A 68,660-nucleotide genomic window follows, 5' to 3' on the forward strand; every position below is an offset into this window, starting at 1 on the left:
GGATAAGTCTACCCAAAGTCTCCTCCATGCCATCTAATGCCCCCTACTCACTCCCTATGTCCCTTTATAGATTCATGCCACCTCCATATCCACTCACCCAATATCCACTGTGGGCAGACCTCTGGGGCTATTTTGATATGAGGAAGGTAAACTTCCAACAATCTAATACATCTCTTGCTCATGCACACTTGAAACCCATTCAAAGCTTTTAAATCTCCCCAAGTAGTTCATGTCTAATAAAAACAATTTTTTATTCTGACCCTACATCTTGCACAGTAAGTCCTTTAATAGCTTTTGAAACCCAGCCAAGGGCTTATTGGCATAATAATAGTCCCTCTGAAAACAACAAAGAACTCTAATTAAAACTGCATTAATCGATGGTCTGTCAATCAAAATAGCCCAGAAAAAGGTTATTTTTAAACTCAGGCAGTTTAAGACTTTATGTTTAAAGAGCAGAGGTTTAAAAAACAAATCAGATCTGGACACTTAAATAGACTTTATCGGCCTTTCAAGAGCATTTACGCCTACTCCCTAAATTTCTGACTCCCACACAACTGGTTAAGGTGATTGCAGCAACCAAAATGGGGTCTGTTTGAACTCAGCACTAAGTTCAATTGGCCCTCCTGTGTGAATTGCAGCTTGCCCTGATGACAAAAATTGGACCTTTTGTAAAGGGGGGTGGGTGGGACCTTTACATCCGGGTCCATTTTAGAGGTCCAAAATCCGGCCCTTTGTATTCACAGTAATTTTTTTATGGTTCCATCTGTTGGAACAGAGCGAAGCAGTGGGATTAGTTTTGTATTGCTTGAGGAGAGAGCTGGCACTGAACATGAATAATCAGGATTGCAATCCAACGTCATCAGCTGGAGGCCCAAACCATTTTGATGGCTGGACTTCATTTATATTCTATGGGCGAGCTGCCCATGTATTTGCCGTGCTGATAAACTGCTTGTTCAGGTAGTAAATCTAATGGATACATTTAAAATAAGCTTGTACCTATTAAAGGGGAGGTGGTTTTTCAGTTGTGTATGGCAAGAACAATTTGTAAACTGCTGAGAAATCCAACTTGCAGGGCTCTCTCTCTTTTTGTTAGCAGTGTTGTGAATGCGTCAGGAAGGAAGTCCTCTTTCCTTCTGATTCTGGATGGGTGACTAAATAACCCAGTTAGTAGACATAGCGAGAGGTTTGCACAGCATATCAATGTATCTTTACACCAAGGGCCTGACTAGTACACAAAGAGCTCCTCAATTTGACTAAGTAGAGAAACCTTCCTGTTTGATTGAAGCTTTGCAACACAACACGTTTGTCCCAGGACTCTTAATCCTTCCTCCCCCACGGCACAGGCCTCTCCTCCAATAACAACATGACACATAGTACAGCTCCTGCTAATGGTTACAGATGCAACACCTGCTACTGCTGTCAGAACTGGCACAAACAACGTACAGCTACTAACCAGTTACAACTGGAATGGATTTCATTACTCAGTCAACTGCATTGGCACTGGAGGTATTTAATTCACACAGCCACTCCCTCTTGCTGCTTTGCTTTCTCAGTATGAAGTTATATCAGGAACCTAACAATCCTTTGGCACACACCAACTCACTCCCACGTTTACGTTGTGCTGTTGTGCAGTCTGGATCTATGAGCAACATGATGATGCCTTCAATCACCCTTGCTTGACCTGCCAGCAGTCTGTGGGAGGAAACCAGAGCACCTGGAGTTCCCATGTGTCTTCTGCCCTTGTCCTTCTAGATGGTAGCGGTCGTGGGTTTAGATGGTGCTGCCTAAGGAACCTTGATGAGTTCTTGCAGTGCGTCTTGTAGATGGTACACACAGCTGTTACGGTGCATTGATGGAGGAGGGAGTGAGAGGTTGTGGCTGAAAAACCCCTGCAGTGATGGCCTGGAGCTGAGATGATTGACTTACAACAAACACAACCATTTTCCTTTGTGCCAGGCATGACTCCAACCAGTGGAGAGTTTCCCCCTGATTCCGATTGACTCCAGTTTTGCTTGGACTCCTTGATACCATATTCGGTCACCTGCTGCCTTAATGTCAAGGGCAGTCACTCTCACCTCAACTGTAGAGTTCAGCTCTTTTGTCCATGTTGAGCCAATTAACTCATTCCATAATAATGCATGCTAAAAAAAGCAAACTATGAAATCTGGTGTCATAATTTGATCCTTTTAATGTCCGCTTAATTAATGCTCCTTGAGAGCCTTACCCTGCTGCTCAGTGCCTGATTGAGGGGGTCCACCGAGAGACACACCTTGCCCTTGTTGCTGAACACCCCTATCCCTCCCACACAGGGAAGCCCTGAACCGAAATCAATGGGAATCAGGGAGAAAACCTTCCACTAGCTGGAGTCAAGATATGGCACAAAGGAAGATGGAAGAAGGAAACTACTGTGAACAGAGCTGCCACAACCGAGATCATCAAGTATAGGTAGCCATTTTGTTAAGACGATAATGGCAGAATCCCATACTGAACACACGTGGATAATCAGTTTGATATCCAGTCAGTGATTTTGTTTATGTGGTGAACCATTGTTGGTTACCACTGTGGGGTTGTTATAATGTTGTTGTTGGGCTAGGGTGTTTACACTGTGGGATTAATACACCTGTGGTTATTGCTGTTGTGGCACATCCCAGTTGGGCCCCGCCTCCTGGGAGAGGTATAAGACCCTCTGCTCGGGCGGGACCCCTTCAGTCTGGAATGGTGTACTCGTGTTCAAATAGTTCCATTGTTAGACAATAAAAGCCTTCAGTTACCGAAGCCTTGTGTCTTGTGCTCGATTGACGTGCATCAATTTTATTGTCTAACACTAAACTCTCGACGGAAAGGAGAGTATGGAACAAATACTAAAGCCAGAGCGTCTGACGCTGGATCCACGTGCGGTCGGCGCCTCTAACACCTTCGACCCTGGCTGAAGTGTTTCGAGGACTACCTGGCAGCCTCTGCAGCGGTCACCACGGATGACGACAGACTCCAGGTCCTCCATGCGAGGGTAAGCGACACTGTCTACCTCGCGATCCGTGCGGCCACCACTTACCCGAGGGCCCTCGAGCTTTTGAAAAAGCGCTACACGAGACCTCCCAACGAGATCCACGCTCGTTACCTCCTCGCTACACGACGTCGGCAGTCGGGCGAAACCATGGAGGATTACGCCAATGAGCTCTTGCAGCTTGCCATGGGCTGTGACTGCAAAGCTGTGTCGGCTGAGCAGTACATGTACGACCTCGCCCGAGATGCGTTTGTGGCAGGGGTAGGGTCTTCGTACATCCGGCTCAAGCTGTTGGAGAAGGGGAATCTCAACCTGACCCAAGCTATGGAGATGGCTGAAATGCTTGAGACGGCGTCGAAGAGCTTGGCCCTGTATCCGGAGGACCACGTGGAGACAACGTGGCAGGAGCAGTCACAAATCCCTCCTCGCCCCACGGGCTCGTGCTCCCATATCGACCCGACGACGGCGGCAGCCCCAGGCGGCCCGCGGTGCTATTTCTGCGGAGGAGCCAAGCATCCACGGCAAAAGTGTCCCGCTAAAGCGGTGGTCTGTAATCAATGCGGTAAAAAGGGGCACTACGCGAAAGTCTGCAGATCGAAGCCCAAGAATGGCAGTGCAGCCTGTGACCCTCCATCGACGTCGAAGTACCCACGAGGTCCATCCACGTGCGAGCCCAGGACGACGCCATTGTGGTCGGCGGAGTCGGAGGAGGATGACCACCAGGAGTCGCTACGCTTGGCGCCCTCAACCATGTGCGATTCATGGGGGCGGCCATTTTGGTCGACGACGACCAGGAGCGACCAGCAGGGGTCCTCAGCATCGACCTCAGCTGCCTGCAGTGACGTCCAAGGGCCAACGGTGGTGTCGATCACCCTGGACCAGGCTAAGCACCACAGGCTTGACTGTTCAATTATGAACATTAAGGTAAATGGTCGTACTGTTTATTGTCTGTTTGACAGCGGGAGCACTGAGAGCTTTATTCACCCTGACACTGTAAAGAGGTGTGGACTCCGGGTTCTACCTGCCAAACAGACAATTTCTATGGCATCACGGTCCCGGTCTGTACCGATCCAAGGACGTTGTGTGGTAACTCTGAAAGTGCAGGGCACAATTTACGAGCGATACAGGCTCCTTGTGTTGCCGCATCTTTGCGCGCCAATTCTCCTCGGACTAAACTTTATGGTCCACATGAAGAGTGTGATCCTACAGTACGGTGGGCCACTCCCTTCGCTGACAGTAGGGGACCAGCCGCAGCCTCCAAATTGTCCAAAGCGCCCCGCATGCAATCTTTCCACACTAAAGATCACCACACCCTCTTTATTTAAGAATCTGGTACCAGGCTACAAGCCCATCGCTACTAAAAGTAGGCGTTACAGCACTGAAGATCGGATCTTCATCAGATCTGAGGTTCAGCGGCTCCTCAAAGAAGGGATCATACAGCCCAGTGTTAGTCCGTGGAGAGCACAGGTCGTGGTGGTTAAGAGCGGGAACAAACCCCGGATGGTCATTGATTACAGTCAGACCATTAATCGATATACGCAGCTGGATGCGTATCCTCTCCCGCGCATATCTGATATGGTCAATCAGATTGCGCAGTACCGGGTGTTCTCCACCATAGACCTTAAGTCCGCCTACCACCAACTCCCCATCCGCCCAGAGGACCAACATTACACGGCGTTTGAGGCGGATGGTCGTCTGTATCAGTTTCTTAGGGTTCCATTTGGTGTCACCAATGGGGTCTCGGTCTTCCAGCGTGCTATGGACCGAATGGTGGACCAGAACGGGCTGCGGGCTACCTTCCCGTACCTGGATAATGTCACCATCTGCGGCCATGATCAGCAGGACCATGACACAAATCTCCAGAACTTTTTGCGCACTGCATCTCGCCTGAATCTGACCTACAACAGGGAGAAGTGTGTATTCCGTACCCGCCGGTTAGCCATCCTGGGATACGTAGTGGAAAATGGGGTCATTGGCCCTGATCCCGACCGTATGCGCCCCCTTGCTGAACTTCCTTTGCCCGCTAGCGCAAAAGCACTGAGGAGATGCCTAGGCTTCTTCTCCTATTATGCGCAGTGGGTCCCCAACTACGCGGACAAAGCCCGTCCGCTTATTAAGTCCACGACTTTTCCACTCACGCCAGAGGCCCAATTGGCCTTCAAGGCATTGAAACGCGACATTGCGAAAGCCACGATGCACGCGGTGGACGAATCCATCCCTTTTCAGGTGGAAAGTGATGCATCTGATTTCGCCCTGGCCGCCACACTAAACCAGGCAGGCAGGCCCGTCGCATTTTTTTTCCGCACCCTTCAAGGTCCCGAAATTCGGCATTCAGCGGTGGAAAAGGAGGCCCAGGCCATTGTGGAGGCCGTCAGACACTGACGCCATTACCTGGCGGGGAAGCGGTTCACCCTGATCATGGACCAGCGGTCCGTGGCGTTTATGTTCAATAACACGCAGAGGGGCAAGATCAAGAATGACAAGATCTTGTGGTGGAGAATTGAGCTCTCCACCTATAATTACGATATTATGTATCGTCCAGGGAAACTCAATGAGCCCTCGGATGCCCTCTCGCGCGGAACATGCGCTACTATGCAGGAGGACCGCTTGAACGCCCTCCATAATGACCTGTGCCATCCTGGGGTCACTCGGCTCTACCACTTCATCAAAGCCCGCAATCTGCCTTACTCGGTGGAGGACGTCAGGTCAGTGACAAGGAGCTGTCGGATTTGCGCAGAATGCAAACCGCACTTTTACCGACCTGACCGGGCACATTTGGTCAAGGCCACTCGCCCCTTCGAGAGGCTGAGTGTGGATTTTAAGGGCCCCCTTCCCTCAACAGACCGGAACGTGTACTTTCTTAACATCATAGACGAGTACTCCCGGTTCCCGTTTGTTGTCCCCTGTGCGGACACGTCGACTGCCACGGTGATCAAGGCATTCCGTGATCTTTTTACCCTGTTCGGGTACCCCAGCTATATACATAGCGACAGGGGCTCGTCGTTCATGAGTAATGACTTGAGGCAATTCCTGCTCTCATACGGGATTGCCTCTAGTAGGACCACGAGTTACAACCCTAGGGGCAATGGACAGGTGGAGAGAGAGAATGCTACAGTCTGGAAGGCTGTCCTATTGGCGCTGAAGTCCAAAGGCCTTCCAGTCTCCCATTGGCAGGAGGTCCTCCCAAATGCGCTTCACTCCATTCGCTCCCTCCTGTGTACGGCAACCAATGCTACTCCCCACGAGAGGATGTTCTCATTCCCTCGGAAGTCGTCCTCGGGGATATCTTTACCAGCCTGGTTGACGTACCCAGGACCCGTCCTTCTGCGGCGACATGTAAGGGCCCGCAAGTCCGACCCCTTGGTCGAACCGGTCCACCTCCTCCATGCCAACCCTCAGTATGCCTATGTGGCATATCCTGACGGGCGAGAGGACACAGTCTCGATCCGAGACCTGGCGCCCGCAGGGGACGTAGCAACTCCTGTCGCTCCCATACCCCCAGTCACGAATCCCCTATCTCTTATTTCTCCCCCGGACGTGGCGCGGTCAGCACCGGGACCAGTGCATAACAGTTATACTCCACCGTACAGCTTGCCTGAGACTCGGAGATCGGCGCCATCGCAGAAGGTACCGGGATCCCCTGCATTACCGCTTCATCAGGGTCAACCGGCCCGTGAGTCCGCGAGAGGACAGCCGGACGCTGTTTTGGAGAGAACGCCACCGCAAGCACCTGCTCTGGTGTCACCGCCGGTATTGAGGAGGTCACAACGACGGTGCGGTCCTCCAGACCGTCTGGACTTGTAGATTGTTGACTTTTTTTATATAGTCTGTTTTCGCACCCCGCCGGCCTTTGTTCTCAAAGGAGGGGTGAATGTGGTGAACCATCGTTGGTTACCACTGTGGGGTTGTTCTAATGTTGTTGTTGGGCTAGGGTGTTCACACTGTGGGGTTGTTCTAATGTTGTTGTTGGGCTAGGGTGTTTACACTGTGGGATTAATATACCTGTGGTTGTTGCTGTTGTGGCACATCCCAGTCGGGCCCCGCCTCCTGGGAGAGGTATAAGACCCTCTGCTCGGGCGGGACCCCTTCAGTCTGGAATGGTGTACTCGTGTTTAAATAGTTCCATTGTTAGACAATAAAAGCCTTCAGTTACCGAAGCCTTGTGTCTTGTGCTCGATTGACGTGCATCAGTTTACTGGCCTCATCAAGACAGTGATGGAGAATCATAGGTGAGCAAAGGTACAAACTGCCCAAGTTGTAGAAACCCCTTTGCCGTCGTGATCATCCTGATCCGGATTTCCAAAGAGCTCATGCAGACTTCAGTGAAAGTTGGAAAATGACAATTTCTTGGAATCTGTAACCACTCTGAGTGGATCAAAAGGCAACACATGGTCAACGCACAATGCTGAATGAATAATAGACACGTTACAGTCCATTTCTGCACATCATAGTTTACCAAAAGAACATGGGGCCGATTTTACCAAATCGGGACTAAGTGCCGGGTGCGACCGTAAATCAGACCCGCGCCCGGCAGCCGCGCTCCAGCGCCCCTATACGCCTTTTTTCAGCGTGGGTCTAGTGGGCGGGGCCTAGCGTATTTGCATCTGTCGGAGCGCTGAACAAAAGAACCTGACAGAACGCGCCCGGGCGCAAAACAAAAAGCAGAGAGCGGAGAGAGCCTCTCTGCCGTTCATCCTCTGGTCGGGGGGGGTGGAGTGGGGGGGGGAGAGGGAGGGTGGGGTGGGAGGAGGGGAGGGGGTGTGACGTCTCATTCCTGGAGGGGGGAAGAGGGGGTGTGATTTATCATTCCTGGGGGGGGGGCGGGGGAGGAGAGGGGGTGTGACGTCTCATTCCCTGGGGGGGGGGGGGTGTGACATCTCATTCCCTGGGGGGGGGTGGCGGGGGGAGGAGGGGGGTGTGACGTCTCATCCTCTGGTCGGGGGTATACAAAATCATGAATTGTTTTGAACAGCAGAGGGATCAATAACCCTCAAAGGACACAGTGGCAAAATAATGAGAGGCAAGATGAGGAACATGTTTTAAAGCAGTGGGTTTGTTATGAGTGGAAATGCACTGCCTGAAAGGGCGTGGAAGCAGATTCAATAATAACTTTCAAAAGCAATGTGGATAAATATTGAAGAGAAAGAATTTACAGGACCACGGGGAAAGGGTGGATCTTTCAAAGAGCTGGCACAGACGTGACGTGCTGAATAGTGTCCTTTTCACGCTTCTAACAGGAAAATGTCCCTGTTAGAATCCCTACAGTGAAGGAGGAGGCCATTCAGCCCATCGAGCCTGCACCGAGAACAATCCCACCCAGGTCCTATCCCTGTAACCCCACACATTACCCTACTAATCTCCCTGACATCCCTAACACTAAGGAGCAATTTAACATGGTCAATCAACCTATCCCGCACATTTTTGGACGGTGGGAGGAAATCGGAGCACCAGGAGGAAACCCACGCAGACACGGGGAGAATGAGCAAACTCCACACAGTCACCCAAGCCGGGAATCGAACCCAGGTCCCTGGCACTGTGAGGCAGCAGTGTTAACCATTGTGCCACCGTGCCGTCCTAAAATGTTAATTCATGCCTGGACCTTTATGTTCTGGTTACTTTATATGCTGGATTAAGTTTTTATTCATAGAAAGTATATACTTGCTCATGGAGGCTAATTATACGTAAAAGGCTATGGAGAGTATCCCACTTGTAACAATTATTATACATATACTACTCCTTAAAATGCCTGTTGTAATTTCCTTGGGGACTGCTTGTAGGACCAATCCTCATATAAGTGAAAAAACTCTAGAGTGCACAGCTGAGTCAGAGGTGAAAAAGGGAGTGGTCGGGCTCTAACTATTTTCTTCTATGTTCATTTTAAGTGAGTCATATTTGGTTTCCTGATTTAAAAAAAAGGTTCCAGGTGCCACTTGTCACAGTTTCAACTAAACCTGGGGTAAGGCTTAGTTCGCTATGTAATCATCAAGATGTGAGTCATTCAGATACTGGTTGAGCGGAATCTATTGTTAAACCTCTACAAAGAACCAAGTCCCTCGGATTTTTAAAAATTCTTCTAACAGTTTTCTCTGGTTTTGAAGGGAGCAAGTTCCTTGCAATAGATTTGAAGTTGATATTTAATATCCATTTATCCCCATTATATTCTCCTACAGGTGTTAATTCCTCTCCCACTCCCATGCATACCAATTGCCTCCATTTCCCCACCAATTTGACCATTCTTCATTTTAAAGTGTGTCAGCAAATGTTGACTGTCTATTTAAGTGGCATTACAAGTTAGCCTGTTCTCAACTGACATCCACCTGTGTGGACTTTACTGCATTCACCTTTGTATTTGTAAGCGTCTATGTGTATTTAACAGCTTTTTTGAAATACTGTCTAAAATTACCACCAATTGTCAGTGGGCATCTTGTGAAATATGAATTATAGAATCATAGAATCTCTACAGTGCAGAAGGAGGCCATTCAGCCCATTGAATCTGCACTGACCACAATCCCATTCAGGCCCTATTCCTGTAACCCCACTTATTTACCCTGCTAATCACATTGACACTAGGGTCAATTTACCATGGCCAATCAACCTAACCCACACATCTTTGGACTGTGCGAGGAAACCGGAGCACCCGGAGGAAACCCACGCAGACACGGGGAGAATGTGCAAACTCCACACAGACAGTGGCTCGAGGCCAGAATTGAACCTGGGTCCTTGGCGCTGTGAGGCAGCAGTGCTAACCACTGTGCCACCATGCTGCCCAAAGACGATGGCACGTCATCCCTGGGTGGGATCGAAGCACCATCCGAACGCACTAGCCGATTGCGCCACAAAGATTACATGTGGCTCCATTTAATGTAGTTTTTATATTCTTTGGGAATAGCTGAATACAATCTACTAATTCTGACAGGACCCCAAAGATATCTGAAACTTTGGGATTGATTGATTGAAATGGGAATGGGAACCATGCTGTTTTCTATAAATGTGGCCTCTCCACAGCATCAGGTGTTTAACCTGCATGACAGTTTAATAAGCTAGCTCTTGTCTTGTGCCAACATCTTTTGGCAATTGTCATTTCCCCTTGCTGCAACAAGCAGATATACTGTATCTTATTGTATGTATGATGTGTTCTTCAGAAATAAAGAAAAAGAACTATGTTAAAAGCTTTTAATAATGTGGCGATTGTCCCTTTAAGGATCCATCTGCACAGTAAGGGTCACATGACCTGGGGAGCCAATTGGGGAGCAGGGTGGGGGATCATTTTGGTGAGCTCAGGTCTTTGTCCAGAACCTTCTCGGGAGCTGAGTGGCGGCTGTGAGGCTGCAAGCCTCTGCATTATGGTTATACATAAATAAACACTACAGTTGTTATTTAACTAACTGGTGAACTGAGATTATTACAAATAAAGATTGTGATATCTCCTTTATAAAATGTTATTTCTGACTGTTCTGTGATTTTCTGTACAATTCTTATACAACCCTTCAAACTAATACCTCCTGCTGTCTATGATTCTGAATCCTCCTGGGAACTCACCAGTGAACTTTCTTCATGAAAGAGCTCAAATCCTAAAGTGTTCACAAACTGTTCAACATGGAGCATAGCTACTTACTGTGCCTACTCCAGTCCAACGCCAGCAACTCCACATTATGTCAGCATAGTGGTTTTGTTACTGAACTAAAGATCTGGAGTTGAAATTCCACCATGCGAGTTGAGGACCTAAAATTCAAATAATTAAATTAGTTTAGAATAAAAGACTTGCATCAGTAATGGTGACTGCAAAGTTGCTGCTTTGTTGTGAAAAGCCATCAAATTCACCCAGGTCCTTTAGGGAAGGTAATCTTCTCACCTAAATGTGGCTTCAAACTGACAGGAATGTGGTTGACTCTTAACTGACTTTCAAATGTCCAAGCAAACCATTTAGTTGTATCTAACCATTATGAGAAAATCTAATAAGACAAAAACCAGATAGACTACATAACATTGACCTAAGCATTTGACATAACAAAGGCACAACGTCCCCCAGCCGTGTGGACCCTGCAGTGTCCTCTCCTTAATAATCGGCAGGGGTGAAACAATGATCAGGCAGGGGACGAGGCGAGCCCATTGCACTTGGGGAGTGCTGACGCCTGCGATAGTGGTTTGCCCACGCTTGGGTAGAATAAAGGATCAGGTTAGTCAATAAGGTTAAACCAAGGCTTTACCTGATACAATTTTTCAAAGCCATCTCGGCCTTTTGGCTAAGATGAAGCATTAGATCAAGCCTGGGAGGGGGTGCGATGCCTCATCCTGTCACCTTGGATCTTGATTGATCAAGCCCAAGATGGGATGCAATATCTTGTTTTGTCAGCTTAGATCTTGTTTGTCTCTCATGTGGGGACCATGGTTAGGCTTAATTTGAATTGGCTTTTTTGATTAGAATTAAAGTTTCCAAAGCTACCAATAAAAACTAAACTAAAAATGAACTGGGGACTTATGCCAAAATTCAGAGAGTTATTCCAAAGACTAGCCAAGCAACAAGATGTAGTCATCTTCACCAAAGCACTGGAGGAGGCTATATGTTTTCACTTTGAAGTCTATATGTAGTTAGCTTTATCCTCTTTGGTTAGGGTGAGTCAAAGGCTGGTAATGCCTCAGAACTATTCCTGCTCCACTGGCCTTACTTAGTCAGTGGAAATTCCATTTACACAAAATAAACAGGTATCCTGCAGCACTTGTGGTGAGGTAATGTTGTTTGAGTGGGAGCAACTCTAAGGAATGTCCATATCAATGACTCACAACCTTCCTCAATTGGCGAGTGGTCTTTGGAAGGAGTTGATGTAATGGGCTGAATGGTCTTTTCTTATTTCATGTTTTGAGTTCTTCGAGAGGTCTTGCACCACCCCTGATCTGCAGTAATTCTTCAGCCTAAAAAAAACTGCTAATCTGTTCCATAGTGACTAAATGTATCAAAATGTATGGTAATGAACCATTTGAATAGGAAGGTCCTAGTTTCGATTTCTAATCTATGCTGAGTTCATTAATTTTGGTTGGGGTAGGATTTGCAGTGTCACTGTTGGATTAAGCACCTCTAGGTCAGGGTTTCCAGTCCTGATTGTTATCTGGCTGTTGCTCCTAGAAAGAGTAGATTTTGAGTAAGAACAGGATTGGACATGACAGTAACACCTTTCTGGGTTAAGTGCTCTGCCAACTAAATATCTAAGCTCACACATGGCTGCATAGGTCAGAAAAAAAAGAGAACATATGGCCATTCCTTGCTGAAACATTGTGTTAGAAGATGACCGGTTCCCACAAAACTGTACCACAGATGTGAAGGAGAGGGAGGAAGAGTTTAAAAAAGGTTACCTTGTCCAGAGATTTTGTGGCGCAATGGATACTGACCCTGCCTCTGAGCCAGAAGCTCCGGGTTTGAGTCCCACCCCAGGACTTGATGGCCAAGGAAGGTGCATTCATAACATGGCCAAAAGGTTAAGTATCAACCTGCAAAATCCTTCCGACACTCACCAAAGGCAGGCGGTAAGCCTGGTCAGCCATTCTTAATTTGGAATGATGCCCCTCAAGCTATCAGTCCCTGGCTTCAGGCTTGTGACCTGTTCCATGAAAAACCTCGCTATGGGAACAGATGAAAACCTGCCTCGTGTACCACTTAGTGAGGGAAGAGAAACAACCCTCACCCAAAACCACACTATAGAAACATAGAAACTAGAATGAAGTAGGCCATTTGGCCCCTCGAGCCTGCTCCTCCATTCATTTTGATCACGACTGATCATCAAATTCAATACCCTGATCCTGCCTTTCCCCCATATCCCTTAATCCCTTTAGCCCCAAGAGCTATATCTAATTTCTTCTTGAAATCACACAACATTTTGGCTTCAACTACTTTCTGCGGTAGTGAATTCTACGGACTCACCACTCTCCGGGTGAAGAAATTTCTCCTCACCTCAGTCCTAAAGGATTTACCTCTTATGCTCAAACTATGACCGCTAGTTCTGGACTCACCCACTATCGAGAACATTCTTTCTGAATCTACCCTGTCTAATCCTGTTAGAATTGTATAAGTTTCTATGAGATCCCCTCTCACTCTTCTAAACTCCAATGAATACAATCCTAACCGACATAGTCTCTTCTCATATGACAGACCTGCCGTCCATTATTAATTGAGCTAATTATGATTAGCTCAGCGCTGTATAAATGAACTAGATTTCAGTCTATTGTTGGAGAGATGTATACAGATTTGTCAGACAACAGCCAGCCAATAATTTCAGTCAGTATAACTGTGAAGTTTAATACTAATGGAAATAAAATCTGGAAACACAGCAAGTGTTTGACTGCCACAAACATGACCGGATGTCTACAATTCGCAACTGGTAAAATAAAACACACCATACACACCCCGGAAAATGAAACGTATGTTTGTCATGCAGATCAAGAATGATAAATGACTGAAACCAACCTTCCCAGCGCAAACCGACTGCAGTGCTGGTCGAGAAGGACAAGCAACAAGATCATTCTGATCCCTGCTATTTTGTGGTTCCAATTAACACAAAAATGTTGAAAGTCAGCTTGCGATTGTTAATGACTTTAATTGGATTTACAGGTAAGTGGAGAAAATAGTTTTATTGTGTGTCTTGATTTGAATAATGGACAATATGAAATCTGCGCATTTGTGGGGTGTGTGTTTGGCTATTTTTCTCATAAGTTACAAAAGATACTGCTTTCTGCCAAGTAAGTCCCCCATCATGTAAAACATTTCAATGAGTTCAAAAGCATCACTCTTCTGAGTTATGCAATTTTCATGATTCCTGATCCTTCATGGTCGCTGATTCTGTACAATTACTCTGAGACCTCAATTTGATTAGTAAAAGTAAAAATTGAAGTAGCAACCTGTAATTAAAAATTATAGATAATAAATGTTTATTAATTGTTCTTTAAAATAGAAACGTGCTGTATCTAATTTTTCTTGTTAAATCTCAAGCTACATGAATATGATCTTAAGGGGACAAAGAGGTGACAATGGTGGCTCATTTTAACAAGAAAGTGCTCGCTCTGCTTTTTGTTAAGAGTTTTTTTTTGTTTTCCCCGTGTAATGGGCATGGTGCTCCCTCACTTTACCCAGGACACCTTGAAGACAATGTTTCTATTTTGATTGGAACTCTTTTTCAAGCCAAGCTATTTGAAGTTAGGCTGTGTTCTGAGTCAATGCTGGATGTTAAACAGAAATGATCGAGATGACCAACTAACACTGAGGCAAATATTACTGCCATTATTATCATTCAACATTGGTGTTTTCCTGTACCATAAGCCTTGACGTTAAGAGCCTTAATGAAAAGAACATAAAAGTAGGATTTATCAGGTAGGAAACTGATGCTAAAATAGCTCAGCAGCTGATCAGATTTAGAATTTTTTTTGAGGTGCGGATGTTAGGAGGCAAGGTTAAGGGTTCCCAATCATTTGTCCTATATGGGCTTTATAAGGAAGTATCCCTAATCTTTACAAATGATCCATTGTTTCAATTCTGTCGGTTCAAAAGACTTATATTTATAGGTTGCTGTTGTGATGATTAAACTTATGAGGAAAAAGAACTAAGACAAATCAGTGGCTACCATTGACTTGATTCATGTTGGAGAAGAAACATTCTCTTCTCCTGCATTTTAAATTTAGTTTCTTTTCTCTCTTTATTGTCTTCATGCCCTGGCTGGGAAGGTGTGAGGGAAGTCAATATATATGCACAACTACACTGATGCTGTTCTTAGCTGTTGCTGAGTCAGATCAAGAATGACAACTTACTGTTCCTGAACTTCTATCCTTTCATTTCTGGAATAGTCCACTTGCCCATCTTTTTCTCTCTATAGCATGGTCATACAGAACAATTTGTCATGTGGGAAAATTGCAAGAAACAATTTTTTATGCAAATGTGTATAAAAGTTTTCCAACCATCCAGAATGTTTCAGCAGCTGACACATAGATCAGTTGAATAATATGGAAATCCAATCAGTGAATTCTAAGAAATAACAAAACACATTTTTCTTTCATCAGCAAACTTGCTTCTATCTGATGTTTTAAGTCTTATCTTTTATTGAAAAACTGAAGTGAAAGACCATGGTCCATAAATTTATGATGTAGCTATGTTTGAAGATAACAAAGAAAATAAGGTACCTCAGCCTATATAAAGATTGTTTTAAACCATGAACATTATGGGAATGCCCAAAGAAGATAAGTGGCAGAACTTTCACCTTTGGCACGGTGTAAAATAGATTCTACAGAATGCAGTGAAATGGGCAGCCTATCTGACTCTCTGTGAAGTTGAAAGTTCTTCCTGTGGAGTGACACAATTTTGAGGTTCTGAGAAAAAAACGAGTAGGAGAAAGTAAGAGACTGTATTTTGTCTTGATTTCAAAGTAGGAAAGGGACAATATGTGGGATATACAGCATTAGAGAGGTTGGACTGTTTCTGTACCAGGGTAGGAATTGATCCATTTAGATTTTTGTCAATAAAAATTACAATATCCTGTATTCCTGCAATGCATCTTGTAGATGGTACACACTTTTTCTTCCTTTAGGATGCTCCTCAAAACCTACCACTTTGACAAAGTTTTGTGTCATTTCATACAGTGTCAAATTGTGTTTGGTAATGTACCTGTGAAACACTTGGGACATTTTATTATGCTAAAGGCACTGAATAAATGCAGGTTGTTGCTGAAGAAGGTTTTTTCTGGACACCCTAATTTGGAAGATTTAGAAGTTGCCATATATATAAATGCAAGATTCACTTTGCAGAATTAATGGTAACCATTGCCTAAATGTAGAAAATTGTTCATGTCACTATTCCTGCACTAAGAAAAACCAGACTGCAATATCTGGCGTGATCCGAGGACAGGATTTATATTTGTATTGCAAACATTGTCACTGTGCGTCAGAGGTTGGGAGAATGAATGTTTGTGGCCAGTCAAGCGGGCTGCTTGATTATATTATTGTCTTAGCAAGGCCACTGACCTATAGTGATTGAATATGCTAAATGAACTTTTCCTTAGTATTTTGCGAGTTTAAGAGGTACTTTGTATTTGTATTGTTTGATTATGTCCATATATCAGTTGCTTTGATTATTATATTTTGTTTTAATTTTATATATTGTTCTAAAGTTGAGGATACACAGGCAGATGATAAGGAAGATCAGTGCTATGTAATAATACAGAGGGAAATGTTGTATGGTTTGGTAATGTCAGGAGTTATATCTGGATTCTGCATGAAGTCTGAGAAGCAGAGAATTTTGGAATTAAGGAGGGGTAAGAGTGGTGCTTTGTGATTCTGAATGGAGTAGGAGTGGGATGCTAGGATGTGAATGGACAACCTTATGAGTCACACTGACCTCAGTCATAGTATTATTAACCTGTACCTAGTCCTGACCCCTTATCACCCTGTGTTCAGTGACCTACACTGGCTCTCTGTTAAGCAATTTTTAAATTCTCATCCTGGCTTTCAGCTCCTTCCATGGACTCATCCTCTCTCTATCTCTGTAATCTCCTCCAGACCTTCCATTCTGGCTTGTTGAGCACCCCCACTTTAATCACTTTATCAATGCTGTATCTTCAGCTGTCAAGACTCTAAACTCCAGAATACACACCTCAAACCTTTCTGCCTCTTGTCCTCTTTTTTTTCCTTTAGGATGTTTCTCAAAACCTACCACTTTGACGAAGTTTTGTGTCATTTCATACAGTGTCAAATTGTGTTTGGTAATGTACTTGTGAAACACTTGGGACATTTTATTATGCTAAAGGCACTGAATAAATGCAGGTTGTTGCTGAAGAAGGTTTTTTCTGGACACCCTAATTTGGGAGATTTGGATGTTGCCATATACTTAAATGCATGATTCACTTGGCACAATTAATGGCAATCATTGCCTAAATGTAGAAAATTGTTCATGTCACTATTCCTGCACTAAAAAAAAACAGACTGCAATATCTGGCGTGATCTGAGGACAGGATTTATATTTGTATTGCTAAACATTAGAAACATGGTATAGTTTTAAGTGGATTTAATTTAATGTTTCTGTGACTGTAGTTTTACATGCTGGACAAATATGTTTGTTTGTGTGGGGTTGGTTCAGTTCCATCTGTGTATCTATTGTGCTTAGAGAGGGTTATGGCATGAAGAGTAAATAGACTAGCAGAAGTAGCAGTGGTTGCTGTGCAACTGGGGGCCTTTTAAGGTAGAAAGATCTTTTGGATTTTTTGTAGCTGGATATAGAAGAAGGACACCAGAGAGTCAACATCTCTCAACTCTGCCAGGAGGAGCTGGACAGGACAAGGGAGCTGCAGAGAGACATTCTTCCGAAGTAACCAGATACAGTTCAGAAAACCAGGGAATTGGGACAGAAAGCATGTCTTAAGAAGACTGCAGTTAAGAGAACAGCGACCAAGGTATTGTTCAGAGGAGAATTCAAAGGGAGACAGCTACAGTCACCAGAGCTAAAGTGGAAAAGCAGACTTCAAAGGTGAATCAAAAAATTGATGCCATTTTAATAGAGTCTGTGAATCGAGAGTTGAAGCAATTATGAACAGTTTGTACAGCAGTTTGGACAAAGAAATCCTAAAGGGAGTTGAAAACCCTAGATACTGGATTCATTTTTGAAAGTGGAGCGAAAGCTTTGTTTGTATATAATCATTTGGAAAAGCTGGAATGGATTTCGGAATGCAAACTGCTGATGTGTTGTGAAAGATGATTTTAAAGTGTTTTTCTGGGAGTGGAGTTTGGAAACTTTCATGTGACAATTATCTGGGGCAATTCTGAAGAGAAATCCACAGACACTAATGGAGTATGCATTTTCACATAGACAGTCTGTGTGATTAAAGGGACTTTGTGCTACTGAGACCATTGTAGTTTAAGATTTGCTTTGCAATCCATATTAACCTTAAAATCTGTGTATATTTGTGAAGCCAAGGTGTGGGTGGGCGGGGGGGTAAAGGAGCATTGTATCATAATCCATTCTTTCATGTTTAATTTTTTTTCTCATTAAAACTAAGTAACGGTATTATGACTCTGTTCCTCCACATTTTAAAAAATAAATAAAAGTTACAATCTTTTGATCCAATTTGAAAAGCACCCATTAATTCCTATCCTTTGTTTCCTCTCTGCCAAACAGTTTTCTATCCATTTCAATACACTTCCCCCAATCCCATTTGCTTTAATCTTGCATGATAATCTCTTACGCAGGACTTTGTCAAACGTTTTCTGAAAGTCCAACTATACCAACATCGACTGGCTCCTCCTTGTCAACTCTACTAGTTACATCTTCAAAGAATTCCAACAGATTTATCAAATATGATTTCCCCTTCATAAATCCATGCTGACTCTGTCTGATCCTGCCACTGCTTTCTAAATGCTCTGCTATAAAATCCTTGATAATGGATTCTAGAATTTTCCCCATGACCGATGTTAAGCTTACTGGTTTTCCCTGTTTTCTCTCTACCTTCCTTTCTAATATTCTGAACATTAGCAAATGTGAGGTAATGCATTTTGGAAGGTCTAATACAGATAGGAAATATACAGTAAATGGCAGAACCCTTAAGAGTATGGATAGGCAAAGGGATCTGGGTGTACAGGTACACAGGTCACTAAAAGTGACAATGCAGGTGGAGAAGGTAGTCAAGAAGGCATACGGCATGCTTGCCTTCATTGGCTGAGGTATTGAGTTTAAAAATTGGCAAATCATGTTGCAGCTTTATAAAAACTTAGTTAGGCGGCACTTGGAATATAGTGTTCAATTCTGGTCGCCACACTACCAGAAGGATGTGGAGGCTTTAGAGAGGGTACAGAAAAGATTTACCAGGATGTTGCCTGTATTGGAAGGCATTAGCTATGAGGAGAGGTTGGAGAAACTTGGTTTGTTCTCACTGGAGCGACGGAGGTTGAGGGGAGACCTGATAGAAGTCTACAAGATTATGAGAAGCATGGACAGAGTGGATAGTCAGAAGCTTTTTCCCAGGGTGGAAGAATCAATTACTAGGGGGCATAGGTTTAAGGTGCGAGGAGCAAGGTTTAAAGGAGATGTACGAGGCAGATCTTTTACACAGAGAGTAGTGGGTGCCTGGAACTCATTGCCGGGGGAGGTAGTGGAAGCGGATAGTGACTTTTAAGGGACATCTTGACAAGTACATGAATAGGATGGGAATAGAGGGATATGGTCCCCGGAAGGGTAGGGGGTTTTAGTTAAGTCAGGCAGCATGGTCGGTGCAGGCAGGGAGGGCCGAAGGGCCTGTTCCTGTGCTGTAATTTTCTATGTTCTTTGTTCTTTGCCCCCCAATCTGTTGGGATTGTTCCCAAGTCTATAGAATCCTGTAAGGTGACCACTAATGCATCCACTATTTCCAAAGCCACTTCCTTAAGTACTCTGGGATGTAGGTTATCAGCCCTGGGGATTTATCCACCTTCAATCCCATCAATTTTCCCAGCACCATTCCTCTACTAATATTGATCTCCCTCAGTCCTTCCCTCTCACTAAATCTTGCATTCTCCAACATTTCTGGCATCTGATTGGTGTCCTCTTTTGTGAAGACAGAACCAAAGTATGTATTCAGTTGCTCAGTCATTTCTTTGTCCACCATTATACATTCCCCCGTTTCTGTCTGTAGGGGACCTACATTTGTCATCACCAACCTCTTTCTCTTTATGTATCGATATAAACTCTTAGTGGCACTCATTATGTTCCCTGCAAGCTTAGTTTCATACTGTATTTTCCCTTTCTTAATCAATCCCTTGGTCCTTCTTTGCTGAATTCTAAACTGCTCCCAATCTTCAGACCTATTATTTTTCTTGGCCAATCTATATGCTTCTTCCTTGGATCAGATACTCTCTCTAATTTCCTTTGTAAGCCATGGATTGGCCCTCTTATCCATTTTGCTTTTGTGCCAGACAGGAATTAACAGTTGCTGCAATTCCTCTATGTATTCCTTGAATGTTTGCCATTTCCTATCCACTGTCATCCCTTTAAGTAACTCTCCCCAATCAATCAGGGCCAACTCATAGTTTCCTTTATTAAGAATCAGCACCCTAGTCTATGAATCAACTACTTCACTCTTCATCTTGATAAAAAATTCTATCATGTTATGGTCACTCATCCCCAAGGGGTCTTGTACAGCTAGATTGGCAATGATTTCCTTCTCATTACACAGTGCCCAGTCTAAGATGGCCTGCTCTCTAGTTGGTTCCTCCACATATTGGTCAAGAAAACCATCCCGTATACACTCCAGAAATTCCTCCTCTACGGCATTGTGGCTAACTTGATTGGCCAATCCATGTGCAGATTAAAATCACCCATGATCATCGATATTCCCTCATCACATGCTTCTCTAATTTCGTGTTTAATGCCATTCCCAACATCAGCACTGCAGTTTGGGGGTCTATATATGATACCCACTAATGTTTTTTGCCCCTTGGTATTTCTCAACTCTACCCAAAAAGACTCCGCATTGTCGGAGCTAATATCCTTTCTCACTATTGTGTTATCTGGGATTGTAACAAAGTATTGACTCCTTGGGCATACAGGAGCAGGAAAAGGGAGCGTGGGAAGAAGTGGCAGCAACAGATCTGGAGTAGGGTGAAGACATCAGCTCGAGGGGAGGAGGCAGGTTGCAAACTGTCAGAGGGTTGAGAGTGGAGAGGATATCAGGTAGCAGCTGACACATGGCATGGAGAGAGACAGCAAAGTCTCTTTGGATAAGTTGGATAAGTAGCCTGGTCCTTACAGGAATCAGGTAGAGAACACAGTTTAAACCAGCAGACCAGGAACTGGTAGCAGAAAGTACTAATCCTGGAATGAGTCACGTGGAAAGAACAAGCCAAGCAGAAAAGTAATGGTCTGAAATAGCGAATTTAAGCATTACAGATTGGTGTGATGGAAATAGTGTGACTGAGATGGTATAATGGGAAATAGCATTACAGAAATAACATGCTGGAAATAGCTTGACAGAGAAAGTGTTGCAGTAAAGTGTTTCAGGAAGTCAATTATGTTTTCAGGGCATGTGCAGCTGAAGTTCTACTGAACAAAACTCCAAATGTACTTATATATAACTGAATGTATTTAGAAATAACTGGAGCAATGATTTTAAGTCAGCAACTGCAACAACATCTGGATCTTGCCATATCTCTATCCAGAGAACCTACCACTTTTTTTTGTCTGTCTACCTTTTTGACGGAGGAGAAAGACACAATGTCCTGGAGTCAAACCACCTCTGGTTGTTACATGCATTATATTGTGTGGGAAGGTTCACGGGAAGTTGGCTTTCCTGGCTTCATACCTGAAATTTGCTAAGGTTACATCTGTGGTGCACCCGGGTAAAAAAATACTAGTGATTGAGGTTTGCATTGCAAAAGCTGCATATCTGAGGCCAGGCCCACAAGTGCAAATAAGAAACTCACTCCCAAACACATGAACAAAGATCCAATTACTGAATGCTAAAATGGTTGACATTTTGTAAAAGATGTTTTCAACCTATGGATTAATTATTAACAAACAGTAGCCACAGCTTCCAAGTGTAGACCTTGCTGGCACATTATGATGTCAAACATGGAAAGGAAAACTGCTTTTATTACAAACTGCTCTTCTTCACTCTGCTTTCTGCCGGTGAACGCTAAGTTCACTTGGTTTGTGTGAAGTAATATCAGTTTCAGAATTTGCATTTCCCTCCTGCTGTGTGAAATTTCCAGGAAGAGAGCAGGAGATTTTTAAAAACTTGTTTAATGCCCTTGAGCAGCTGAGACAAACATCATGCTACTCTGCAGCAGACCAATCAGATACTAAACAATTAATTTAGTGTAAATTACACATGTGTCTAAGATAAAGACAAAAACAGCATTTCATTACTCTGTCTCTTAAAGGTACATAGGAATTAGGAGCAGAAGTAGACAAGTTCAGCCTTTCGAGCCTGCTCCGCTATTCAATCAGATAATAGCTGACCTCTCCCTGATCTCAAATCCACTTCCCCACCTGTTCCCCATATCCCCTTATCCCTTTTTTCATTAGAAATATATCTATCTCCTTCTTGAAATCATGTAACAAAGAACAACAAAGAACAAAGAACAATACAGCACAGGAACAGGCCCTTCGGCCCTCCAAGCCCGCGCCGCTCCCCGGTCCAGGATTGAATCCTGAATCCAGGATCCCCGCCCAATTTTCCAGCCTATCTACATACTAATATCCTATCCCCGAGCTGTCCCTCACAGCAACGATGCTTTGTTCATCACAACTATTAGCTCACCCCTACCCCCCCATTCCAGACCATGTGATCTCCAGGGAGAGGCGAAAACCCAGAGTGAAAACCCCAGGGCCAATATGGGGAAAAAAAAAAATCTGGGAAATTCCTCTCCGACCCCCTGAGGCGATCGAAACGAGTCCAGGAGATCACACTGGCCCTGATCGGAAAATGCTTCCCAACCCTATTCATTTCCACTTCCACGAACACCATATGAATTCCCTGCCCCCGAGACAGGTTCCCAACTATCCGCAGTCTCGCTCTGTACTGGCACCAGCAAGATGATCATAGAATGAAGCCTTGAAACGAGAAACAAAGAACAATTAGCCCGCGCCGCTCCCTGGTCCAAACTAGACCACTCTTTTGTATCCCTCCATTCCCACTCCGTTCATATAGCTGTCTAGATAAGTTCCCACTCCGTTCATATAGCTGTCTAGATAAGATATATAAGTAACGATTCAGACTCAACCGCACTATGGGGCAGTAAGTTTCATCTCTGTGAGAAGTAGTTCCTCCTCATCTCAGTTTTGAATCTACCACCTCTCAACCTATACCTGTGACCCCTTGTTCTAGTTTGCCCCATAACAGAAAGAAATTGGTCTACATTCACATTATCAATCTCTTTTACAATTTTATATACCTCGACCAGATCCCCTCTCATTCTTCTAAACTCCAGCGAGTATAAGCCCAAACGTTTAAGCTCTCCTCATGTGTCATTCATCCCCGGAATCAATCTGCTGAACCTCCCTTGAGCTGCCTCCAACGCCACCACATCCTCCTTCAATTATGGAGACCAAAACTGGGCGCAATACTCCAGATGTGGTCTCACCAGGTATCCTATACAATTGCAACAACACTTCTCTACTTTTATACTCCAGTCCCTTTGCAATAAATGCCAACATCTTATTTGACTTTTTTCTTACATGCTGCACCTGCACACTGACTTTGCTTTTACAGTAACGGACTGTTAAAATGAGAGATTCTGTGTAAGAATTCTCTTCCCTCCTCCAGTTGGTAGAAGTTGAAACACTGAATGATTGAGCTAATGGGAATCAGTTTTTCTTCAGATTTTGGTTGGGTATCTAAGAAGTGTAGAATGTTTAAATCTCCTGACTGGGAAACCTAGAGCTGTAGAAAATTTGCTGCACAGTATAGTGTACACAGTATCTCACGGGGTACATTCCCCTTACCTCCATACAGAGACCTTAATTGTAAGAGCCAAGGCTAAATAATTCCTAAATATGCACAGCTTAAGTCTTGTAATCTTCCCATTTCTTGCCCAACTGGAACAATCTCCTTTAGGGCTATGGGTCCCAGGGTTATTTGCGACCAAATAGAAACATTTCAAATCCTTTATGATGGGTCTGCCCCTATAAGTTCTATTAGTGAACCCACTTGTCTAGTCAATCATCAATATTGTTCTGACATTTCAGTTCAGCTATCAGATTATCATTGAGGGGTAACTTCGTTCCCAACTTCCATTGAATGGCATAATAGCCAGAATGATTTCAACCCCAAGGAGGTTAGTCACAACTCAGTTGTTAAAAGAAACTGAATTCTGACAAAATAGACAGCAGATTCCAAGAGCTTGTCTTGAGTGATTTGCTTGTGAAAGATTTTGTGAAAGGGAAATGGTATTTGACTAATTTATTACGGTTCTTTGAGGAAGTAACTGTCAAGGTGGATAAAGGGGAACCTATGGATATACTTAGATTTCCAGAAGGTATTTGACAAGATGCCACATCAAAGGTTGCTACACAAAGTAAGAGCTTATGGTGTGGGGGATAACATATTAGCATGGACAGAGAATTGGTTAGTTAACAAGATACAAAGACTAGGCATTGAACTAGTAATCCACAGGGCCAGGTGAAAGTTCGGGGGCATGGATTCACATTTCATCATGGTAGCTCGTGGAATTTAAATTGAAACCTAGTCTTAGAAATCGTGACCATGAAACTATCATCGATTGTTGCAAAACCCATTAGTTCATTAATGTCCTTTAGGAAAGGAAATCTGCTATCCTTACCCACTCTGGGCTTTCTGTGACTCCAGATCCACAGTGTTTGTCTCTTAATTGCATCTGAGCTGAGTGACTTGCTGAGCCATTTCAGAGGCAATTAAGGATGGGCAACAAATGCTGGCCTTTCCCGAGATGCCCACATCCCGCCTCCATCACATGACAGAATAAGAAAAAAAGTGGGTGGGCAATGTGTAACCAGTGGAGTGCCGTAGCAATTAGTGCTAGGGTCTCAACTACTTACAATGAATATCAATGATTTGGATGAAGGGACTAATTGCTAAATTTGCCAATGACATGAAGATAGGTAGAAAAGTAAGTTGTGAAGAAGACATCTGAGTCTGAAACATGTTGTAGATAGGTTAAGTGAGTGGGAGAAATTATCAGATGGAGTATAACGTTGAAAATATGAACTTGTCCACTTTGGCAGGAAGAATGGAAAAACAGTATATTACTAAATGGTGAGAGATTGCATGGCAGCACAGGGATGGCATGGTGGCACAGTGGTTAGCACTGCTGCTTCACAGCGCCAGGGACGCAGGTTTGATTCCTGGCTTGGGTCACTGTCTGTGTGGAGTTTGCACATTCTCCCCGTGTCTACGTGGGCTTCCTCCGGGTACTCCAGTTTCCTCCCACATTCTGAAAGACGTGTTGGTTCGGTGCATTGACCCGAACAGGCACCGGACTGTGGCGACTAGGGGAATTTCACAGTAACTTCATTGCAGTGTTAATGTAAGCCTTGCTTGTGACTAATAAATAAATTTTACTTTTAACTCAAATACAGGGGGATCTGAGTGTGCTTATACATGAATCACAAAAAGTTAGTGTGTAGTTACAACAAGTGATTGGGAAGGCAAATGGAATGTTGTTAGTTGTGGTAAGGGGAATGGAATCTGAAAGTAGGGAAATCTTACTACAGTTATCTGGAGCGTTGGTGAGCCCACATCTGGAGTACAGTGTACAGTTTTGATCTCCTTATTTAAGAAAGGATATAATTACATTAGAAGCAGTTCAGAGAAGGTTCACTCGACTGATCCCTGGGATTAGAGAGTTAGGTAAGTTGAGTCTGTATCCATTGGAATTTAAAAGAATGAGAGGTGATCTAATTGAAACATATAGGCCAAAATTCTCCACCACCCCTGCTGGCAAAAACGGACAATTTGGTGCTCATCAAATCTCCATTCACTGCAGAAGGACCGGAAAATCCCAGCCATGAGCGAGGTCGGAGAATTCTGGCCATAAGTTTCTGAGGGGGCTTGACAGAATGGATGCTGAAAGAATGATTCTCCTTGTGGGAGAAACCAAAACTAGGGGGTACAGATTAAAAATCAGGGGTCTCCCATTTAAGAATGGGATGAGGAGACCACTATTAGATCAGCCACGATCTTATTGAATGACGGAGCAGGCTTGAGGGGCCGAATGGCCTGTTCATCCTCATTTGTACATTTGTATGGTCTGATGTTGAGTGGCAAATCTCAGAATAAAATGTGAAATTGCGCTGTCACTATTTTCCTGTTCAAGTACGGACATGCGCCTTACTCTACTGAATAATAGTCTGACAAAAACTGTTTCTGTGTGAGATTTATTCTAGTACTGCTTTCTTTCATTCCTGCTTTGTTGAAGATTAACCACGTGCAGCGACTTAACTAACTCTTCCACCCTAACCAGTACTCATACAAAATGAACCGCTCAAGATCTTTCACTTCTCCAATGTCACAGCAGCTGATCAATTCACTGTGTTAAGTTTCTTCTTCAGTTCCTGAACATTTGATCAATTCACTGCATAAGATACTGACCAACTGATCAGTTATCCTTATGAGTTAATTTGCCACTCCTCAGACCAGCCAATCCAGTATAAATTATATTGTATCATTGTATACATTATACCCCCGCTATCAGTCCCCTGGAATTGGATTGGTACGTTGTATAAGCTATTCCTCAATTTCCTAGCCCCTGAACAGTTGATCAATATCGCTGTAAATGTGCCTCTCTGTCCTAGAGCTCTGAACAACTGCAGTTAGCAACTTTGCAAGACTGAAAGCATAAATCAGAGCTGTGGAACACTTGGCATAAAGGGCCTCTCTGAGCCAGTAACTCTGTGTAGCCACAGCTGCTAGAAAATTATTGGACCTTTTTCCTTTTCTTTTTCTTCATTTAAAGTGTTTCATTTTTTTCCACTGAAGAACCTGATGACTCTGGCTGATTTCACAGCCAGTGCAGTTCTGAGCCACAGACACCAGGGACGGGATTTTCCGGCCACACTCGCCCCAGAGCCGGAAAATCCCACCTGAGGTCAAGAGACCTTTGCATGGTCCATATCCCGCCCGCTACGATTCCTGTGGTGGGCGGGATGGGAAAATTCAGCCCTAGAAGTCCCAGGTTTGGTCACTGCACCAGTATAGTAGAGCTATTCGAGTTGACCTCCCAACTCTGTCCTCTAAACAATGTTACCTACATTTTCTGGTCAGTACTGACCAAATGTTGCCATATTTTGGGATTTCTGGCTGTGCAGGATGTCATTACTGTAACACACACGTTGATCTTGACTTTCTGAGTGTTAAATTCACAGGGCAGTAGAATATGAAGATGTGAGCCAATATTCAGGTAGGTATCTGAATCAGCACACTGCTGTCAATGAAAGCTTCCGGGTGTTTCAATGATGGTTCATGTTGATTTTGATTGAAATGATTTATTTGAGCTCAACAAGTGTAGTCCCATGATACACTAATCAAAATCCATGCCCACCTTATCTGGTGTCGAATAATGAACGCTATGATAACAGTAGGATAAGTTTTTTAAAAAGTTCTTTTTTAAAAAAGCCATTCAATGACAACTTTCCAGTTTCTTAAAAAATGCTGCTTTTTGCCACAAGCCAATAAAAGTGTCAATCATCCAGACCTTTTAAAGTATTGACAGCATAAACTGCAAGCACTTGAAATCTCTTTATCTTGTGTAAATAAACATTGTGAAATTGACAGCACAGATCAGGAACTGTCAATCAAGCAGTGTTTTCCTTGGGGCCCAGATGTTTCAACAGGTTAATTATGTACTCTTGTCTGAGAGCCCAGGCATCCATCAGAGTACTAAAACTATGGGGTTAGTCAAACTAGTGCCTATAGAGTTCATGGTTCAATACAGTGTATAATTGGTGAATGGGCATCTTCTACAGGGATATTTATAATATTTTATGGTTCTATGTGTGAACAGTGCATTGTATTACAGATTCCCCATCTGTTTTATGTATGATCGTACAATCTACATGACATAAATGTGTTAGTTTGATTTAGCAGCGAGGATCTCCCGATCATCTCTGGGTCTGCTTGTTTCTCAGGATGTGTGTTTGCTGTTGAGGTGACAGTGAAGGACAGCCATTTGAACGCACCGGAAGGAGGGACTGTCACTTTGCAATGTACATACACAACTACGCAGAAGAACTCGTCTAACCTGAACATCCAGTGGACTTTCCTTGGAAGCACCTCCAAGGATCAAGAGCAGGTATTCCAGTTCATAACATTGTGGTAGAACATTCACAGCCCTGCTATCATCAGTGTAGCCAGAATGGGAGCAATGTAATCTCTGCTCCTAAATCCACTGGATAATCCAGGATCACAGTAATGTGGTATTATTTGCAAGCCAGTGTGTCACTTGAATGTCCATGAGAGGAGAAGGAGGAGGACTATTAGGCCAGATGGTTCCAGATATTGGGTCACATAGGAATGTGGGACCAGGTGTAGATCATTCAGCCCCTCGAGTCTATTCTGATATTCAGTAAGATAATGATTGAGCTCGAGATTCACTACAATTTTTTGCCTTTGATCTATATTCCTTGAAGCCCTCATTTAAATAATAACCTGCCTAATAACCTGTCTTGAAAATTTAGATTGACCCAACACCCACAGACTTCAGGGGGGGACAATTCCAGATCTTCATCCTTGTAATTCCTGATTTCACTCCTGAATCGCTCTCTCATTCTAAGATCGTCCCCCATTGTACTCACTCAGCTAAAGGAAATAGACACGCTCGGCGGGATTTTATGGCCTCGCCCATCCTGAAATCGTAAAATCCCACCCGAGATCAATGGACTTTTCCATTCTCCGCCCCTTGCCCTCTCTGATTCCCGTGGTGGGTGGGGCGGTAAACTCCTAGCCTCTGTATCAACTCTAACATTTTTTTCTATCATTTCAACCACATCATCTATAAACTTTCTAAATTCAAAAGCATATTCCATTTTCAATTTTATAACCAAAGGCACAATTCCCAAATCAAGAAAGCTTTGAAAGATTATGACATGTGCAATTTCCAGCCTGTTTTTTTCAATAATGAGGGTGGAAGCTATCAGGGCCTGGATATTTGTGTCTTAAGTCCCAAGTTATTGAGCAAGTGAGATCAAGACTAGTACATAGTCGTGACCAGTTTGAACCTTTACCAGTCTCAATCAATTGATCTAAATCCACATAAAGTGGGATCTTCACTAGTATAGCATGACAAAATGTAAGCCTTTACTTAGTCAGCTATCCAACCAGCACATTTCTACCAAATCCAGCAGACCTCCTGTCCGACTGGTTACAATGTGGATGAGAGCAGCGTGATGCATTGCCCCAAGACGATACACATACTTGATAGACGAGGATTGTGTAGCTGGCATTTCAAGGTAAGTTCTGTCTCAGTGTGATGCATAGACCACAGTACGGAACGATGTACATAAACAGCTCTCCATAGTCTCCATTTTGAATGTCAAGTCCACAAGATGTACAATTTATGTGTAAAGTATGCACAGTTATAATGTTTTCTAAGTCAGCTGACTTACATGCCCATGAACAACCTGTGAGGAGATTGGGAAGAAAAGTATCTTGGAACAATAACATCGCAAACCATGGAAAGATGATACTAACTCGAGCTTCACTTTAACTGTATCACCTATATAATAGTTCTTGTAAAAATAAACTTCATTTCACAGTCACTGACTTCAGGACAGATGTCTACTTTTGCCAAATAAGAACTGGACAGGGAACAGGGAAATGGTTGGAAGATGGATAGGCTTGTAAGAGACTGAAGGGCAGGGAAAAAAGTTTTATATTTTAAAGACTGCACTTTTGGGGTCCGGGTTACATTTCAGACATTTCCTATCACTTTGCAAATTAAACAAATTACCAGTCTAAAAGTTGTAATTCTACAGCTGACTGCAGAAATCAAATGACACCAGCCACTATAGATCTGGGTGGAATTTAGTCGCACATTCATCTGAGTCAGTCATGCACAATCCTACTGTATCACAGAGAGATACAAAACAATCTGACTGTATGTTCCTCACATCAAAATAATGTCCTCTTGATGTGGGCATGCTGAGTGCTTAGAGTAAGAGGGATAGTGGACCTTTCTGAGTGTTTCATAAAAAAGCAACAGGCATTTCTGCTGGTAGCACTGTTAAAGAAAGAAAGAATTGTATTTGTATAGCAACTTCACAACCTCAGGACATCCCAAAGCACTTCTCGAGGTGAAGCATTTTTGAAGTGAAGTCAACTGTTGTAATTGAGGAAATGCGACAGTTAACTTGTGCGCATCAAGTTCACACAAACTGCAATGTGATAATGACCAGATGATCTGTTTTGTATTGTTGGTGGAGGGATATGTATTGCACAGGAGACTGGGGGCAATTTTCCTGATCTTTACTGATATATTTAGTATTACAGTTAAGTTTAATGTGTATAGAGGATTTTCTTTTATTTTTCATGTAGATTGTGTTCTGCCAATTTGGATGTGTTGTGTTAAACTTTTAGGAAGAAAAAATATTCCTTTTCCAAATGGAGTACAGTGCCACTGGAGACAACACCTAACCAATAAAAGTAAAGTTTACAATAAGGAATACCATTGTGGCGTTATAAAAAGAAAAACAAAACTACATGTAACACTATAAGATCATAAGACTTTGGGACAGAAATATGATGTTCAGCCTATTAAGACTGTCCTGTCATTCAATGAGATCAAGACTGATCTGATAATCCTCAACTCCACTTTCCTGCATTATCGCTGTAACCTTTGATTCCCTTACTGATTAAAAATCTGTCCATTTCAGCCTTGAATACCTTAATGACCCAGCCTACAATGGCTCTCACCAACTTATACAGATGCACCATAGAAAGCATTCTTTCTGGCTGTATCACAGCTTCGTATGGCTCCTGCTCTGTCCATGACTGCAAGAAACTGCAAAGGGTCATGAATGAAGGCCAATCCATCACGCAAACCAGCCTCCCATCCATTGACTCTGTCTACACTTCCCGCTGCCTCGGCAAAGCAGCCAGCATAATTAAGGACCCCACACATCCCGGACATTCTCTTTTCCACATTCTTCCGTCAGGAAAAAGATACAAAAGTCTGTACCAACCGACTCAAGAACAGCTTCTTCCCTGCTGCCATTAGATTTTTGAATGGATTTACCTCATATTAAGTTGATCTTTCTCTACACCCTAGCTCTGACTGTAACCTTACATTCTATTCTGCACTCTCTCCTTTCCTTCTCTATGTACAGTATGCTTTGTCTGTTTGGCGCTCAAGAAACAATACTTTTCATGTATACTAATACATGTGACAGTAATAAATCAAATCAAATCAGTCTTTACAGCCCTCTGCTGTAAAGAATTCCACAGATTCACTACCCTCGGAGAGAAGAAATTTATCCTTATCTCTGTCTTAAATGGGCAACCCCTTACTCTAAGAGTATGCCCCCTTGTCCTAGACTCACCCACAATCTCTCAGCATCTATCCTGTCAAGCCCCCTGAAAATCCTATATGTGTCAATAAGGTTGCCTCTCATTCTTATAAACTCCAGTCAGTACAGACCCAACCCACTTAATCTCTCCTCATAAGGAAACCCTTCCATTCTCGGGCTCAACCTAATGAACCGTCTCTGACTGCCCCTAATGTCAGCATATATTTCCTTAGATAAGGTGAACAAAACTGTTCACAGTATTCCAGGTGTGGTCTAACTCATGCCTTGTATAGTTTTAGCAAGACTTCCATATGTTTTTATTCCATTCCCTTTGAAATAAAGGCCAACAGTGCATTTCCTTTCCTATTACCTGCTGAACTTGCAAGCTAGCCTTTTGTGATTTATGCACGAGAACCCCCAAATCCCTCTGAGCTGCAGTTTTCTGCAGTCTTTCTCCATTTAAATAATATTCTGCTCCTTTTTTCTTCCTGTCAAAGTGCATAAATTCACATTTTCCTACATTATATTCCACTTGTTAAGCTTTTGTCCACTCACCACTCGAATCTATATCCTTCTGTAGATTCTTTGTGTCATCCTCACCGCTTGTCTTCCTACCTATTTTCGTGTCATCCGCAAACTTGGCAATTATACATTCACTTCCCTCATCCAAACTATCAATACGTAATTGTAAATAATCGAGGCCTCAGCGCTGATTTCTGTGCACTTCACTAGTTACGGGTTGCCATTCTGAAAATGCTCCTCTTATCCCAACTCTCTGTTTTCTATTAATTAGCCAATTTTCTATCGATGCTAATATGCTACCCTCAACACGTTGGGCTCTTACCTTACTAAGTAACTGTCTGTGTGGTACATTATCGAATGCTTTTTGGAAATCCAAGTATCTTACATCAACTCTTTCCCCTTTATCTATATTGCTTGTTGCCACTTCAAAGAATTCTAATAAATATGTCAAGCATGATTTCCCCTTCATGAAGCCATGCTGATTCTGCTTGATTATATTATGTATTTCTAAATGTTCTGCTATTACATCCTTTATAATGGATTCTAACATGTTCCATACAGATGTCATTCATCAGAAAGAGAAGAAAACAGAGAGGGGAGGGTGGAGCATATGAAATGAAAAAGGAAAAACCTACTTTCAGTGTTCGATGACTCTGAGTGGGACCGTATCTGAGGGATAAGTGTCACAACCCAAAAAATGGCGATCCCCACATCCTCTCCCCTCGCTGTGCTTGACTGCTCTGTCAAACAGAGTTTCATTAACACACAACAATGTAAATTTACCCACAGTTGCCAAACCTAAATGATTCCCAAACTTACTATCATTGAAGTATCAATGAACAGACCTCAATCCTATCAAGCATTGTGTAAATTGGAGCCACCAGCACGTACTCTGAACATCATTCAGCAACAATTAATATGTTGAGACATTTGACATCCTTACTTTACCATATTTTAATAAGAATTATATTGCGATCTTGTTGAGGTAGAAATGTTTGCAATTCTACATAATTTTTGACATGTCTGCAATATCTTAAAAAATTACTATCCATGTCACAGTCTTCCCAAATTTCTCATTTGCTCTTCCTGAACTCATTGACTCGTGTGAATGTATATGATTCTGTGGCCTGCAAAAGCTATTTAAATGTGGAGCGAGAATGCCGTAAGGTAGACTACCCAATGTCTATACACATCTGGAGCAAGACACGCTCAGATTTATTCTCTGTCTAGCCTGAACATTCTGAGGTCAAAAACAGCATGCCACTGTCAACTTTCATTTCTTCAACATTAATTTTGTATGAATTGCGAAGGTAAATATAATGATCTCTTTCACAATGTTGGTATGCAGAGTATTGTGGGACTAGAGGTGCAATACATTAATAATCACAATTGGCCCCTGAAATTAAGGCCGTCTCAAATCCTGAGTTGAGTTAAATTGAATACCTCTGTCAGCCACGGCTGAATTAGAGAAAATTCTATTCTCCATAAATCTGTGACAACTGGGATTAGATTGAGAGAACCTTGTTCCTCAAGGTGACAGTTAAATTCTAACATGCTCTGTATTGCTGGAAAAGCCAGAGAATAGATTAAATTGTGCCTCTCTGATAGATATAAAGTGGGCTTGGTCGATAATTCAACCCTTAGCTTTTCAGGTTCCTCCAAAAGAGTAAATTATTGTGGTTACTCTTTGATCATTCATGGCAACGAGCAAGCTGTTATGGACTTACTTACTTTGAATGCTCTCTTTATCTCCTTAGGAAGGAGGAGTCACGCAAAGTGCCTAGTACAACCAGAATATGCAAATAATAATATCTTTACCCAGCAGAAAGCAAATAGTACTCTTATTAATTCAAATTTAAACAAAGAAATTCACTATCTCACAGCTCTACCTAACAGCCCTTTTATCAAACATTTACAAATGATGAATGCTAGAGGGTGTGTTATGTGCAGTTAACATATAAGACATTTCCCCAGTGACTCAAATTTTACCTTGCTCCTCCCAGTCTGCAGTTCAACTGACTTCTCTCTTTCTCAGTCTGTGACACTTTCCTTACTGTGCCTTTCTACTGAAGTTAACAAAACCATGTGTTGGGGTGGAAAGATCTGAACTGATCTCTAACCTCATAAACTCGATATTTTTGGAGTTAATATTAAGATCACCTCAAACACTGACATTAGCTGCAGAGATGATAAAGCATTTTGATGTAATTCCTGAATGAATGGTTTGAAGGGCCATGTAAAAATGCTTGGAAAATGTTTCATTTTGGAGAAAGAAATGTATTATTTTCTTCAAAACTATGCTATAATTGAGTGTTATGATATTGTGATAAAATCAATGCATGTCCATTGCACCATACATTTGTAAACATAGTAAATGCCACTTTAAATAAGAGGCAAAGTATGCAGATCGGCTATTTTTATTTGGAGTTCTACAGAAAGCAAAAAAAAAGTTAAGTAAATTTTATTTATTAGTCACATGTAATAAGGCTTACATTAACATTGCAATGAAGCTACTGTGAAATTCCCCTAGTTGCCACACTCCAGCACCTGTTCGGGTCAATGTACCGAACCAGCACATCTTTCAGACTGTGAGAGGAAACCCACACAGACACGGGAAGAACGTGCAGACTCCACACAGACAGTGACCCAAGCCGGGAATCGAACCCAGGTCCCTGGCGCTGTGAGGCAGCAGTGCTAACTATTGTGCCACTGTGCTGCTTCTTTCCTCTGGGTACATCTTTGTTTCTCCCAATCTCATGAAGTGCATGGACATTTCTAACTTGTACATTCTCTCTGAATAAGATTGTATCAAATACATATCCAGCTCACTCCTGATTTCTGTTATAGGCCTCATGTTTCCAACAAATTAAGTCTAAAGGAAACATTCTTGTATTAGCTCTATTTAGGATCATCTGTGTAGGATCTGGATTAAGAGCTTTCTGAATTTCAAAATGGCAGTACTGAACACTTGGAGACAAAGGGATTTCCTGTGCTTGCTGGTTTTAGTGAGCTCTGTTAAAATGGCCATCGTGTTCGGCTTGGAATTTTGTCCTTAACAACATCTGCTTGGAATGACTGCCTGTAGCGTTCTGTTGCTCAGCGTTAATATTTAGAGTAGCACAATTGATAAATCCTGTCTTTTGCTTGCCTTTAGCAGCATTTAAAATTTTGCAATTCTCCCAGAGTATTTTTTTAGAGCGAATTCGGACACATGTGTTAAGGCACCAACTCAGGGATCAGGTTTTAGGCAGTGGCTTTTTCCAGACTGCACTTCTGACTCTGAAATTTTAAAAGATTTCTCAGGACCTGTAGCCTGGAATTTTAAAAGATTTAGCTCACCCTTGTAAGGTCTGCTGACCCTATGCTCTGGGATTTGGAGCTCCTAAGGAAATGTAATGGAGTCTTCTGTTGCAGTAAGAAATTTTAAATCTTTGCCTTCAATTTCCTGTCTTTTCATTGGTGCTTTTTCTCAGCAATGTTTCCTGTGCTTCTGTTCTGGTCAGACTGTTTTGCTGATTTTTTTCTCAGTCTTCCAACATTTTATTTTTTCTCTGAATTTTCTGTGAGGATTTGGGTTTTTCCACAAGCTGCAGCCATGTTATTTCGTGTTGATTACAGTTTGGTAGGTCTTCATAGTCAAATGTAGGTTCATCATAAGTCCTCATTGACTCTGAGAATAATGTACAAATATAGAGTAAAGGATACAAGCTAGGAACTATCTCAAAGCTTTCCGGAATGCATAATTCTGTGCAACACTAGACTGATTCTGAATGCATGTACACATTTACATGTGTGGTTGGTACTGTATCACTACACATTAGCGCTCTATGTATCAGACCCTTATACTACAAGGAAGAATATAGGGGGCGATTCTCCCAGCCCGCTGCGCTGCTCTAGCAGAGCAGTGCACATCATCATCCGATGGATTACCTGACTGAAATTGGCGCTGAAGTCTCCAGACCCGCTTGTGTCTCCCCTACCCCCGCCTGGAGTGTTTCACTCCAGTGGGGTTTACAATAGCTCCCAACTAATGGGGAGCTGGCAGCCTGACCCTGCTGGATTGAAGAAGGGCTATGAAGGTCCCACAAGAGGTCGGGGGCAGGGGGTGGGTGCCCCTGGGCATTGCCAGCTTGGCAGTGCCAGCCTGGTCCCCTGACACTGCCCAAAGGTCAAAGTGGCAATGCTCACGGGGACACCTTGGCACTGTCCACTGGGCAACGGGCAGTGCCAAGTGGGTGGGCCAGAGGCGTGCAGGGCCTATGGGGGGCGGGGCCCTTGGCGGGAGATTGGTGGGGGATACCACTGCCACTCTGCATTTGGAATCATAGGCAGCGGGAGAGAGGACAGAGTTCAGGGCTGGCCATTGGGGTGGGGGAGACAGCCTGCTAGAGGGGTCGGGGCTGTGAGGGTGGGGGGGCTTCAGGACTGGGGTGGGGTCAGGACTCCAGGGGTGGGGGATCAGAAGATCGGGACTGCTGGGGTGGGGGAGGGAGATCGAGGCGGTCCGGGGAGGGGGGAGGGGATGCTCGGGCCTGGCCTGGACGTGTCCGGGAGGCCAGCGATTGGGGGAGGGGGGGGGGTGGGGTGGGGTGGGGCGGGTGGGGGGGTCGGAGGGGCAGTGTTGCAGAGGTCACGGGGCTGGCTAGCAGTTGAGCTGGCCAGCAATCAGAGACCAGCAGTGCAGGGCTGCTGTGCATGTTCCGATCTCTGCGCTGACAGATCGGCGCATGCGCAGTGGCCCGCTCAGTGCTATGCTGCCAGCTTTTCCAGCAGGAATTGATTTTAGCATGATTCACGCTCGTGTACCCTGCAGTGCACTTCGTGTGGGAGACTCATTTTGAAACTCCCACTGAAAAAACCAGCAGGGTTTACTCCAAATTGTACGCACATTTTTTTGGGAGAATCCACTTCATAGAGCTTTCCAGCCGTTCACCACTAGTTCATGGATCTGAATCAAGACCAAGATAATTGGCTGAAAATAACTTCTTAACTGTGATGAGTTTATGCAATTTCTACCAATTTACCCCTGTAATTGTGGATCCACAGCACAAAACTACCTGCCATTTATTAATTAGTGCAAAATTAACAATTTGATCTAGAGAGCCCATAAGTGGCTGCTTTGAGGATTAGAAGCATCATATGGATTTAGTGGCAATGCCTCAGTTAGAAAGAGGTCACATTGCTAGGCTAGAGAAGAATGAGATGTACCCTTCATTGGTTATGCACCAGGTTTGGAGTGGTTAGTTTACTGTACTCATAATGGAGAGGCTTAGACTAATACTCCAATGAACATGAGTCTAAATCCCACCTTGAGAGCTGGAAAATTCTGACTCAATTTAAAGAAATGCCTCGTGTTCTGTTCTCATCCAGTGACATTTCCATATGTAAACTATCAAATTCACTGCAAGTATCTCTCACTGAGCTGGTGATTACCAGCGAGGTAATGTAATGAGTGACACAGTAGTGGAATTTCTTAAGGCGCTGCCCAATTTTGAGGATACAGCGTAGCTCATTCCCTCTGCCTTTCCTGCAATGGTTTAACTTTTGTTCCTTGTGTGAAGATAAAATGAATCATGTTAAATTTGTATTTATTACCTTTTTTTACTTTTTGGCTTTCCAAATTATTATTAGACCAATATATTTGATCCACACGAAGTTGGTTTTGTTGTGATATGTGCCTGCATGCATTTAATGTAAAGATGTTCAGCAGAGTAAGGGTTAAGGTGATCAGAAAATTGGGCTGGACACAGTATGATGTATGCAATCACATGGTAAGAGACTGAGAGAACAGTTGAGAAACAGAACTCTGCAAGTAAGCAAACAGCCTGCATGGTGGAGCAGCACTATGCATGGCCATTTCATGGAACTGTAAATAGTTAAAGCCTACCAATAAATGATTCATGTTTAAACATACAAGTCTCAAGATCTCATCAATGAGACACCACAGCAGGGGGACACCACTTTAAAGAACCCACAATATTATGACAGGTTCCATTTGCAACATTTTCACTTGCCATGAATGAACCTATTGTGGCTGAAGAGCCTCCAATGTTTCTCCTCCATGCTGCTTTAGAGGAATTCACGATCTGTATCTTTATTGCTTCTTCCACATGATGGGTTAAAACACAGATGCCTGCTGGTCCACACACTGTTGTCTGATATTCCTATTCATTTTGAACAATCATTTCCTGCATAAAGAGGGACTTAATTGGTGTTGAACGCATTTGTTGCCTTTCTTTACAATGTTGGTCATCTTTCACTTCTTGGCATAGCAGATTAGCAGTTATACGAGAACTTTGACTTTATGATGATATATAAGATAGGCATGTGTGGATACATAAAATGGAAGGTGATTTGGATGGATTTAGATGATAGAACAAAAACAGCTCTTAATACCTCGCTTATTGTTACACCTCATGGGGTAGGTCTGGAACGCCGGTGGCTCTACACACTATTCCCTGTGGTTTTAAGTTGTAGTGTTCTTGCCAAGTGGCTCAATATATCTTGCTATGTTAAAGGCACTGTTTAAATGCCTTTGCTTTTGTAAATAGGTGGGGAGGAGGGGGGTAATACAATATTGCAAGAACATAGATGTAGAGAGAAAAGTAAAGCCAAACAACAGCAATCAGAATCAAGAAAGGGAAAGAATAAAAAATCTAAAGTGTCACATGTAACTTCCCCAGTATACCAGGCATTTTTACTGTCCTCCTTGTTTATTTCTCTGGATATCTTTTTGCCCCACCCAAAGCACAAGAAGAGAGCCAGGTATCAGGGAATACCAAATGGTGTGTGTTTGTGTGTATATCCACGTGAATTGTATCAATTAATATAACCAGTTATTGAAGGCAATCCCGATACTGAATTAGTATGATTTCAGCCAGAGACATTCTAGGAAATTATTATTGGCCTCAGTACCATAGATGGAAGCTTGAACAAAGAACAGGCCCTTCAGCCCACCAAGCCTGTGCTGACACATGCGCCTTTCTAAAGATCTTTTGCTTCACACAGTTCATGTCCTTCTTTCCCCTGCCTATTCATGTGTCTGTCAAGATGCCTCTTAAATGTTGCTATTGTATCTGCTTTTACCACCTCCCCTGGCAGCGCATCCCAGGCACTTACCACCCTCTGTGCAAAAAAACTTGCATCTCTTTTCCCCCTTTTACCTTAAACATATGACCCTAGTAATTGACATTTCTACCCTGGGAAAAAGACTCCGACTATCCATTCTATCCATGCCTCTCATAATCTTGTAAACTCCTATCAGGTCGCCCCTCAGCCTTTGATGTTCAAGTGAAAACAAACAAAGTTTGTCCAATTTCTCCTCATAGCTAATATCCTCTAAACCAGGTGACATCCTGGTAAACCTTTTCTGTAAGCTCTCCAAAGTTTCCACATCATTTTGGTAGTGTGGCGACTAAAACTGTATACAAAATTCCAGGATTTCATTTCTTGATTGCTATCTAATGACTGCTTGCATGTGTGGATGTGAAAAATTGTGATTTGTTAAATTAATGTTGTCTGTGCTGAAATGGGGAAAGTTTTGTGCTGGAAAGAGACATTCATGGTTTGTAATTGCTATCAAGTCCAAATGTCATTCTGTGTATTATAACTCTGTCTGTTTTCATTTACAGATATATTACTCTGAGGGCAAACAGACGTTCATAAGCCAAGAGTTCCAAGGCAGATTACTGGCAGCACATACCCCCGGAAATGCATCCATTACCATTGAAAAGCTGCGTCCATCTGACACTGGCAATTATCTGTGTGAAGTTCAGAACCCACCGGATTTCACAGGAGATAACATCGGATCTGTAGTGCTCACAGTGTTAGGTAATGTAGAGTCCCCTGTATCAATTTTCCAATGATTACCTTTCTCTCGATTTTCAAGTCTGTGCTCATCAAATGGAAATATTAATGCTGGAGATTAGAACATGTTCCATGTGTTTCATCCAGTGTCAGGTATAGTGCGTGTAAATGTTTAGCAAAGCTCATCTACTCTGCCTTAATAAGCCACAATGAACCAATGCAACATCTTTCCCAATTCACACACCAGCCATCATCTGTTCTGTCTGCACAAGGCTACAAATTAATGCCACATTATGGAAAATTGGAGAGATATTGATCCTGGACACTCTCAAAACTCATTTCACATTGGATCCTTAGAGCCTGCAGATAGAGACAACTTTTATCATATCTGCCTAGGATGGATTCTGAGTGGCAAAAACAATGTTGTATGCGGTGCACTACCATTGCAAATGTTATTAGAATTTTAGTGTATCTCCTAAAGCTAAACTTGCAGGCTGATGTTGAGGCTGGGCTATGCAAGGGACAGTCAGGAGGAGGGAAGATGGATCTGATTGCAGCTGCAGGCTTAGGGTGGCACATACCTTGGATTGAGGAGGGGGAGATCAATTAGTATTAGAAAATGTTGTTTGATGGAGTAACAATTAATCCTCACTTTTCACCTTAGAACTGCTGCAGACAATTGTAGCACCTCAATGGTCACCTCAACTAAGATTAGCTAATTCAGCTGAGATTAAAGCTGGCATCTTTTATTTTAGTTACCTAATGATTTTAAGAACTGAACTCTCAGGGAGGTCTTTTAAGCCAATCTGCTATTTTAATGGTGAATTATGCCGATTCAAAGACTCACCTAAATGGCTCCATTTGAAGGGAAATACTTACCTCATGAGTCTGTGCAAATCCAAGTCCCAAAGCTGAACAGATATATTCATCCCCTACTTTTCCCAGGGTGGAGTTTGCACATTTTTCCCGTGTCTGCATGGGATGCCTCTGGGTGCTCCGGTTTCCTCCCACAGTCCGAGAGACGTGCTGGTTAGGTGCATTGGCCATGCTAAATTCTCCCTCAGTGTACCCGAACAGGTGCCAGAGTGTGGCGACTAGAGAATTTTTGCAGTGTTGATGTAAGCCTACTTATGACACTAATAAATAGATTTTTTTTAAAAACCAACCAATAACTCTAGGGAACTCTTAATTATTGTGTGGTATATTTGTAGGAAAACTTATACTTATTTGCCATTCTGAGTTGGTCTCAGTCCAACACAGCTTGCAGTTGGCAACACATGTTTAACATGAGGAACATCTTATCCAAAAAGCTGTTTGTCAATAGAAGAGTCACTGTATTACCATGAAAAACATTGTTTGCTGCACATTTATGCAGAATATCAAAAAGACCATAACTGGACTATCAAATTAAAATTTTCACAACCTCCACCCTCCTCACTAGCTGATGCAATTGAATGGTGAAATAGGGGAGTCAGGGTGTTAGAAATATGAATTTCCAAAATTCTTTTGCCAACTGTAACATTATGTAATTGTGTAATATTGTTGGGATACCAGATCAGAAATCCAAAGATATATTATGAAGCCAGATTAGACTTCAAGAATGTTTTATTTTGGATTTGTGCGAGGATACGATGATTCACTCAGGCTCAATTCTATTGAGAAACTTGGAAGTTTTCTCAAAACAAACTTTATTTAAAAACACAGTTTAATTGTAACAAATGAATTAGCTTAACTTTTAACAATTGAACAATACTTAAATATGACAAGATACAATTCTTAACTGATATCCTAACTCAATGAGTTTCAATTAAGCAAAATTTCCCTTATAGACTTAAACCTCTCTTTAAAATTAATTGGTAAAGCAGGCATACTTACTTGTCTTAGGTTAACTGTCCTAGAGTTTTCAGAACACCTCTAAAGAAAGGAAGAGAGAGAGACTGTTTTCTTCTGGCAGCCGAGACAGCAACTACCTGTATTTTAAAATGAAACTGAAACTCTTTCTTTCTTAGCTCCTCCCATTAATCATGTGACTCTGTCTCCATCAACCTAATCAAAGCTCTACTCTGAAACCCCAGGGGGAACCTAAGTAAACACAAATGCATTAATGCTGCTTAAACAAACACTCCACTTCTAAAATGAGTACTTATCTTGTTGTTCCAGCTAATAATATAAAGGATTTCCTCAACAAAATGGCACCCTACAAAACAGAGCTGAATTTTAAACATATCCCTTACAAGAAACATGACATAAACATATTTCTTAAAGGCACAGTATCGCCGCAAAGATTGACCGCATTATTTTCATATAGTCAACCGTTGATCCAATATTACATAAAAACCAATAATCCTCCAGGTTGAAGATTAGCATGTAGTATAATAAAATGTATTGCTACTGTAAAAGAATAAAACCTCACGCTTCCCCCCATAAAAACACATATAAAAAGCTTTATAGTTAAAATTGTACAAAAAAGGAAACCTAGAATATATTTTCATATTTTTTCAGGATGCAGAAAACACACACAAACCATTTAAGTTTTGATTTTGCAAAAGAAAAGCCATCTGAACTGCTTGATCAAATTGCTGCTTTGCAAACATTTCCCAGTGTCTAATACTTTCCACTTAGTATGAACAGTCACACGAACAAACTATCAAGCTTGCTATCAACCAAAACTTGTTGGTTTTGTGTGTGTACGTAGGCTGATTGTTAAAGGTGCTGTATGGGTTACTAACGAATACATGCATTTCATGTGATCATAGTCCATTCCAAACCTATGTTAACTCCTTGTGAACATTACCCCTCTACTGAAATTCAAGTATATGAAGACAAAAGGAAGGTCTTAATTTTCATCCTGCACAACTCCTGATCTCACCATGCTGTATGCTGTACGTCAACTCAGCAGCTTTGTAGCTCAGCGGAGATTCCAAAAAAATGAGGTGGGGGAGGGGATGGAAGGTGGAAAAGCTCTAAAGTCGACAACTATTTCCACCAAATGGACTAGACTTGGAAATATTCTACTTCACTAGTAGTCCAGTGGCCCCATGGCAGGAACACAAGTGTGCAATAGGACTTATGGTTCGAGTTTTAATTCCTCTTTCACTGAGTAGTCGATTTGATTTGATTTGATTTAATTTATTATTGTCACATGTATTGGGATACAGTGAACAGACTGTTTCTTATACGCTATACAGACAAAACATACTGTACATAGCGAAGAAGGAAAAGAGAGGGTGCAGAATATAGTGTTGATATAGATATCTGCTCTGTTGCTATGCAAACATGATGAGCTTTTCTCACAGGGTAGGGGAATGTAAAGTATCACAGCCAGGCTGATTCTGAGCAACTCCCAACAGCAGAATTCAGGGCAACGTTAACAGAGATCTGAAAGCACATCACTTCGCTGCCCTTTTTTTCAGGTGGGATATGGACAATTGGCGTCCTTATCTTGAAGGGCATTAAAGTATTTTAAAGTTTATTTATTAGTGTCACAAGTAGGCTTATATTAACACTGCAATGAAGTTACTGTGAAAATCCCCTAGTCACTACACTCCGACACCTGTTCGGGTACATTGAGGGAGAATGTAATATGGCCAATGCACGTAACCAGCACGTGTTTTGGGCTTGTGGAAGGAAACCAGAGCACCCGGAGTAAACCCACGTAGACATGGGGAGAACGTGCAAACTCCACACTAACAGTGACCCAAGCTGGGAATCAAACCTGGGTCCCTGGTGAGGCAGCAGTGCTAACCACTGCACCACCGTGTTGCTCTGTATGGTGATACAGCTGATTTACACTGGTGAATGAGTTGGTTTTATGATAATCAAACAGCTTCGTGGTTACCTTTATTGGCACCATCTATTTATTCCCACCTATTTATTTCCAGATTCATTAAATTGAACTCAAATTCTCAAACTGGCATGGTGGGATTTGACTTTGCACTTACTCGGTATTAATAGTCCAGTCACAGAACCACTAAGCTGCTCTGTGTAATTTGATATCAGAAAGCAAAAGACAGTTAAAAGCATTTGGACTATAATGAAAAGAATTTCATCGATTGATAGCAAAATCCATGTTCCTAACAAAAGGCAGCTGATTTCTAGGATCACCTGTTGGGTGGTTGGGGAGGAGTTCATTGTTAGGCTTTAATTTGGCTTTAAACGGTTTGAAATTTGGACAATCAGCAAATGAGCATCAACTTGCCAAATAGAGATAATTTCATGATTAAATATTCCTTTCTTTTATGCCCATCTTTATCAGCCCTGCAAACTGTTGTCATAGAAACAGGTAGTTATATAGGCAGTCACCAGCAATCTTCTGGATGAACACTAACATACAGCTGATTTAGACTGTTATAAATAGCGGTCTACTCATTCTGTATTAACATTGTCCGAGTTCCCGCTTGTTGATAATTCCTGGCCCTCAGACCCTGACAACCTAACCTTTGAAGGCCAGGTTTGTATTTCTTATTTAGCAATTTTGAATTATATGGGTGTGGAGTTTTGGAAAGGACTGTTTTAGTGCTGTCATCTCACTGGAAGATAAATCCTGTGCCAAAACCTCTAGCAGCTTCGGATCTATATAAATTAGTGGGAACATTAATGCTAAATTTAATAAAGTAGTTTTATTTATTAGTCACAAGTATCTTACATTCTCACTGCAATTAAGTTACTGTGAAAATTCCCTAGTCACCATGTTCCGGTGCCTGTTCAGGTTTACCGAGGGAGAATTTAGCATGGCCAATGCACCTAACCAGCACATCTTTGGACTGTGGGAGGAAAGCGGAGCACATGGAGGAAACCCACGCAAACACGAGAGAACGTGCAAACTCCACACAGACAGTGACCCAAGCCGGGAATCAAACCCGGGTCCCTGGCGCTGTGAGGCAGCAGTGCTAACCACTGTGCCACTGTGCCGCCCTGACCCTTGTAACTTCATGGTACGCATTCAAGCAGCTTGAAACTTGAAAATTCCTGGTTCAGACTGTATTATTTTCATCCACTCACTGTTCTTTAGATTCTCTCCTTCCCAATTCTATCTTCCTTCTTCCAGTTCCAAACAGACCAGCTTTAAAAAAGGCCACCTTATAGCAATAACACACTGGGGGCAATCTAAGAAAGCTTGCAGTGAGATCTCTGCTCCTCAATGGGAGGAAGTCCAATCTTCTAGAACTGCTAGCAAATCAGAATATCTGGCAGATCCAGCAGTCCCAGTAGCGCAGGAAATCAGTAGGAGATAGCAGATCCTGGGAAAATGATCAATGGCATCTGGACCTGTAAATTCTGCGTTTTTAGGGTGAGAGGGGCACCCTGAGGAGAGGGTTGTGGGGGTGTATCTTGGAGTCCAGGCAGAGAGGAACAAAGAGAGGGTGCTACATCTTGGGAGGCTGGTGGGGGGATACCTTCACTGTGCACAGGGCATCCCTTGAATGATGTGCCTCCCTTCCTTCCCACCTTTTCGAAAAGGTTGCTTATAAAATGACCTTCTGACTCCCACACCTACCACTGCTCAGCATTTTAGGGCAGTGGAGGTGGGCAATAATTGGCCACCTAAGGGCCTCACTAGGCCCAAGGGCAGATGGTTTACCCATAGGGACCAGCCAGCCACCCAGCATATTTTATATTCTCCTCCCCATCAGCCCCCCAGCTATAAACACAACTGGTGGAAGAGCCATAATGTCGAGCTCTCTTAAATGCGGTTTTCAATTGCACTGCCCTCAAATACTGCAAAGAGTTAAGTATAGATAAAGTTTATGTTGGGTATTCCAATGGCTATGATCCAGTTCTCCCTCCATATCTGGAAAGGGCAATGGTCTGAATGGATGCTTATGCATAGAACAATTGGGAGAAACCATGTCCTCTCCTATTTTTAAAGTTTTCAACTACCCCTTGTTCCTGCAAGTATCATCGGGGAGCAAAAATAATTTTTTTTAAATGCTGTGAAATATTGTTCATTGATAATTATATGTAATTTATGTATACAAATTACCAAGGAGCGATCATTCTTTCATCTTAATCTCTCACAAGTTTATGAATCAGATTCTGTGGTACAATTTCATACTGCACAAGAGATTTGGATAATGTGAAATGTTTGTTCATTTTGCTTCAATAATTTTGTTTTAAATGAATTTCAGTTGAAGTAATTTCATTTTTGTTGCAGTTTCACCCTCAAAGCCAAAGTGTGGTATTGTACCACATCCCGTGAAGACAAATTCGGCAATCTTAAGTTGTCATTCCGAGCAGGGTGTACCTGTTCCAACTTATCGCTGGGTGGAAATTGTAAATCATGTCCATGAAAATATCTCTGGCCATGTTGGTAAGAATGAAAACCTAATTATTCTAAATATTCAATAACAAGTAGGCAAGTCAAATTTCATCTCTTCCAGCTTTTCTCATCTATTTGTCCCACTAATACATCTCCCTATTCATTTCCTCACCAGTTCCATAGAACATAGAGCAGTATACACAGGATACTTCCAATTATCCTGAAATTCATCTCGATGTTGTGCCTCACATGATGCCAAATTAAACCAATCCTTTCTGCCTGTCCTTGGTCCATATCCCTCTATTCCTTGCATATTCAGGTGCTTCTTTAAAAAGCCCCTTAAACACCCCTATTGTATTTGCCTCCACCGCCACCCCTGGCAGTGCATTCCAGACATCTACCACTCTGTGTAAAAAAAACTTGCCTCTCACATCTCCTTTGAACTTTCCCACTTCACCTTAAGTGCATGCCCCCTAGTATTAGACATTTCAACTCTGGGAAAAATAATTTGACTGTCAACACTATCTATGCCTCTCATAATTTTATAGACTTCTATCAGGTCTCCCCTCTGCCTTCGCCGCTCCAGAGAAAACAACCCTAGTTTGTCCAGCTTCTCCTTATAGCTCCTACCCTTTAATCCAGGCAGCTTCCTGGTAAACCTCTTCTGCACCCTCTCCAAAGCCTCCACAATCTTCCTGTAACGTGGCGACCAGAATTGAGCACAGAACTCTAAGTGCAGCCAAACCAAAGTGTTATAAAGCTGCAACATAACATCCTAACTCTCGTACCCAATGCCCCGACCAATAGAGGCAAGTGTGCCATACGCCTTCTTTATCATCCTATCTACTTGTGTGGCTACTTTCAGGGAGCTATGGACTTGAACCCCAAGATCCCTCTGTATATCAATGCTGTGTTCTCAGATAATTTATTTTGTTTAACCTTTCAGATCCAAGGACTGGGCTGTTGACTATTTCAAACATTTCAGAACATGAACATGATGTTTACCAATGCACAGCATACAATTATTTGGGAAACCAAACATGCATAGTCGATCTGTCAACACTCTGTAAGTTTCCTGTAGCAATTTTGTTAAGCTTGGGCCTTTAGAGGAAATGGGGATGTCAGTTATGATGATCTTTGTTAACAGGATTGGAAACAGTTTTCAATGAACGGTACAAGAGATGGAGATTAGTAAAAGCAAGACATCTGAAAGTAAACTTATGACAGTAATTTGCTGTCAATCTTTTAGTCAGGACTTGAGAATAACATGCAAATCAGAGTCATAACCCAAAGGTGAAAAAGTTGCAGAACTGATTTTCCAAACTTTATGCAAACATCGGCCAATTTACAGCTGCTGGAGGAAAGAAGAACGGGAGCTTGAACTGGGGAGTAAAGGAAGAGGGATGCTAGATTGGATTGAGGAGATGGGAGGAAAAGCAGAATGAACCAGGAGAAAGGAATGCTATCCTGAACAGACTGGAGGAGGAATGTTAACTTCAACAGAGATGAGAGGGAGGGGAGTGGAGAAAAGGAGGAGAATGTCAGGAGAGAAAATGTTACATTTAACTGGGACCAGCTATAGTGAATTTGCAAACTGCTGATGAAGGTATTGGGGTAGGAGAATGACTGTTGAAGTAGCTTTCGGGAAGGTGACGGATGGTCTGTTGAACATCTAACTGTCACATTACTTTGCTTAAACATCTAGCAATTGTGAAGTATAAGGGTGCGTAATAATAAACAAATGCACCATTTTAACATATAAATATAATCCTTTCTGGGAGAGCATATCCTTGTACCTCTAATTTCATGCCATTAACTTCTGGATTTTTCTCTTCAAGCTTTCATGTATTTACTTTTTTTTCCTCCAATACAATTGCAAGGATGTTATGTATCCCGACAGTTTAATTCACAAAGGCTGTCACTACTACTTTTCGCTATCATAAAATTGCAATTTTGAGTTGTCACTTTTTACGAGGCTGTTTTTAAACCTTTCAGCAGTGTTGGCTAGTTTCTAGGTTATGTATGGGTGTTATATTTAGCAAATACTATGTGATTACACCTTGTTAAAACTTCAGGCCATAATCGTAACCCCAATATTTATCAAATTTATTCCACAAATCCAATCCTTCAAAACTAGACATGGGGACATGAATGGAAATTATTCAGTTGTTTACTTACTGTATATTTCTATTATGTTTTGGATGAAGAAGTTCTACAGACAATGATGTTAATAAGAAGTCTTGCATGTACAATTGCAATTAATTTGACCTGAAGTTACACAATATAGACACGTTAGATTTTTAAAAAACTTCCAGTGTGCATCTTAATTTTTTATTTGTGCTTCCTAAATTGTACGCACAATTTTACAGCAATATACCAGTGAGTATCACTAAAGGGTGATCGGTTGTTTAGCATGGTTGCATCAGCACTCTGTCACTGGACTAAATGATTGGATGGTTCAAATGAATTACTGAATGTGCTTTACCCACATTTTCTTCATTTTGCTCTAGTTGCTGAGAGTGATCATATCATAGGAGCCATTATTGGGGCAATTCTGGCAGCGTCGGTCATTGGAGTTATTGTCTGGGTAGTTGCAAAGAAGGCGAAGAAAAATGCTAAGAAAAATGTGGAAAAAGACACTGAATTTCAGTGAGTGCTATCTTCAATTCTGTATCAGTCTTAATTTTTTGGACTTCATCTGTCGGTTTTTACGGCGCCTGCTGGCATATTTAAGGGTGGGGTGATGCTTGTGAAACAAAATGGGTGACCATCTAGCCATGTTTCCATCCACCCCTGCCTTGTCTCCCATATTATTATGGTGGGTGGGGAAGGGTCAGATGCCTGACCTTTGACCTGTCCAATTAATTGTCAGTCAAGGGCCTCATTATGCCTCCATCAGTATTTTATATGTGGCAGGAAAAAGTGGAAGCAAGATGGGCAACCTGGCAGTTTTCATTGCATAGGCTGCTGTTGGGCAGCAAAGGGGGTAACTCATTTGGTGGAAATGCCTTTTGCTCTTATGAGGCACCCCATCCCAAGATAACCGCCTTAACTTTTTCCCTCTGCCTCTAAAACCAGATCCCTTGCCCCCTTTACTACCACCCACCACCCACCCCCACCCCTCCCCATCTGCGTTCTCTGAGCCAGGCTTGTCTAAAGTGCTGGATTTATCTTTGAGTCCAGGCTCCATGATTCTTCATCCTTAGGGGTTTGCTGTAGCCTCAGCAGTGGCTACCACTCAATCCTGGCACCGCTGGGTCTACAATTAGATTGATCAGTAGCTTTCTAGGATATTGATCTTTCCCAGACAACTGTCAATTGTTGCAACCTTCTTGAGTTCCAGTAAGTATGAGGTGTTCATGGATTTCTTTGTCACTGTGTTTAGCTGCCTCTACCACTCTCTCCCTTTCACCAACCCACCCAGCCAAATTTTCTCTAAGCTTCCCCTGGCTTGGCATTGAATTTACATCTTTCTCTTATTTCTCTCCTCACGCCCTTTCTGAGTTCATCTTCTCCTGTTCCCTGAATACTATCCTCATGAACCTGCTCACCACCCAAATTCCTTTTCTGGCCCCCATGTTAGCTGCTACAATCGATGGTTACTGTTCCCCTCTCCTTTAAATATGCCATCATCACCTCTCTCCTCAAACACCCAACCCTTGAGCCCTCTCCCTCTGCAAACTATCATGCCATATCCAACATTATGTTCCTCTCCAGTCCTTGAACATGCTGTCACTTCCCAATTCCATGCTATATTCTCTAGAATATAGCATGGAATCTACCCTGAGACTGGAAAAGACCTCCAGTGGCCAATAAACTTTTAAGTGGATCATCAAATTTTCTGTCCTGCCTGCAATGATTCCTGCGGCAGGTGGGTGGGACTGGAACATTTATCCTCATGTTTGAATATCTTCAGTCAGGTTTCTGCTCCATCGCAGTAGCAAAATGACTCTTAACAAATTTTATATTCCTGTGACTGTGGCAAACTATCTCTCCTTGTACTTTTGACATATGTGTAGAATGACCATACCATCCTCCTCCAGCTGGGTCGGATTGCATTCGCCTAGTTCCATCCTTTTCTACCTAGGTGTCTATAAGCCAGAGCATCACCTGCAATGGTTTCTCTTCCCTCTCCTGCACCATTACCCTTTGGAGTTCATCACAAGGTTCAACCCTTGGACTCTTCCTAATTATTAGTTAACTGCTGCCTCTCAGCAACGTTATCTGAAACCACAATGTCAGGTTTCACAAGCACTTTGCCAATACCCATCTCATGACCACCTTTCTCAACCCCTCCACTCACTGTCTGTAAATTGTCAGACAGCTTGTCCGACATTCAGTACTGGATGGGCAATGATTTCCTCCAACTAAATATAGGAAAGACTAAAGCTATTGTCATCAGTCCCCACAACAAAATTTGCCCCCTAACCATCGACTCATCCCCTTATGCAGCAACAGTTTGAGGCTGAAACAGACTGTTCGCTACTTTCGTGTCGCATTTTTTCCCAATTTGACTCCGTATTCAGGGAACAGCACCTGAGGAGGCAGAACCACCAAGTTTTCCTCCAAGCTACTCACCATTCTGACTTGAAAGTATATTGCTGTTCCTTCACTGTTGCTGGGTCAAAATCCTGGAACTCCTTCCCTAACAACAACGTGTACCTACATCACGTGGACCACAGCAATTCAACAAGGCAGCTCATTACACCTTCTCAAGATCAGTTAGGGATGGGCAATAAATGCTGGCCTATACAGGGAGCCAGTGACCTAGTGGTATTATTGCTAGACTATTAATCCAGAAACTCAACTAATGTTCCGGGGACCCGGGTCCAAATCCCATCACAGCAGATGGTGGAATTTGAATTCAATAATAAAAATAAAATCTGGAATTAAGAATCTATTGATGACCAGTGTCGATTGTCAGGAAAAACCCACCTGGTTCACTCATGTCCTTTAGAGAAAAAAATCTGCCATTCTTATTTGGTCTGGCCTATATATTACCCAGAGCCACAGCAATGTGATTGACTCTCAGCTGCACTCGGGCAACTAGGGATGGGCAACAAATGCTGGCCAGCCAGTGACACCCTTGTCCCACAAATTAATAAAAAAATACGGTGACAGCCACATTCTGTAAATGTACTTAAAAATCAGTGAGACCATCTACTTCCACCTCTGTAACATTGCTCAATGCCACCTTACTCCTGCTGCATCCCAACACTCTCTATGTATGTTCATAACTGAAGATCATGAACTGCTCAAGAACCAACAGATCACTGTTGCCAATGGGACTGCACTGTAGAAGCAATCAATACCATTAGCTGGGATTTAAATTCAGAAAATCAGAGGGAGAGAAAAAAGGTGATTGTTAATTTGTATTTCTCAATCACAAAGAAAGCACATTATGGCTGTAAAGAATGTTATAACTGCTCATTATTTCTCCAAGGGTCAGACAAGAAGACAGGAAACCATCTACGACATATGTGGCTGTCCCCACAGATGATGCCGCAGCAGCTTCAACAGATGCGAATGATGCTAAGTTGCCAGAGGTAGGCCCGAGCAGCACGGAGGCAACTGAGGCGCACATACCGCCAACTGAAACTCCACTGTTGAACAAAAATGCTGTCCCCTCTGGCACTGAAAAAACAGCAAAAGAAGAAAGTGAGGGAGATGGTTCACAGGACACTTAATTTGCCCTTCTACCAAAACAGGGTGCCATTTGAGCAGTGTCAAAATCTGAAGTGAAACAAATAATCCATGATGTTTTTTAACACACCAACATATTCTATTACAATACAAGCCTATTATTGGCAATGACTCTATGATAACAAACTAATTTTCCTTTATTGCTGCAACTGCAAGTACTATGTCCACGCCCAATACCTAAATTCACCATTAAAGTTAACATTGTGTAAAGCTGTCCCAGGTATAGTTTGTTGTGTGTAACGTTTTAAACAGCTTTTATTTTTTCTACTAATATAAACCTTCCCAAATTAGTAAAATGGTGGCACAGTGATTAGCACTGCTGCTTCTCAGTGCCAGGGACCCGGGTTCAATTCCGGCCTTGTGTTACTGTCTGTGTGGAGTTTGCACATTCTCCCCATGTTTGCGCAGGTTTCCTCCGGGTGCTCCAGTTTCCTCCCACAGTCCTAAGATATGGAGGTTAGGTTGGTTGGCTATGCTAAATTGCCCCTTAGTGTCCCAAAATGTGTAGGTTAGGGAGATTAGCAGGGTAAATACATAGGATTACAGGGAAAGGGTTTGGGTGGGATGCTCTGTCGGTGCAGACTTGATGAGCCTACTTCTGTGCTATTGGGATTCAACAATAGTAATTAGAATTTTACATTTGACTAACCCATAGTGTCGGGGGGTGGGAGGGTGTGCAATAATTAGCCACAGCATTTTTCAACCAAGAAAGGGAAAATTTAATCCTAATTCCTGCTCCTAATCATTATCTAGACACCCAAATTTGTATGTAAAGAAGAGAATTAGATTTGGCTAAAATTCCTTGGAGTTAAATCAAGGCAGCAGTTGATCACAGAACAATACCCAGCAAGTGTCTTTAGGAGAGGAAATTAACAACCATGGCTTTTGTTGAAACTGTCCAAGTTCAGTTCATATAGGGCACTGACATCCAGCATGGACAGATAACTTTTACCCTGTCAATATTGTCTAGATTCAGATTTGGGTCCCAAACATGAATTCATACTAACTTGTATTTGTGAATGTTCCTGTTTGACCAAGTATTCTAATCGATAGGGTGCGTCTTAAATAGTTTGTACTGTATTGTGTTATGTATATATAAAGTAAACACCAATGAGGAATGGATTGTTGAAGAACCAGTTTCCGATGCAGTTGCAAAGTCTACAATTCCTGGTGCAAGACAAAAGCATATCCTCTGGAACTCAGCACAGCCAGCTTGCGATTTTCTGTCAATCATTGCTAATGGGAAACCATGAGCTGGGTTTTTAAGATATGCTCCTTGGGTAAATTCGGAAAATACAAGTGGCTATTCTGTCCAATAGTTCCTTTAATTGAAAGCTTTTTGTCTAACAGCTGAAGTTGATTCCTAAATTTGGCATTTGGAGGCAAGTCATTTAAAAGAGAATTAAACTCTTAAAGTAAAAGATTAAGGAGTGCAATTAAGGAAGGAACATAAATATTGGATTAGGATAGCTCCAGAGTTGACCCAGCACTGCCACAGGTACGATGGCTGGATTGCTCTCCTCCCTCTGCTGAAATCTTTAAGGTTGTGTGTTTTTTTTAAAAACAAAAATTCTTCACTGGTCAAGTTGCTCATCAAATTAATTTTTACATAACTTGCTGCATTTCATACTCATCATTGTTTTAAAAACATTTTCATTTGACTAACTCTCCAAATAGCTACACTCAAACTAAAAAGCTTGACAATCATAGAAATCATAGAAAACATAGAAACCCTACAGTGCAGAAGGAGGCCATTCGGCCCATCGAGTCTGCACCGACCACAATCCCACCCAGGCCCTATCCCCACATATTTACCCGCTAATCCCTCTAACCTACACATCTCAGGACTCTAAGGGGCAATTTTTAACCTGGCCAATCAACCTAACCCGCACATCTTTGGACTGGTGGCACAGTGATTAACACTGTGCCAGGAACCCAGGTTTGATTTCTGATTCAGGTCGCTGTCTGTGTGGAGTTTGCACGTTCTCCGCGTGTCTGCGTGGGTTTCCTCCGGGTGCTCCGATTTCCTCCCACAATCCGAAAGACATGCTGGTTAGGTGCGTTGGCCACACTAAATTCTCCCTCAGTGTACCCGAACAGGTGCTGGACTGTGGTGACTAGGGGATTTTCACTAACTTCATTGCAGTATTAATGTAAGCCTACTTGTGACACTAATTTTAAAAACTATTATTCCTACTCCTTTTAAAGCCAAATTAATCAAATTTGAAGAAAAGATGCTTATTAACTGGCAATACTGGCTATTTGGTTTAACATCCAGTATTTGTTTTTTTTTATGAGTATGATTCAGTATCTTCAGAAAATTTGAACTTGTAATATCGTGGCCAATGTAATTTTTCCAAAGTAAGTAAAAGAGAATCTTTCCTCTCTGGATGCTGTACTGAGACAGTCAAGTACTCTTCTGTGTCATCACAGTTTCTGGAGACAGGAATCTTTTTTGTAGAGAGCAGCAGACCATGGTTACATAGAAATATGAATTTATGATGGATAAATATGCTGGAATTTTCCCTGACAACTTTTGGGGATCTATGGTTCTATAGTAATGATGGTGAAACTGAGTGTTTGCTGTCATTACTCCACCAACACTGACAGCAACCTCTGGAGTCCACAATTGTGCGCAATAAAGTGAAACTCCAGAAGTTGCTGTCAATGTTTCTATGCCTCTCTGCTGCTGAGGCACTATTCTCACTACATTTTGTACATAATTTTTACCATGGTTTAAGGAATCTAGAATGCATACAAAATCATGTGATAATACAAGCCTGCTTCCAGGTGATGTATTCTTGCGGTGCAGACTGAAATGTTGCGAAGAAAGTAAGGTTCCGTTATCAAAATTTATAATAGGTATCCTATTAAATTAGCTGTGTGCCTGTGTCTTTGCATAATTTTATAAACTCTCTTAAATGATGCACTGATTTCTTGGGGAAAGATCTGTTTATGTCGGCCGCTTTAAGCTGATGATGTGCATTCCCTGAGGGCAGATAGTGCCCCAAGCTATGCAGCCAGTGCAGTGCTCAGCAATGATATCAATGAGGAAACCATCTGTGGGTCTAAACGGCAGTGTCCCACAGTGTTGACTGCCCCTTGGGAATTGGCATCTTTTGCAAAGCACTGCTTCATGAATTAATTTCCCCCATATCTTTATATATGACATATACACACACACACACACACACACGCAAAGGTTTGGAAGGAAAACAGCTTAAAAGGCTGAAGTGATGTTAACATGAGGTGATACGGAGAAGCTGGTTAAATAAAGTTAAAGACATTTAAGAGACAGAGATTGTGTGGGTTAGGTTGATTGGCCATGCCAAATTGACCCTAGTGTCGGGGGATTTGCAGGGTAAATATGTGGGGTTACGGGAATAGAGCCCGGTGGGACTGTGGTCGGTGCAGACTTGACGGGTCGAATGGCCTCCTTTTGCACTGATTCAATGATTCTATTCTATGATTCTATGAAGGGGTTTATGTGCTGGTGGTGGGTTGGTGCATGGTAAGACAGGAATGAAATGGAAATAGGAAAGACTGGTATTGTGGAACATAACCAAGTTAATGGCTACATATATAAACAAATAACTGGTCCATTCTGGAAGGATAGAACTGAAAACAAAAGTTATGTTTAACTTATGTAACCCACTGGTTAGACTAGGAGAACTGTGAAGAGTTCTGATGTCTCTTTAATAAAAAGGTTATGGGGGCACTGGACAAGGTATGAAATGATTTACTCGAATGGTTGGTACTAGAAGTGACAGGTTACACCTGTTATGAAAGGCTGAACACTTTGGGGTTTTTTTAAATGGAATTGAGTAAAATGATGGCAATGGACAAACACCAAATAGTCTTTAGGATTGTGAAAGTGTTTGATAAGATCAACATAGAGAAGATGTTTCTACTTGTGGGCAAGACCTGAATGAGGAGGCATAAATATATGATAGTTACCAATAAATCCAGGCAGTCTTGTGTTTCAGAGGGTTGCATCCCTGTCTCAAAGTTCCAGATTCAAGTCCCACTCTAGTTGTTGGCCACAGAAGGATTGTTCATGACACGACTAAACAGGTTAATAATCAACCTCCTATTCCTTCCAAAAAACATCCATGGCAGGCTGTAAAAATGGGAGAGATTCCTGGTCAGCATGCCAGTGTAATGCTCCTCGAGTTGTCTCTCTCCCTGAAACAGCGAGAGATGCCTACAATCCATTGCAGATTATGATCAATTAGAGACAGGGCAAAAGGCCAACAGGAATTCAGGAGAAACATTTTTACCCAGCGAGTGGTTAGAATGTGGAACTTGCCACCCCATGGAGTAATTGAGGCAAATAGCATAGATGCATTTAAGGGAGAAACTATCAAAACACATGAGAGAAAAGAAATAGAAGAATATATTGATGAGGTTAGATGAACGTGCAGCATAAACACCGACATGGACCTGTTTCGCCAAATGTTCTGTTTCCATGCTGTAAATACGATGCAATACTATATCTGAATCCAATAACTTGAAGAAAGAGAATATAAACTGTTACCAAAGGTACCTTCTGACCGACCAGCACAGTTTTTCAATAGAAGGTTCCTACCTCAAACACCACTATATCTTCCACCTACCCCCCAGAAATTTTGACGCAACCACCCCAATGCTGGTGATGGGGCATGTGTGTGTCAGCATTTCTGGGGCAACGTGAGAGATAGGTGACTGCTTGGGATGGGAACCTACTATGCTGACAGCTCAGTCTGCACCCTTATATTTCTTTGCTCCTCAGGTTGTTATATTGAGTTTCACTTTGCCAGTTACTCCTGCTTTGTTTCACATTTACCACATACTCGCACTACTTCAGGTATTCACAAGTCCACAAGGTCTTTTTAAATGTATTTTTTTTAATGCTTTGACATATCATTAATGTTAACATCATTGCAGCTGCTTAAAGATCCCCTATTTTCCTTTCAAACAGGCTATGCTTCTCATTTTTATATGCGTATGTGTTGAGGTTTTGCTTTTCTCAATATTGTTCGTCAGTAATAGAAATGTTCAATTGTAATTTCTCTCTGAAGACTGACCTGCTGATTCCAGCATTTTCCATTTCTCATTTCCAGCATTTACAGTTTCCTACTTTTTTATTTTTAGTTTGCAAACAGCTTTCTTTTGTTATTGATTCATCACATATTATAGAATTGTTTACTATTCAGGTATGGGACAGAAGTTTTTTTGACAAAATAAGATAATAATGAATTGTCTTTAAGACACGTGTAATTGATTGATTGCTTGTATTACCATTAAGATTGAAAAGATTAACTTTGTACTTAGTAATTCTCTAAGGAGCAGCCTAAAGTTGGCATTTTAATAAAACAAGAGTGTATTAATTTATGTACTTTTTAAATAAAACTTCTGATTTTAATTTCAACAATGTGTAATTTCATCTCCTTATATCAGCACAGTCACCACAGGAATGCTTATCAATAACTATGACCCCTTTCTTACCTGGATGTCATACTGAGGCGATCGATTACTCTATGGGACAAGATGTGCAGGTTGGGTGGATTGGCCATGCTAAATTGCCCCTTAGTGTCAGGGGGACTAGCAGGGTAAATGCATGGGGTTATGGAGAGAGGGCCTGGGTGGGATTGGGATCAGTGCAGACTTGATGGGCCAAATGTCCTCCTTCTGCACTGCAGGATTCTATGATTCTATAACAGTTGCTGGGGAGGAAAATGTTTTCTATAGAGAGCGGCAGCCCACGATAACACAGAAATATGAATTTTCTGATGGATAAATGTGCTGGAATTTTCCCTGACAACCAATGGGGATCTAATGGTTCAAACTTTGCAGTAGTAATGATAGTGAAACTGAGCATTCATTGTCATTACTCCACTAACACTGACAGCAATTTCTGGAGTCCACACTTGCATACAGTAAAGTGAAATTCCAGAAGTTGCTGTCAATGTTTCCACACTTCTCCACAGGCTATGCTCCTGAGGCACTATCCCCGCACACATACAGTAATCATGTAGATCATTAGAATTATCAAGAATTTCGACTCGTATGCTGTTTATCTTGCTATAAAAACTCTGGTTTTCTGATTCTTTACATGTTATTAGAGAATTGTCTATTGTCCAGATATTAGTCTGAGATTTGGTTGACAAAACATAAAAATGTCTTGTTTTTAAGGCAGCAGATTTGCAGGCAACTGTGCTCATAAAATTCCCCAGTTGGCCTTCCCGTTGTTCTGTTGCCCATGAACTATCTACAATTTTACTGGGGCGGAAAGTGAAGCCTAGGTTGGCCTGCCCACCCTGGCTCTAATTGAGACTCTTAAGTGGCATATTTATTGGCAACCTAAGGGCTGTTTCCTGCCTGACTTCAATTTTGAGGCTGGCGATGAGTGTGGGCTGCAATCCCAGCAGCTTATCATGCTTAGGCCTCCGGAAAGGGGGTGGGAGCACTTCCCTCATGGGTTCCCTTGCAACATTGGGTGACACCTTCTCCCCCTCAGGTGCTCCCTTCTCCTCCCCTGGGCTCCTCCATCCAGATCCCGCCGCCCCCCACCCCCTCCCCACATCGCCATTCCCTACCATGAGATTTCCCTGCACTTACCTGATCCTGGAGTCCAGACTTAGAATCTGAGGACAGCTTGACTGCTGCCACTGGCGCTGCTGGGACTACAGAGCTGCCGGCCTTTCAGATGGGCTGGCAGCTCTCTGAGGCAGGACTTCTGTCCAAAGGAGGGCATTTTATGGCTGTGGGGCTGCTGTGCTGAGGCAGAATGTGTTCCCCGTCAACTCTTTGGGTGGTGGGGTAAAAAACCCAGAAAAATCCTACCCTTGTGAAAAGTTACACTTTGTTGAATTGTCAAATTTCTCCATAATGTTAAAATTCAAATTAAAAGTGGGCAATTTTAATGGTTTTTAACTTCCTAGTGTTAGGGAAACAAAGGTTATTTTAAGGGATTTATATTTGTATTGGTAAACATTAGAAATGAGGTATAGTTTTAAATGGGTTTGTCATGTTTCTGTGTAAGAAAGGATAAAGCCTATAGTTACATTCATACTGGACAAAGGTGTCTGTATGTGTGGGGGTTGGTTCAATTCAAATTGTGCTTAGAGAGAGTAATGGCATGAAGAGTAAATAAAATAGCAGAAGCAGGTTGGTATTGCTTAGCAACTTGAGGCCCTTTTAAGGCAAAAGGGCTTTTGAGTTTAGTTTTTAGCTGAATTTGTTGGCAGTTGAAGTTAAGACATTGGGAAGCAAAGATCTCTCAACTCTGGCAGGAGAAGAAAGACTGGACAGGACTAGGGAGCTGCAAAGAGGTAGACTTCCCAAAGAACCAGATACAGTCCAGATGACTAGGGAATTGGGACAGAAAGAAGCTCTTAAGAAGACTGAAATTAAAAGAACAGAGACCAAGGTATTGTCCAGGAGAAGTCAAGAGAAAAACAGACAAAGGGCCCGATTTTACCATTGTGTCCCGCCCGTTTTTGGGCGTGAAAACTTGGTAAAGTCAAGCACGAGGCTATTAGCGCGATCCGCGTCCACGTCCGCGCAGATGCCCACTTTACCAAGCCCGAAAAAAGCTGTGATCCAAACCACGCCCAAAACAGGCGTAACGGTGAATCAAATGCATTTGCATGCATTTAAATTGAATTAATGGGCTGCCCGCCCAACTTTACCAGCATTTCTCCCTTTACCATCACGTTCACCCATCCAGATTCGGCGCGAAACAGACACGCTCGGCAAAGGTCTGTTTCGGGCGCTCCAGCTTCTGAAGAGATAAGTTCAGAGCTTCCAACAGCTCTCTAACTCAGATCTGTGTTGTGGGGGGAGGGAGGTGGGCCAGATCATTCTCTGGGGAGGTGGGGTGAGGAAGGACGCCTGATCATTCTCTGGTGGGGAGGGGGGTGGAGGGAGGCCTGATCATTCTCTGGTGGGTGGGAGAGGGGGGGCGAGGAAGGAGGCCTGATCATTCTCTGGTGGGGGAGGAGAGGAGGGAGGCCCGATCTTTCTCTGGCGGGTGGGAGTGTGGGGGGGAGGGAGGCGGGTCAGATGTACCTCTGGTGGAGGGGGGGGGGGAGGAGGAGGGAGGCATTATCATTCTCTGGTGGGAGGGAGGGAGGCCAGTTGGATCTCTGGTGGGGGGACGGGGAGGGGGCAGGGGCAGGGGGGGACCGCTGCCACTCTGCGGGCGATCGGTGGGGGGGAAGGGGGTCAGAGGGTCGCAATTGGTCTGGGTAGCGGGGGGATAGGTGAATAAGGGGGACAGTTATGTTGTGGGGATGGGGCGATGTCTGTGGGGGCCATCACTCCCGTTTTTCGCTCCCAGGCCGCTTTATCCGCTTTTTGGGGCCTGCAATGTGAAAGGGCGCGTTTTTCAATTTTTTCTTCACTGCACATGCGCAGTTCAGAGCTCCGATCATTTCAGGCGTGCTAAGCCCCACCCACAGCGCGATTCAGACTCGCGGATTTTTTTTTCAGGCTGAGTGCTAATGGCGGCGCCTGAAAGCAGTTTTCCAAGTTGGATCTGAATTGCGCCCAGATTCAGCACTTTGATTGAAAATGGTAAAATCAGGCTCAGTGTTGTGAGTGAAAGAAACAGCTGTAGTAACCAGAATTAAAGTGCAGGTCAGGCTTCAGAGGTAAATCAAAAGTTTGATGCAGTCTTAGTAGAGTCTGGGATTTGATAGCAAAGCAATTGTGAATAGTTTCCACCAGTCAAGACAAAGAAATCCTGAAGGGGAAGTAGTAAAACCTGAGTGCTGGATTCTTTGTTGAAAAATGTGGAGTAGAAGAATTTGTTTAAAAGAGGCATTTGGAAAACTGGGACTGGATTTTGGAATGCAAACTGCTGATGGAATGCATTGCTGTGAAAGAAGATTTTGAAGAATGTTGTTTTGGGAATGGAATTTGGAAATTCTCACATGACAATTAACTGGCACGATTTGGAGGAGAAATCAACCGACATTTACTTGGATTCAGAACAGACAGTGTATTTGACCACAGCCAACTTGTGTGTTTAAAGGGACTTGCGTTACTAAAGCCATTTTTGAAGAAGATATTTTGTAATCCATGTTAACCTTAAAGTCTATGTGTATATGTTAAGCTGAGAGGAGGAGGGAGTAAGAGAGTATCATAGCATAACCCAACCTTTCATATTTTTTTCTTGTTGTTAAAACTAATTAGTGATCCCGTGACTCTATTTCTCCTCATTTTCGAAAAAAGTTATGATCTTTTGAGCCAGGATTCTGTTCTCGGATCTTCCCTTTGAGTTATAACATTAGCTGGGATCGTAACTCTAGCTTGCTCTATATGAATACTTCATTGTGATTGTCTGCCTACCTGTTTGATGGCATCACTTCTGCTGCATGCCAAGACAGCCCCTTGATTTTACACCAGTTCTAAACTGTTATCTAGAAAGGAAAAATCACTCCACAGAGATTACTAGATTTTTGTGGGAAGCTTTATTTGAGATTTTCAATTCTTCAATAACCCGTTTAGGGATGAGTAACTTTTTGTTTAAAGTAGAATTAGTTTGAAATCCCAGGTGTTTATTACTGGAATAAAACCACATGATTCCATGGTTTTAAAAGAACAAAGTGAACTTTACCATACAAAGTAGTGAAGCAAAACAATCTAGACTATCTATCTTAAACTCTAACATTTAGAATCAACAGGGAAATGTCAATTAACAGGCAAACTGTGGTCAAACACACCACAGCACATTAAATGGCAGATCTGACCAAGACAGAACCCACGGATTTCTCAGCAACTCACCCAGACATCAGTGTCCACTGTGAAACACAAAGTCTCATTAAAACATTGCCACTCTCATATGAGATTTCAACCCTTCACTTTCAAAGATTTAGCCTCTGAATTCCCTCAAACGCTATTCCAGTTTGGACTGCCTCAACAACTGCTCACCACCAATGGTTCAAACTCTTCTCCTGAGATTGTGTTCCATGGGGTTCACAAAGTTGCACTGCCACCTCTAATTGCTGGCACACTTCCAACTCTTCTGCAGACTGCTAACTTCACTAAGCTGGGATTGCCCCGGGTGCCTCCAAACTCTAGTCTCCCAGCTGCACCAAGATACAAATGGCTCCCAGGGCTTCTCTGAGCACAAACTGCCTGGTATGGAACCAATGATCTTCTGCCACCTTCGCTCCCCAGGGCTTCTGTGAGCTGCAAACCACATGAGACCCAAACTGCAACCAACACCTCCCCCAGAAAACACACAGATAAATCGAAATCCGAAAACCTTCATAAGCTCCAACCATCTCCATGACGATGTAGCCTTTCAGACTTTACTGAATTATTTTAAATGAATTTCATTCTAACTTCCCAAACAAAACATATCTCTGGACTTCCTTTCTTTGCAAGAACTGAAAACATCATCCCTCCAATTCTGCAACTAAGTAAGTCCACCTGCTCTTTTATGGCTCCATACCTTCTATTCTGACATTATTAAACAAACATGAGAAACCTTCTGAACTGCCATTCTTTTAGGTGATTCAGCAATCTCTAAAGCCCAACATTTTAGTTACTTTACCTTCAAAACAACAATCTTCTCAGAACTAAACATTACTCCTAACATATTAACATGAACTATGAACTAAATATCTGTTACAAATCAGTGGGGAACACCCTTGCTTCACTGCTGACCATAGTATCTGCCCTATGCTTAAACAACTTTGTGACAAATATGAAATAATATGACTTGGTACCTCATGGAAAAGCTGAGTGCTTCAGGGAATTGGAAACGACCGGGCCCTATTTTATCATTTTGATTCTAAGTGCTGGGTGGACTTGAAACTGGGAGTGTTTCAGATCCAACTTTTAGACCCGTTCTCAGGCGCCCCCATACACACTCTGCCTGCAAAAATATCAGCGATTCCGAATTGCGCTGGACAAGCCTGTGGGTGGGGCTTAACGCACCCGAAACCCTGCAGCTCCGATTGACGCCTCCAACTGCGCATGCGCAGAAAAAAAAAAGATAGAATAACGCTCCCCTGCCACATCCCTCCAGGGCCGGATAATGCCTCCCCCTGGTCCCCAAAGACATTGCTCCATCCCCACAACATTACTGACTGCCTTTCCCCCCACTCCCCCACTATACAGACCGATCGCGGGCCCCTCCACCTTCCACCATTGATCTCAAGCAGAGTGGCAGCGGACTCCCCTTTCCCCCCCAATGATCTCAGGCAGAGTGGCAGCGGACCCCCCCCTTCCCCCTCACTGATCTCAGGCAGAGAGATCCACCCTCCCCGCTCCACCCTACAGATCTCAGGCAGAGTGATCCCCCTCACCCCCAGCCCGGACCCTCCCGCACAAGGCCCCCATCTCCTCCGGACTCCGATGGCTGTGTGACACCTCCCTCTCTCTCCCCTGTCCCCAATCATTGAGACACTGATCCACAACCCCCCACCTCCCAATCAGCACACCTGCAAGTGCTCACTTGCCTTCCCCTCAATGCTAACAAGCAAACTGTGTGTAACTTGCTGGAATGTTCTGCCAAACTGCCTGCAGCAGATCTGCCCTAACGAGGGGAGCTCCATAAAAACACAAGAATGGACAGGCAGGCATCCTGCACAAAATGTGCGCATGACCAGCCCCTCGATTTTCTGAGGGCGACCTGGGGAGGCTGCTGGATGCAGCAGAGGTGAGGCGGGACACCCTCTTCCCCCAGGAGGACGCAGACCCAGGGGGCTAATGGAAATGCGGCCTGGGAGGAAGTCGCCACCTCGATCAGTGCCAGGGCACTGGCCCTCCAAACTGCGAAACAGTGCCGGAAAAAAGTCAATGACCTCATCCGTGCAGCAAGGGTGAGAGCTGAACCCCATCTTGCATCTTCCCCCAAATCTCCCCCAGATCCTCCCATCTCCAGCACCCTGCATGCTTCCAGCTCCTGATCCCTACGCACCTCCTTCCTAACCCCCCAAGAGCCCCACTGCGCTTGCCCTCTAAGAGCCACCACCTGATACTCTGCAGGAGTCACGCCATCATTTCTTTCATGGCTCCTTCTGTCTCCTCAGGAGAAGACTGCCCATAACACCCATAAGAGGGTGAAACAGGGGGTGGTGAGCCAGAGCTTCGGGTCCTCACCCGCTTTGAAGAGCGGGTGCTGGAGCTCTCAAGAGAAGGGGAGATGCAGGCTGTCAGCGACAGCATGGTCGGGCTGCCATCAAGACGTGAGCACCTGTCATTCCTAAACTCACTTTGAGGCAACTTCTCGGGGGCACAAGTTTCGGGTGCGAGGGGCAAGGTTTAAAGGAGATGTATGAATGCTGATTACTTGCACAGAGAGGGTAGTGGGTGCTTCGAACACGCTGTCGGGGGGAGGTCGCGGACGCAGATACGATGGTGACTTTTAAGAGACATCTTTACAGCTATGTGAATGGGATGGGAATAGAGGCATATGGTCCCCGGAAGGGTAGGGGTTTACAAATCAGATGGACAGCCTGGTCGCTACAGGCTTAGAGGGCCAATGGACCTGTTCCTATGATGTAATTTTCTTGGTGCTTTGTTCTATGTTCAATGGAGAAATGTGAATCACTTTTTTGGCATCCCGGATTCCTCTCCCTCCCTTGCACTTAACCTTGTGTCCTGTGTTGCAGGGACAGATCTGGATGCCCCGGGGCCTTCTGGACTCGAGGCCTGTACTGCAGCTCCTGGTCCAGACAACTCAGACGAGTCCTCTGAGGATATGGGTGAAGGGACCTCCGAGAGCTTCCACCTCACAACTCACCATCCCAGATACCAACACATCGGTGGGTCCAGTTAGTGTTGAGGCTTCTGGGTCACTCTCTGGTGAGCGTGACACATCTGATAATGTACATTGGGTGGAGGAGGGAATGTCCGAGGCCTCTGCTACACGAGGGCCTGTCGGAGGCAAGGACTCAGCTGGCCCCAGGCTACATGCTGGGCGTCTGAGATCACTTCTCCCTCAGCCGCTGGAGATGCAGCAACAGAGCCAGGGAATGCAGGAGGGGCTGACGGCCACACTGGACCAACTGCGAGGCTGTTGGGAGGAGTCCCAAAGCTTTCAGGTGGACCATCTATTGCCTGACTTGCGTGCTTCCCAGGCCAACACTGCAAGGGTGGCGTCTGCAGTGGAAAGCCTAGGGCAGGAGATCCTCATCATGAGTGGCAGGCTCCAAGTGATGGCTGCGTACAGCAGACCACAGCAGAGTCCCAGAGGGCCATGGCTGAGTCACAGCAGGTCACAGCTGAGGGACTGAATAGGCTTCCCGAGGTTCTGCGGCCCATGGCTGAGAGGCTCAAGAGGTTGCAGGAGACCCAGCGGGACAGCGTTGAGACACTGCGGGCTGTGGCAGCAGCTCTTGAGAACGAAGCCCAGTTGCAGAGGGTCATGGCTGAGGGGTTGCAGAGCATGGCCCAGTCTTAGAGAGTACTTGCTGCGGGCATTGAGAGGTGGCCCCCGACTCAAGTGGCCATCGCAGAGGGCTCGACCATCGTGGGTAGGACGCAGGTGGTCCTCCAGGACTGGCAGTGCCAGGTGACGCCACAGCTTCTGGAGCTCACTGCAGAAGCACTGCCATCCCATGGAGTAACCCAGGGGCCCACAGGAACCTCAAGCAAGGAGGAAGGGTTTGAGCCCATGCCGGGGCCATCCAGCCAGGTGGCTGTGGCTACACCTTCTGACTCCCCGCTTTCTGACACCGGGGCATCTCAGGGGCAGCAGGATGAAGAAGGTGTCATGGAAACATTTTAAACACCTAGAAGCAGGCCAGGGCCCTCAAGGTCCAGGGCCTCCAGAGGATGCCCGCCTCATGCATCACAGGCAATGGGGCGAGGTAGGCAACTGGTCTCCTCCACCTCCAATGTACATTCTGGGGAGTCACTGAAACATAGTGGTAGGCCACGTAAGGTTAGGAAGTTGTAGCTCCACTGAGATGGCACGGGCGAAGGGCTGCGCTAGTTAGAAAGATATTTAAGCTCCTTAATGTTCTCTGTTCACAAGTTTTTATGTTAGAACATTTTATTTAAACACCTCTATTGAAATTAAATGTTTTTTCACCACCTACCTCTGACTAATTTGTCTCAGATTTGTCTCAAATAGGAATCCTCTTCCACTGATGATCGCCGGAGGGATGCTTCATGTTGATGTCAGTTGGGGAGGCCCCTCAATGCTGTGTCACTGAGAAAAGGAAGACATTGGTTTCCCAGACTCACGAATGATTCCCACCCGCCCCAGGGCCCTTATGGGGGTTTCAGATCCCTTACCCACTGCACAGACATGGGCTCAGGTGCCAATGTGCATGCGGAGCTCAGGTAGGAGTCTGTGGTGAACCATCGTTGGTTCCCACTGGATAGTGCTGAGCCAGGGGCTGGCCAGGACTACAAGGATGTACATAGGTTACTGTTGGATTGTACTATTGTTGCTGTTGGGTTAGGGTGGAGTTGTTACACCTTTGTATGATAGTGTTGTGGCACATCCCAGTCGGGCTCCGCCTCCTGGGAGAGGTATAAGAGTCCCTGCTCTGGCCGGGACCCCTTCAGTCTGGGATAGTGTACATAAGTTCTGATAGCTTCATTAATTGTAAATAAAAGCCTTCATTTACTGAGCTTCGAGCCTCGTGTCTAAATTGATGTGCATCAATTTTATTTACTATTAATAAACTCTCGACGGAGAAAAAAAAGAAGAGAGAGTATGGAGCAGGTTCTCAAGCCAGAACGTCTGACGCTAGATCCACGTGCGGTGGGCGCTTCTAACACCTTCGACCACTGGCTGAAGTGTTTCGAAGATTACCTGGCAGCCTCCGCAGTGGTCACTACAGATGATGACAGACTCCGGGTCCTCCATGCGAGGGTAAGCGACACAGTCTACTTCGCGATCCGTGCGGCCACTAATTACCCTAAGGCCCTCGAGCTTCTAAAGAAGCGCTATACAAAACCACCTAACGAGATACACGCTCGTTACCTCCTAGCCACTCGACGACGGCAGTCTGGCGAAACGATGGAGGACTATGCCAATGAGCTCTTACAGCTAGCCAAGGGCTGTGACTGCAAAGCTGTGTCGGCTGAGCAGAGCATGTACGACCTCGCCCGAGATGCGTTTGTGGCCGGGGTCGGATCGTCGTACATTCGATTTAAACTGTTGGAAAAGGGTAACCTTAATCTTACCCAGGCCATCGAGTTAGCAGAGATGCTCGAGTCGGCTTCAAAGAGCTTAGTCTTATATCCAGAGGACCACGTGGAGACAACATGGCAGGAGCAGTCGCAAATCCCTCCTCGCCCCTCGGGTTCGAAATGCTGCGTAATGGCGTGCTCCCATTCGGGCCAGACGACGGCTGCAGCCCCATGCGGCCCGCGGTGCTACTTCTGTGGAGGAGCAAAACATACCCGGCAAAAGTGTCCCGCTAAAGCGGTATTGTGCACCGCATGCGGTAAAAAAGGGCATTATGCAAAAGTCTGCCGATCGAAACCCAGGAACGGCAGTGCGGCCTGCGATTCTTCGGAGCTTGGATCATCATCATCGTCGAAGTCGTCGCGGGGTTCGTCCACGTGCGAGGCCAGGACGACGCCATTACGGTCGACGGAGTCGGAGGAGTATGACCACCAGGGGTCGCGGAGTTTGGCGCCCTCACCCATGTGCGATTCATGGGGGCAGCCATGTTGGTCGACACTGACCACGAACGACCAGCAGGGGTCCTCCGCATCGATTTCAGCTGCCTGCAGTGGCATTCATAAACCAACGGTGGCGTCGATCATCCTGGACCAGGCCAAGCCTCATAGACTCGATCGTTCAATGATGAATATCCAGGTAAACAATCATGTGCTTTATTGTCTGTTTGACAGCGGGAGCACTGAGAGATTTATCCACCCAGACACTGTAAAGAGGTGTGGACTCCAGATTCAACCTGCCAAACAGACAATCTCTATGGCATCAAGGTCCCGGTCTGTTGCTGTGCTAGGGAGTTGCGTGGTAACCTTGAAAGTACAGGGCACAGTTTACGAGCGCTTCAAGCTCCTTGTGTTGCCGTATCTTTGCGTGCCAATACTTCTCGGACTAAACTTCATGGTCCACTTGAGGAGTGTAATCCTACAGTACGGCGGGCCACTCCCTTCACTGGCAGTGGGAAAGCTGCAGCAGCCTCCAAATTGCCCAACGCGCCCCGCCTGCAACCTCTCGACATTAAAGATCACCACTCCCTCCTTGTTTCAGAATCTGGTACCAGGCTGCAAGCCCATCGCTACTAAAAGTAGGCGTTACAGCACTGAGGATCGGATCTTCATTAGATCTGAGGTTCAGCGGCTCCTCAAAGAAGGGATCATACACCCCAGTGTTAGTCCGTGGAGAGCACAGGTTGTGGTGGTCAAGAGCGGGAACAAACCCCGGATGGTCATTGACTACAGTCAGACCATTAACCGATATACGCAGCTGGATGCGTATCCTCTCCCGCGCATATCTGATATGGTCAATCAGATTGCGCAGTACCGGGTGTTCTCCACCATAGACCTCAAGTCCGCCTACCACCAACTCCCCATTCGCCCAGAGGACCGACAATACACGGCTTTTGAGGCGGATGGTTGCTTGTATCATTTTCTTAGGGTTCCCTTTGGTGTCACCAATGGGGTCTCGGTCTTCCAGCATGCTATGGACCGAATGGTGGACCAGAACAGGCTGCGGGCTACCTTCCTGTACCTGGATAATGTCACCATCTGCGGCCATGACCAGCAGGACCACGACACAAACCTCCAGAACATCTTACGCACTGCATCTCGCCTGAACTTGACCTACAACAGGGAGAAGTGTGTGTTTCGTACGCGCCGTTTAGCCATCCTAGGATACGTGGTGGAAAACGGGGTCATTGGCCCTGATCCAGACCGTATGCGCCCCCTTGCTGAACTTCCCTTGCCTGCTAGTGCAAAAGCACTGAGAAGATGCCTAGGCTTCTTCTCTTATTATGCGCAGTGGGTTCCCAACTACGCGGACAAAGCCCGTCCGCTTATTAAGTCCACGACTTTTCCCCTAATGCCAGAGGCCTGATTGGCCTTCAAGAAATTGAAAGACGACATCGCGAAAGCTACGATGCACGCGGTAGACGAGTCCATCCCCTTTCAGGTGGAGAGTGATGCATCTGATTTCGCCCTGGCCGCCACACTTAACCAGGCGGGCAGGCCCGTCGCATTTTTTTCCCGCACCCTCCAAGGCCCCGAAATTCGGCATTCAGCGGTGGAAAAGGAGGCCCAGGCCATTGTGGAGGCCGTCAGACACTGGCGCCATTACTTGGCGGGAAAACGGTTCACCCTGATCACGGACCAGCGGTCCGTGGCGTTCATGTTTAACAACACGCAGAGGGGCAAGATCAAAAATGACAAGATCTTGCGGTGGAGAATTGAACTCTCCACCTATAACTACGATATCATGTATC

General features: G+C 43.7%; 1 protein-coding gene across 1 annotated transcript; it reads left to right on the forward strand.

The window, feature by feature from the left end:
- The first annotated feature begins 858 nt into the window (after window positions 1–858).
- Window positions 859–51,474, forward strand: LOC144492866 (V-set and immunoglobulin domain-containing protein 1-like). The gene is made up of 8 exons (XM_078211410.1): window positions 859–957; window positions 13,432–13,604; window positions 27,603–27,766; window positions 39,131–39,329; window positions 45,460–45,615; window positions 46,511–46,630; window positions 48,075–48,213; window positions 51,008–51,474. The coding sequence occupies exons 2-8, from the start codon at window positions 13,556–13,558 to the stop codon at window positions 51,249–51,251; spliced, it is 1,071 nt and encodes a 356-aa protein (XP_078067536.1). The 5' UTR covers window positions 859–957; window positions 13,432–13,555; the 3' UTR covers window positions 51,252–51,474.
- The last annotated feature ends 17,186 nt before the right edge of the window (window positions 51,475–68,660 follow it).

This window comes from Mustelus asterias, chromosome 4, assembly GCF_964213995.1.
Source record: "Mustelus asterias chromosome 4, sMusAst1.hap1.1, whole genome shotgun sequence".
Taxonomy (NCBI): domain Eukaryota; kingdom Metazoa; phylum Chordata; class Chondrichthyes; order Carcharhiniformes; family Triakidae; genus Mustelus; species Mustelus asterias.

Bases quoted from the DNA above. Each gene is read 5' to 3' on its own strand.
- LOC144492866 (XM_078211410.1), top strand. From the start codon at position 13,556: ATGTTGAAAGTCAGCTTGCGATTGTTAATGACTTTAATTGGATTTACA. The intron at 45,616-46,510 runs GTAAGAATGAAA...TTAACCTTTCAG, and splicing joins AAATATCTCTGGCCATGTTG to ATCCAAGGACTGGGCTGTTG. The intron at 48,214-51,007 runs GTGAGTGCTATC...TATTTCTCCAAG, and splicing joins GAAAAAGACACTGAATTTCA to GGTCAGACAAGAAGACAGGA.